At 40.6% G+C, this 53,430-nt stretch overlaps 3 protein-coding genes across 6 annotated transcripts; 2 read left to right on the forward strand and 1 right to left on the reverse strand.

Annotated features, from left to right (window-relative positions):
* The first annotated feature begins 9,595 nt into the window (after positions 1 to 9,595).
* On the forward strand, positions 9,596 to 11,386 carry LOC139351667 (uncharacterized). The gene is made up of 2 exons (XM_070993654.1): positions 9,596 to 9,971; positions 10,796 to 11,386. Exons 1-2 carry the CDS (start codon positions 9,686 to 9,688, stop codon positions 11,209 to 11,211), a joined length of 702 nt encoding a protein of 233 aa, XP_070849755.1. The 5' UTR covers positions 9,596 to 9,685; the 3' UTR covers positions 11,212 to 11,386.
* Positions 11,387 to 13,164: 1,778 nt separating this feature from the next.
* tspan5a (tetraspanin 5a) lies at positions 13,165 to 24,258 on the forward strand. Of its 3 annotated transcripts, XR_011603579.1 has the most exons (11): positions 13,165 to 13,555; positions 16,470 to 16,520; positions 16,851 to 16,997; positions 17,094 to 17,264; positions 18,215 to 18,340; positions 18,508 to 18,555; positions 19,149 to 19,265; positions 19,387 to 19,448; positions 20,392 to 20,499; positions 22,011 to 22,051; positions 22,176 to 24,258. XR_011603579.1 is itself a non-coding variant. In XM_070993378.1 (10 exons), exons 1-9 carry the CDS (start codon positions 13,475 to 13,477, stop codon positions 22,021 to 22,023), a joined length of 816 nt encoding a protein of 271 aa, XP_070849479.1. In that variant the 5' UTR covers positions 13,175 to 13,474; the 3' UTR covers positions 22,024 to 22,051; positions 22,176 to 24,258. The 3 variants fall into 3 exon arrangements, 2 of the variants coding, with proteins under 2 accessions (XP_070849479.1, XP_070849478.1); XM_070993378.1 differs by lacking the exon at positions 20,392 to 20,499 and having other exon boundaries at positions 13,175 to 13,555; XM_070993377.1 differs by lacking the exons at positions 22,011 to 22,051; positions 22,176 to 24,258 and having other exon boundaries at positions 13,183 to 13,555; positions 20,392 to 20,679.
* Positions 24,259 to 24,551: 293 nt separating this feature from the next.
* Positions 24,552 to 52,863, reverse strand: rap1gds1 (RAP1, GTP-GDP dissociation stimulator 1). Of its 2 annotated transcripts, XM_070993344.1 has the most exons (15): positions 52,463 to 52,829; positions 46,938 to 47,045; positions 45,659 to 45,781; positions 43,824 to 43,949; positions 38,364 to 38,510; positions 34,640 to 34,768; positions 34,341 to 34,466; positions 31,960 to 32,103; positions 30,971 to 31,102; positions 30,701 to 30,835; positions 30,039 to 30,164; positions 28,455 to 28,594; positions 28,093 to 28,219; positions 27,751 to 27,879; positions 24,552 to 27,096 (listed from the first exon to the last, which is right to left on the reverse strand). In XM_070993344.1, the coding sequence occupies exons 1-15, from the start codon at positions 52,464 to 52,466 to the stop codon at positions 26,969 to 26,971; spliced, it is 1,824 nt and encodes a 607-aa protein (XP_070849445.1). In that variant the 5' UTR covers positions 52,467 to 52,829; the 3' UTR covers positions 24,552 to 26,968. The 2 variants fall into 2 exon arrangements, with proteins under 2 accessions (XP_070849445.1, XP_070849446.1); XM_070993345.1 differs by lacking the exon at positions 38,364 to 38,510 and having other exon boundaries at positions 52,463 to 52,863.
* Between the last annotated feature and the right edge of the window lie 567 nt (positions 52,864 to 53,430).

Genomic DNA, 53,430 nt, shown 5'->3' on the forward strand with positions numbered 1-53,430 from the left:
GACATCAGACAGACTACAAATAACATGCTGTGTCATTTTCTAAATTTGCTATATTTGAATGACTGTTTGATAAAATTAGTGAGCTGTAGAGGTGTTGGTAATCATATGTTTGAACTTCGGACAGACCCAGGCTAGCTGCTTCCACCTGTTTCCAGTCTTTATGCTAAGCTAGGCTAACCGTGTCCTGACTCTATTCTTGACACAGAAATGAAACTGATAACTTATCTCTCACTATGCAAAACAATAACTACACCACTTTAGCGGTGTTGCACATAATAAAAGTTGTAATCTTACTTTGCTCTGTAACAGGAGTAACCTCTATTGTCAGCTCTCCATCATAACTTCACAGTTTCATGTTAGGAAGCAGCCAATAGCGCATTAAACAATATAATTAGACAGACCTACTAGGTCTGCAAGCTGAAACATGAACGAACATCAATATAAACACACCCTGAAATAAAGGAATGCAGCAACACTGCTGATTTCTGACAACAACTGGAAAGAAGAGTTGCTGTTTATTGTTTTTGTAATTATATGACAGAGGAGAGCAATAATCAATGTTTTAAACCGGCTTCAGGCAGGTTTCAGCTCTCTATTTGTAGACTTTGGGACTTATTCTGTGCTCAAGTTGCCAGGAAATATGTTCATTACAAACAAATGTTGGCCTTTCCCTGAGGCTAAACAGGCTGTCTTGTAATGCCATGATGTTTCTCTGTGACCTTTGACCTGTATATAGTCACCCCCAGCATGGACCTTTCTACTATACAAGACTTTCAATCTCTGCTGGAGTTACCAAACTTATTAAAAGCAGGAGGGGACAAACATTCTCTGAAACATCTTTAAAGCTTCCTTTTGTATAACCTGAGGGGGTCTTAAATTACTCCCCTTCTTTTGCAATCATAGCCTGTTTTCATTCTTTGCACCTACACTGTAAAAAAAATCATGTTATTTTAGAGCAATGGACTGTTATTTTACATGTTTTATTGATTTTTCAGCATTAGTTAAAGTTCCAAAGTTCCAAAATACAAAAAATATTCTTCCTGGTGCCAATGTAAAATAAAGGCAAATCTATATATACAGTATATATATTGTTGATTATATTTGAATACCCAGATATTCAATACCATCTGCAGCATGGCTTTGCTGTTACATCTACCTACGATGATATTTTATGTTATTCTCCATTTATTGTTAACTGCTTTATGTTATTGTCATCTCTAATAAGCTGTGCTAGTAGTTCAATAATGATAGAAAAGTGCAGAGATGACAAAGGGCAACCCTGTCTATGGCTGCATTCTGGGGCAAATCAGTCTAATAGAAACCCAGCGACCTTCACTGGTGTTACCATCATGTCAGTGGGTAACGGTTTATGGATTATACTGATGAATTGAGAGACCTTCTATCTTGTGTTTCTAGAGTAATCTGCTTTTGCGGGTGACAGCACAGGGAGCTTCCTTTGAATTCCAATATTTGATGTAGATTTTTTTAACATTTTGTCACCACCAAACCCTCAGTAACTGCTGAAATATGATAAGGTTTTCAGACACTCATTGACTGTGGTTAGTAATTGGCTTGATTAATGATTTAGTCTACAGTCTAATAATGTGTGTTGTTATTGATTATTGATTACTGACGGTGGCTGATCAGGCTAATTATCAGCTAATTGTGCTTAGTTTCTACGAGCAGTATGCAGTAAATGGTTGCCCTTTGTGTACATGTTTTTTAAACTACATTCCTAAACATGATGAGCTTGATGGTGTTATCATTGACTTCTGATGAAAACCTGAAAGCTCAGCATACTTGTCTGTCCTTCTTTTAGCTTCTCTTTTATAAGTAACATTAACATTTATGCACCCAGAAACAGCTAATATTTCTCTGAATGACATGACCTCCTCTTTCTGTCAGCTGCTGTGTGTCTGCAGTGTATCTAAAGAGAACAGACTAGTAGTCTTGCCTTGAGAAGTTTCTCATCAGTTGTGCAAATTACTGCACTTAGTGGATCCAAACATGGAGACGACTACATTACACCACATTAAACATACAGAAAGGAAGTGGGTAATTTTCAATCTGCTCAATGAACTTGACTTTTAGCATGCAGGTTCACATCTGTATGTTATACTGATTTTGTATGAATTTGTATATTTCTTATTGGAAAGAATTTAGCCTCTGTTGTTTTTTTGATGGCCAAGGAAAGTTCAATACATACTTGTCAGAGGTGGAGGACTCATGATGCAAATTTAAGTACTTGCGACCATTGATTAAAGACTTGACTTTGACTTGGTATCCATGATTTGAGACTTGACGCTGACTGGAGGGCTTGTGACGTTTCGAGATAACAACCACAGCGAATGAAATCCCCAAAGTCTTTGTAGTTTTAAGTTGAGAAACTTCTTAAATTGTTGTACTATATGCCAGTGCAGTTTGTGAGTGCAGGTGAACCCCTCCCCACCTTTACTTCAGAAAGACTCAGCCTCTCTGCTCTCTGGGATGCTCATGTTACTAACCTGTTGCCAGTTAGCCTAATTCATTGTGAGATGTTCCTCCAGCTAAAGCTACTGTAATTTTTTTTTTACAGTGCAGTTTCCAGTTTCTCCTCAGGGATCAATAAAGTTTTGTCTCACCTCACCCTCGACCGAACTGAGAAGGTGCAGTGGAGTTGTTTTGTATTTGAAAACAGGCTTTAGATGTCATCCTGCCACATTCCTTCAGCCCTTCTCTGGGACACCTAGCCTTTCTCCAGAGACCTCACACAGAAAGCACCTTGGACAGAAAAGCGCCTTATAATCAGCCTCTGCATTGGGGAACATGTTAGAGCCTGTCCCCATGAACAATGCTTGTGTTGAGAGAGCTGGAAAGATCATGTTCAAGGGGCTGAGTGCAAAAACAGGATTCCAAATGGTCAAAAATCCCCTTTACCTCCACCTCAGACCCCATCGGGAGTGCTGGTAATGTACTGCTAAGAAAACTCTTTGACTCATTTTGGTGCTTGTCGTGTTTTAACTTCAATTGCAGGATGATGTGTTTAAAATGCTGGTACAGCTGAAAACAAGGCTGTTAATTAATGTGAAAAGGTGACATTTTGGAGGAACACTGTTCGACAACAATAACTAACATCAGTAAAAGAATAATTTGTGTACAGAGAGTTTATCAAAGCTGTTATACTGAAAAAAACTGCTGGACACAATTCTGATGAGTTTGAAGAGATTAGAAGGTGCAACAGACGTGGGAGGATAGTTTGCTGTGGGTGCCCTCTTTCACATTTCACATAGGTGTTGATGCATGGTTACTAAGATATTGATTAGTGCAGCTTAAAAAAAAAACACATCTTCTTTGCACTGCAAGAAGGATGAGAAGCATAGAGCCTTAGCTAAAGTTGTCAGTTTATGTACTGACAGATGTTTCAACATGACAATGCTTTTCCCAGTTGATTGTGGAGGAACCTGACTGGCCTGCAGAGAGTCCTGACCTCAACCCCATCAAAACCTTTAAAACTTTATTATTACTATAGTTTAGTGTGTTTTCATCTATGTCACAATGAAAGTCAATTTTAAAGACAGTCAGTCTGATCAAGAAAAAATAACAAGCAGCATTCTCCCCTCTAGTCTGCAGGACCACATACATGTCCCATAGCATGCAGCTTTGTGAGTCCTGAGAGCAAGCCAAAGTCCAACTGCATGCCAGAAGTGAGAGAAGATCAAATTTTAGCAGATAACACCTTGTTCAGCATTGTGCCACACTCAGAAGCAGCATGTCACTGATATTTACTCAATGTTAAGGCACAAAGGCCTCAGTGATCTGTTCTGTTTAAGATTTGACTGGTGTGAGTCCCAGTGGGGAGGCTGCAGATGCAAGGTGGGAGTGCTGGGAAAGGTCCTAAGGTTAAGCTGCCTGGAGCACTCTGAGGGTCCTGCCACTGTTTGTAGTTGATTCTTTTCCTGTTTTGGCAGAGCTTCATATTACAGTTGCTGTACAATATAATGTCAACATGATGCATCCACAGAAGCTGTCCTATTTCCTGTCATGTTGGGTGCTATAGATTTAGATCCTAGCAAACGGGCAGAGACCACCAACCTCTTTTTGAATTAACCTCACATGTCAGGGGTGAACTGTTTTGTTATTCAGGAGGAAGCTCAGTATCTGCTGAGTGTCAGAGACCACAGGCCTAATGACAGACTGGAGTTACATTCCCATAGACTTGTGGTAATACAATATGCACTCCCTAATCCCAATTTAAACAAAACATCAGTGTTGTGTGGCATGGTACCACTCTCCCCAGCTGTTTCACATCCTCTTAAAGGGGTACTCCACATGGGGGGTGGAGGGGTAAAAAAAAGAAACAAACCAGCATCCGCACATTAACACAAACAGTTTTTAATCCTATATGCTGAAAAGACAATGAGATAAATAAATTTAATAATGAGATAAATATGAAAAAGTGCAGTTACAAATGCAGATTGCACAGGCAGAAGCACCCTCCATGTTTTCAGTAAGTCATATTTGCTTATGGTATGATTTAAAAATAAATAGCTAATGTCCTAGGTGTAAAATAGGAGTCTAACACCCCCCAGTCTCCCCATATTTTGCACCCTGGTCAGACCTGTCATAGCTATCAATCTATCATAGCCTATAAACTGTGTTACAACACAGTAGCAACTTGCTAACACAGTTATCAAGCTAAATAGCTGCAAGATAGATAACCAATGCATAGCTATTTAGTCCGGCTGCAGCCTACATTCCCAGCTAGCTACTGTGTTAATGGTTAGCTTGACAGTTACGTTACTTGGCCAACCAGCCTTTTAAGCAGATTCTAAGTTACCAAGCTTTGCACAAGTGCATGCTGATGAACTTCTCTGTACAACTTTCTGGCCTTAAAACAATATTCAGCATTTGGAACAGTCAAAAGTGGCAAATACTGGAAAGTGGTAAATGCTAAAATACACAGTTACAGTAACACAAGCAGAAAAGCATCAGAAAGTAAACAAACATCAGTAAAGTCAGTTATGCAGGAAAATCTGTCTGTGATTAATTAACCTGGGCAAACATTAGCCAGCAATTAAGACTGCAGCAGCCTAAACCTCTGAATGTATAAACTGAACAGAGCACATGTGTAGTTTATTGCTCATAAATTCATTCATTTCTAAACATTTCTAAACATAGTGTTTGCAAAATGCACATAGTTTGATGTCATCAGGGTTATCTCAGCTTTGAAACTACAGACTTGTATTAAATGTTTAGCTGCAGAATGGGAAATGTAGTCCAGTTGACCTATATTGGGGAGTACAAGTCAGGATATCTCAGCCTCTGCTGCTTAGATTTTGCCTATTTTTGTGAGTAAACTTCTTATGAACTGAAATAGTTTTGCAGTACGACAGAGCACTAGCCCATCATATTTATACCTTATGTATATTAAAATAAATCAAATATTGAAGGAGTTTTCCAAACATTTGAAAAAACACTACACACGTCATGAATTAGAAGATTACATATATATATATATATATATATATATATATATATATATATATATATATATTGATACAGTGAAGCTATTAAGACTTAAGATTCTACATATACCAGCTGGCAAAAACATAGCATGTGCTTTCAGGCTGAACACACAGCACACAGCTGTGAGGGAATGTGATGCGTCACATAACAAGTGGTTTTACTCCACAGCTGGGAATGTCTGTTATATCCACTCACAGCAACGGTTTCTTCTTCTAATCTTAATAATGACAGGGTCCTCAGCAGCCAGCAATTTTCAAGGAAAGACAAGCCATCAGCGAAGAAGAAGGTATTCTGCTGAAAACATGAGTGCAGACATTTGGCTGCTGTCCAGCAGCGTAGTCCAGAGTGTGCCACAGAAAGCCTTAGAAAGCTCCCAAACATTCCCTGACTGCTAGAAACAAAAGCCAAGGATGTGATAAATAGGTAAAAGTTCAGTTTTGTGCACCAGTGGTTGTTATGGTGCTTTTGCATTTGCAGAGAGAAGCATGTATGCACAGTTAAATCTGAACACCATATACTGACAAAATTATTTGAGATATTTAGACTACAGAAGTCTTCTTAGGTATCAGTGGATGGTTATGCTGATAAATGATGAATTTTGAGATACTAACAGTAAGCTTCATCATCCAAATTAGTTTGTGATGAGAGAGAGGGAAGAGAAAGAGATGATGAAGAGGGACAGACCGACAAATTAGGAGGAGAAAAACTATTATAAAAGGGGGGAGGAAAAGAAAGTAAACATCTTATGTTCCCGAGCAAGACAGACCCTCAGTGGAGATCTACACATACATTTAGACATGTCCTTACCTGATCTGCTAACATCTTGCGCTTCTTCTTCCTCCCTACCTGCCTGTTCTCCTCCGCTTTCAAGAGCAACTACCTCATTGACAGAAGCTTCCTCACTCCTCAGCGACAAACTCCACCTACAAGAGAGTGAGGAAGGGAGGAGGAGGAGGGACAGAGGCTGAGGGCAGGAAGAGCCGGCTGAAGACGCCTTCCTCCTCTTGTTGCTGCCGTGGCATCAGTAATCAGAGCGGAAAAACCTAAAGACAAACACCGGGCCCCGAGATCAAAGACTGGTCCAAAGTGCCTGGTGGCTTGAGGAACAGCTTTGTCATTACTGAACAGAAGGGAGCAAAGATAAGAAGCTTAACAGAGCACTAATGTAAGAAAAAGAGAGAAAAGTCTATAAAAGGACCGATTGCCAGTCGAGCTTCAAACAGTGAAAAAAAATATACAGAAAAAGCTTTGGAAATATGGCATTCCTGTTTCTTCCATGTATTAATATGAGGATATTTACATCAGATCTGTGTCAAGCGATGAGGAGATGTTTTAAAATGCATCTTCTTCTCTTGAAGTAGAAACAGCTGATCAGGCCTGTGAGTTAAATGTTTGCTATATCAGAACTTATCCAAAAAAAGTGTTTCCATCTCTCATTATGCGTATAAAGTCTTTTTCAAAAAAGGCTATAGCCACCTCAACCAAATGTCAAATTTATTTTGTGAAATTCAGGACAGCTTTTTAAATTTTACCACAGTATGCATCAACACTTTTCAATGCAATACTTCAAAATGCACATAAATATATGGTGACTAGTGGTCCCTGAATGCAACATAAACATAGCACAGATCTGTGTTGAGTTAGGATGCAGCATCAGTGTATCATGGCAGCTGTCAAGAAAAGAAAAGAAGATGTGAAAGTCGATGTGGAATGTGCTGCTTTTCAAGAGAAATGGTATTTTGTATTTTCAAGGTAAAATACTAGCAAGTCTGCCCAAGTTAGTTTGTGGGTATGAACTGGCAGTGATGCAGTGAAACATGATAAACTGGAGGAGCGGCAAGGACAAATGTGATTGGATCAAGTTAACACTCTTTGGAGTTTGGATGTGCAACAAGTAGCTCTCATAAGACCACATTCTGACAGAAACAGTGTTATGCAGGCAAGTTTTGGGGCAAGCGAGCTAGCAGCTAAGAAGCTTCAGAAGGAGGATTTGTGAAGGAGCGTCTTGTTGCTGTTACAGAGCTGCTGGCACCAGGCAAGGTCAAATTGTCCAAAAGTCTCAAAGAATTAATGGAGTCGAAGGGAAAACCTGTCGTGGAACTGATTGAAAGTGGCTTTGTGATTTGGTGTCTTCTCAGTCTTCCAGGTCATGGTGATCCAAGGAGGGTTGAATCAAAGGCAGCTGGACTTGGTCCAAGGGCCTTCTTCAGTTCTGAGTGGTGCGAGTTGCAGATATTTAGCTTGTTATCTAGGTCATTGATTTAACTTGGGTTGTAGTGCTCCTGACTGCATAACGGCAGTCACTGGAGTCACCTGAAGTGTGAAAGACAGTCATTTAATTTGTTACGTGAGGCCAAATGTGGATGGTTGTTAAATCTCCTGGGAAGGAATGATTTGGCTTTCATGGTGAACAGTACATTTCAGAGTCAAACCCAAACCTGGAAAACCTGCTGCGAGTAGCATCATCATCATCATCATCATCACTAGCATCTGACATCAGACACCTTGGCAAAAGAGAAGCAGAAAGAGGTTAGTGTGATATGTGTTCAATAATTTAGTTTGTTTGGATGTTATAAAAAATACATGACCCTTGCTAGGCAAAAGGCTCTCCACCCCTGGTTTATTGTGTAAAAACTCTAAAAATCAGGGGAACATATCTTCTCATCCCCAGTGGAAATTACCCCCTTGTTGCAGTCTACTGACAAAAACAACATTTAGAACAAGACTAAACGTCTGCCGCTGTGCAAGTGGTTACTCATTACAGCCAATATTATGAAAGTGATGATTTAGCTACTCTTAAGGCAGGAGGATGTTTAAACAAACCAGTTTGAATGAAGCGTGATCTGGATCAGTAGTGTTAATGGCTTTTTTTTTTTTGGTATTCTCACATTTTTGGCAACCTAACTGTCTATATTGTTAGCAGTGCTTAACACCACAAAGCAACTTCAAGAGGTATTAACCAGGAGTTCACCTTCAAATTTTCCTCCGATTTGTTTTAAGTGTTCTGTCTTTAAAATGCAATGTTTTTATTTCAGTGTCAGTCCTAGTTCACTCCAATCATCCATCATTGTCTCCTTTATCAAATTGGGATTACAATTGCAAGAGAATACAAACACTATTGTTTCAGGTCGTAGATACGACTTTTATATCAGGGCAACTTTTATGAATACCTTGTTAAAGTGAGTGAAGCGACTGAATGTGACTCAATTTGTCCAAATATGATTTTAACACATTGACCAATATAGGCTGTAGTTTTACAGGTAGCCAGTGGGCGTCAGTATTAGCTGAGAAAACCATTTAGTTTAGAGTTAGTGAAGTTAAAATCTATCTATCTATCTATCTATCTATCTATCTATCTATCTATCTATCTATCTATCTATCTATCTATCTATCTATCTATCTATCTATCTATCTATCTATCTATCTATCTGGAAGTCACACTAAAAATTTGAAAACCTATGCTGTCACCCAGAAATGATGGAGACATCCTCAAATCCAATTTGCAATGAAAGCTTCATCAAAACCAGTGGTAAAGAAGGTGAGACTGACCTTTTAATTACTGCACCCCATCAGACCACATGTGTGCTCACAGAGTGCCAGAACATTCATCCCTCCAAGTGTAGTCAAAGGGGAACTGTGGTTCAAAGATATTTAATCATCCTGAAGAGGAATTTGTGGTGGAAGGTCAGACCAAAAGGACTTTGTTTGGGGTTTGTTTCGGTTCAAGTCCAGCATGGACTAGTCAATATGGAGGTGGACTAGTAGCTGGAGAGCTGCCAGTTCACCTCCAGGGCACAGCTGAGGTGCTCTTGAGCAAGGCACCCAACCTTTAACCACTGACTGAACGTGGCCCTGACACTCCTCCTTCAAGCTACCGCAGAGTCTTTCCAGTCAGTGCATTAATCAAGTGGCTGCTTGTTGAGAGCAGTGCAGGACTGTGGCTCCTACAGTCCATGGCAGACTGTGTGTCAAAAGGAAGTAAAATTCCTCAGCTTCAGAACAGGACTGCTTCACTAAGTCCTGACAGCCCCTGTGGTTCCTGCTGACCTATTAGTGCACAGACTGTTCCACAAGCCTGTGAGGTGGAAGTTTCAGCAGCACTTTGAGAGGAAAAGACGTGCAGATACAGGATCATATGAGACTTCTTAGAAATAATTTCCATCATTAAATATTCCTCAGAATGGTCCGTGGTGTCCGTGCGGGATTTTTGGATGTAATGCTGGTCCTCCTCCTGCTGTGCTCTGTCACAGGCTTGCTGCTGATGGATCAGCGCAGAGATGCAGAGGATGACCAGGAGCTCAACAAAGCCATTCTAGAAATGCTGCATATCAACAAAGTGTCTGCGAGCCATCAGGCTAAGCCACATCCCTACATGAAGAGGATCTATCAGCGCTTGGACTCACTAGAGGCTCAAGACTTTGGGGGTTCAGATGGAACGCTGGTGCAGAGCTATCGTAGTGTTGTTGGTAAGGATTTGAAAAGAATTACCATTATTTTACCATCTTATTTTAAAGGAATAAGTATGTTAATTTTGTCTTTCAGTTATTGTAAAATAGCTTTATCAAACCCATTGTGTTGCAGTGATGACGTCTTTAAGTCGGCAAAGCTGGTAGTCCTCCATCAGCACACACCTGCTGTGACATAACTGTTTGGATTTTGGACAGTTGTGTAACATGCTTAAAACAAATATGAAGACAAACAGCATCCAAATTTAAAAGCAGATACTGTATAAAAATATATAATAAGTTACATCATAAATGCAAAAATGGTTGCGCTTCAAAGCTGCATTTTGTTTGGCCACTAGGGGGCAGCAGAGGAAGCTGTAAATGCAAATATTCACTCTCCTTTTAGCTCTGTTTTGGTCTCCATCAACTGCAGGGAAAATGATCGGGTTCTTAAGTTGCTAACAATGACCAAAGTTTGCTGAAAGTTGTACAGTGGGTTTATCAGAGCAGAAATTAGGAAACACAGCTGATGAGAGTGGTGAGACAGAAGCAAAACAGTACAGTTGCAGCCAAAACAACCAAAACAATGAGCTGAAAGAGAGAAAAAAGTTCAAGAAGTGCAGAGCTGGTGATAATTCTCTGTGTTCGTCAAACAACCTTATTGTCAACTGATATTGTTAATAATAATAAAAATGTTGATTGGTACAGCTTCAAATTGCAAAGCAATCTTTATTAATCAGATTTGTGAAGGGCTGCTTCAATTTTGAAGTCTAAAGATACATTAAAAAATAAGAATCTAAAACTTTCTTGCATGTATGAAAATCATTCTTTGGATCATCACCCAGGTCCACATCATGCTCCTCCAGGATGGATCTGGTTCAACGTCAGCAGCCTGAACCCGTCCATGATGGGTGCAGAACTGGTCCTGTTCAGGAAAACCCTGCACCCCCGTCCCATCAGCGTGACCGTCACCCTGCACAGCATCACAACATCACAGGGAGCTCTGAAAGAAAGTCCTGCCCTTGAGGAGAGACTGCTGACCCTGGACCAGCGCCCCTCATCTGGATATGATGTGTTTGATGTGTCGGCTGTTCTGGCTCTGAAGCCTCTGGAGGTGGTGGGCTTTCAGCTGCGTTACACAGATGAGAGCGGGAGTCTGGTCCTCCATGAAGCCCTGACACAGAGCCTTTACTGTCTGAACAGAGGCTCTCTGAGTGAACCCTTACTGGTGCTTTACCAAGCTCACCCCCTGCACATCTAACTCTGTCACTGGCACTGGCACTGCTACTACTGTTCAAATGTGTTTTATTAAAACGTAGCTAATCAATTCTGTGGCAATCCACCTCTGATATGATGGATACATTGTCAAATGTTTTAGCACAAATTGGCAAAAGGGTGAGAACATAATGGCAAGGTTGAAGTGTTGGAGCTTTCAGATGGACAGAACTATTAACAAAATTACTAAATTAAATTACCTTCTTGTTTCTTTTTCTTTTATGTATTTACTTCAGAGTTCTAGTAACTTGCTAAGCATGTTTGCATTTCCTCCAGACAATGCAGCCTTTTCACACACACACACACACACACACACACACACACACACACACACACACACACACACACACACACACACACACACACACACACACACACATATATATATTAGTTGTCTAATTTACCTGAAGCAGAACTACTTTTTCCATCCATTATCTATACCGCCTATCCCTTTCGGGGTTGCGGAGGGCTGGAGCCTATCCCAGCTACAATGGGCGGTACACCCTGAACCGGTCGCCAGCCGATTGCAGGGCCACATGTAAGGACAAACAAACATTCACACTCACACCTACGGACAATTTTTAGAGTCATCAATTAACCTAATGAGCATGTTTTTGGTCTATGGGAGGAAGCCGGAGTACCCGGAGAGAACCCACGCATGCACGGGAAGAACATGCAAACTTCACACAGAAAGGCCCCGCCTGACCCGGGGATCGAACCGGCAACCTTCTTGCTGTGAGGCACGCGCACTACCTGCTGCGCCACCGTGCAGCCCAGAACTACTTTTTAGTTATGATATTTTAATTTGACCACGATCCCGAAAGGGATAAGCGGCATAGAAAATGGATGGATGGATGGATATTTTACTTTGAAAGCTTCCACTGGAAGTCATAGTGCTGTTGCTGTTGTGGGTGAAGATAATAGTTGATGAAAGACTACAAATGGAAACCCTGGACACACGATCAAACTCCTGTAATTACATGTCACTATGATCTTATACAGCTAACAGTTCCTGAAATCACTTCTATCAATCAGTAGCAGCGTTTTTATCAGGAGTGACAGCAGTAACATCAGGACAGAAACAGCTGTATGTAACATCTGTAACAGGGAGTTGCTTTCATAACAGTCCTCAGCTCTGGAGGCTACTGCAGCCTGATGAGAGATTACCATCAAGGCATGCTTGTACTTCCTGTGGAGCTGGCAGCGTTGGGACTTTTTCTCCCCCCTTTTGATAATTTAGTTTGACTAATTGTGAAATGTTTCTGGAAGCTATGGAAAAGTTCAACAGAAACATTCAATACAGTTTTAATTCTAATGCTTTCGGACTATGTTTTAATCTTTTCATGCTACTTGTTTTAAAACTAAACATGTTAGATTAAAATAGAAGTAGTTTTCCATAAAAAAAATTATATACTTGGCATCAGACAATGTCAGGAAATGAACACAAACCATGACTGAACACTGAAGTAAATATTTAAATGTTTAAAATACAGAGTTTGGTGATTTGTCAAATATCCTCCAACAGAGGATGGGGGCTGGAGGGTTCTGCTGAAGGAATTTACACTTATAACCTCAGTGTTTCCAGAATCCTGCTTTGTTATGATGATGTTGATTATCTTTTTTGCTGTTGTTGTTGTTGTAACTATTATCATCATAACTGTCATCATCATCAGGACTGCAGCTGCCTTTGAGGTCACTAGGGTCATGTCCTGATTAATATTTCTGGAATTATGGGGTTTCACAACCACTTAAAGAGGGAGAGAGCTGATGAGGCTGACTCACTGTTTGAGACTAAATTTGATTGTTACAATTAAAAATAAAACATTTGTGTGTACGCGCGTTATCATAAGTACATCATTCAAGACACAGGAAGTGTCAAATCCCTCCTCTGATATGATTCGTCGCTGTGTCCGTCGTTCAAGGCTTCTCCCATCCAATCATTGACGACCACCCGCAGTAACGGTACCGCCCCCTCCAGGCGCAGTTTGCCCAGCGATCGGAGGATAATTTTTGATTGTGTTGTCCGCTGCGTCGACGTCCGTGAGTTTTTCCAGTAGCAGCCGTGCGGACGCGTCCTGACCTCCTCCCAGCATGCTTCTGGTGTGGATGTGAAGCGGCGCAGTGACCATCGGAAGCGGCCTCAGTGAAATGCATCCCCGGAGCGCTCAACCTGCTCCATCGCGCACACAAAGCCTGTGAAGCAGGCCGTGTTTTTCCTCACACAGACACCGCGCCGAGGATGCTCAAACATGTCGGGGAATCATTACAAAGGCCACGAAGTCAGCTGCTGCATCAAGTACTTCATTTTCGGATTCAACATCCTGTTTTGGGTAAGAAGGTTGTTTTTTGTTTAATTCTACGCTTCTACGCATCTGCGCCTCTCTCAAGTGCAGTTCGGTTATTATCACGTCCACTGACCAATGGGGAGGAAGGCCTCGATCATCATCGGATTTTATCACATTATCGTTCAAGTTGATTTTAAGTCAAATCAGCGCATCGATGCTTTATCTGTCTGTTTTCATGCAATAATGTCCGGATAAAAGCAGCTGCCGGTCAGTTGACAGCGGAGCTAATCGGCTTTTTGGAGTGAACTAATGATAGCAGAGCGCCTCACTGTAAGACTGCAGGCTTACCATACAGTGACATTCATATCACTGATACACAAAGCACTGAGCACAGCATTTACACCCACATATGATGTGTTTACACATGACACAAAAGCTTGGAATAAAATATGTCAGTCATGTCCACAGTGGTCATTAGAAATGTGTTGACAGCATGTGTGAGCTTATGATACAGGAGCAGTGTGAAGGCACTGAAATATAAATTAAAAAAAGCTTCCACGAGCGCTTCTTCCCAAGCATATTTGATGTAAAATATGAGGCAATAGTGAGAAATGCATCACATGTTCCCTCAGTGTCCAGGTCAGACAGCAGAGCCCAGAGAGAATCAGTGCATTGTGATGGAAAACAAAGAGAAGTAGGAAGTCTTTGCACTTGACAAGCTGGAACCAGTCATTTATTTATTCCCCTTTCTTTTTTCCCTTGTTTTAAAAAGCCATATTTCTTGAAAAATGTTTTTCATTGTCAATCTTAAATTATTTATTGATAATTAGAACTGTTAACAGTTGTTATTATTAATGCACTCTCCAATTAGTAATGGAGTAATCCAATAATTATTTAAGCTTTTTGCTTTTGTTTTATACATATTATACATAAATGATAGGAGAGAGGGTCAGTTCTAGCCTGTGTAATAACTCATAGTTTTTTTAAGTTGAATTTATATATTCATTTAAAATAATTGCATGGTTTATTAAATTAGAAAAGCATGCAAAACATCTGAAAGTTAGTGTCATTGACCAATGATCCAAATCCTCAAAATTATTTAATTTACTGTAATGGAAGAATAAGAAAAGCAGCAGATTTTCACTTTTGCAAACTTGAAACATCAGATTTTTAAATATTTTGGCCCCATTTTTGGCCACAATCACAAAAAGTGCAACATGGTAGCAAGACAAAGTGCAAAGAGCTGGGTGGAGTATAGATGGAGGCTGTGATGATTAATGACTATGCTCTCAGCCAATCACATCACTGGTCTCATGGCTCTGACACAGCTGAGCCAATCACAGTGACAGATGAAAACAGCATCTCAACAGCTGAAGAAAGGACTTCTTCAGGAAATCATACTGTTGTGTGGATGGAGCCGAGCGTCCAGATGTGACACCGAGCCACTAATCTGCAGCTGGAGGCAGATGTTTTTAACACTTACAGCACAGAATGACAGAAACAAAGCAGGTTACATGATGGCATCAAACCGATCAGTCAGAATTTGCTGTATTTCTCTTTGGGAATTCTTCCATCAGACCTTAAAATGTGGCACAGCAGCGTTTACGCTGTAAAACATTTCAAGAGTGAAACCTGATTCTTAAAAAAAGAGGCTGTGATGCACAGGATCAATGAGCTCTGATAATCTGACGTCTCTCAGAGGAAAACCCAGTTATAACCCAGCTGTCTGATGTGTGTAGAGGTGTGTGTGGTTATTCTGTAGCAGCCTTCTATCATTAGTACGAAAGCTGAGAACAACCATAACTGCAGTTTTTTTTTTTTTTTTATGCCGTTATCTCAAAATCATGACTTCATGATTTCACATCTTATTTTATACTATTATATATATATGTGTGTGTGTATATATATGTATGTGTGTGTGTGTGTGTGTGTATATATGTATGTATGTGTGTGTGTGTGTGTGTGTGTGTGTGTGTGTGTGTGTGTGTGTGTGTGTATATATGTATGTATGTGTGTGTGTGTGTGTGTGTGTGTGTGTGTGTGTGTATTTTATTTTATATAGAATGATATGTATATACACTTTATTATACCTTCCAAACAGCCACCGCTGCGGGTAATGAGTCGTTTTCTTGTGATTAATTATCTTGTTATCTCAAGCAATCTGTGTTCTGTTTTCTCGAGGTCATGAGATGAATTAACCTGTTATCGCAAGACAATGATTTTTGTTATCTCAAGATAATAAAATGATTAACATGTGATCTTGAGATCACGGCATAAAAAAGTCATTCCAGCTCAGCCGCCCTCGGCTCCCGTATATTTGAGCGTAGAATGACTGAACTCAGGCTGAAGATTTCTCAAAATGTGTGTCCTGCTGCCTTCACATGGCTGCAGGGATTTAATGAGCTGAAGAAGAAGCTTTTCATGCAGTATGAAGCAGCTGTGAACAGACCGGGTCGCTGGTGTTCCTGCTTTAACCACATTGAACATTGTTTTCTGATGGCAATTTCAATGCATCTACTGGTTGGGGAGCATTTCATTAAATAGTTCATTTATTTTTTAAGCATTCTTGCATTAGGTCTGTACATCTGTGCACGTGTTTAGTGTACTCTGGTTGACAAAATGATCAGACTGGCAGAAGATTGAGGCCTGAAACATTTCATCAGTGAGCTGCAAGCCTCAGGTGTGATGTGATGCTCACTAAAACCCCCCAAAGAATCCCTTGTTCTGTAAGTGTTAACATACTGAAAAATCTGTAAATACAGCTATTATATCTTACCAACATAGAAAGAAAGGTCAGAGCACAACCAGCAGGACTTAACTGATCCCTCAGCACAGGGTCACACCAGCCTCACAGGCCATTATTGTGTTTTTATGTCCTAACAATGTGACAGACTGGCAGCATGTCGTGCTGCATCAACACGTCTTTGCAGTAATTTGATATGACTGTGGTGTTTTGCAGCTGCTGGGCATGGCCTTAGTTGGAATTGGACTGTGGGCATGGAGTGAGAAGGTAAGTAGAGACCCTGAGTTATTATTGGTCGATTTGGAATCATAGCTAACAAACATTGTGTAGCTGCTAGCAGTTTGGTCCACTGCCCCCTAGTGGGCAATGCAGCTGTAATGTCCAGTGATCCAGTGTTTGCTTGATTATGTCCTTGTGATGGCGTGTTTTTTTTTGTATTATTTGTGTTTGCTGCAGCTTTGCTTCCCCTCTGAGATCCACTTCCATCCTCTTTTATGTCACTGTGGCCCTTTTGGCAAACATGTGTTGTGTCCTGAAAGAGACCCAGCTGCCTTGCTCAGACTGAGGGTGTTGTTGTCCTCTGTCTCGTCCCTCCAGGGGGTTTTGTCCAACATCTCGTCCATCACAGACCTCGGGGGTCTGGACCCAGTCTGGCTATTCATGGTGGTCGGGGGAGTCATGTTCATTCTGGGCTTTGCAGGATGCATTGGAGCACTGCGGGAAAACACGTTTCTACTCAAGTTTGTATGTTCCATGAATAAGATGCACACTTTGCACAATGTGTGGAGGACGCACTGGAAATTTCACTGAGTGTTGTGTAATTCTGTCTTCCTGCCGTAGTTCTCTGTGTTTCTGGGAATCATCTTCTTCTTGGAGTTGACGACGGGAGTCTTGGCGTTTGTCTTTAAGGACTGGATTAAAGACCAGCTCAACCTGTTCATCAACAACAACATCCGGGCGTACCGTGACGACATTGATCTTCAGAATCTCATCGATTTCACTCAGGAATATGTAAGTGAAAGAAAAACAGCAGCAGATCTGTAAGAAACAGGTTACTGCACAATTGAACACAAAAAAAACGTGGAAATGATGGTTTGACACGATCATATTTACACAAATTCTGCTTTTGGCAGAGCTTTCAGTCTTATCTCACAGCCTTCTTTGGCACAAAAAAGCCTGAATCAATTTTATCTAAACAAATAACTAGTGCTTAGCCTGTTAGCTTGATGCTAACACATAAGAGGAATTACAATTAATGGAAATCAGCATCATCACCACAGTAATATCGTAACAAACAACACTTTCACATACATTTCTATTCGTTTCGGGCTAACATCTTATTTTATTATTTTCTTGTGGCACTAGCTTGATGGACAGGAGCAGCTAAATATCGTGAAATATTTTATTTTCCACTTTCATATGCAGTATAGCAATGACGCTGCTGAAATAAAACTGCGAGGCACAGACTGATAGGTGATGTTTCTAGAAGTGTGTGATTCTTGGTCTAGTGTTAAAAAAGCAAACAAAAGTCACAATAAATCATAATGTTTAATCACAATACTTGTAGAATTGCAATACACTCAAGTAACATGATAGATTAGAACTGGGAGATAAGCATATCCTCCAGGCCCAGTAGTTGGTTATTTTATGGGGTAACTGTTAAAAACATATGAAATGTTTGAGATTTCGTTTGATTTTCTTTGGGATTTGGTAAAAAATGTACTAATAATGTGTTTTTATGTGTAGTTTGCAGCGTTATCAGTGAATTAATCTGAAGTTTTATGGGGAGATCATTTGTTTGTGAGCAGGTCCAACATCTTGAACTTCTAGCTTTGGCTGTAAACACTGATCACACACAGTTGTGTCAAAAAGTCCACCTAGAGGACGGGATGGTCTTTCGTCATTTCTGGAATTCCAGCATCTGAAGCTGTTAACCATTCTGTCCTCTGTGCTGACTTCAGTGGGAGTGCTGCGGGGCGTTCGGAGCCGACGATTGGAACCTGAACATCTATTTTAACTGTACCGACGGGAATCCCAGTCGAGAGAAGTGCGGCGTTCCCTTCTCCTGCTGCACCAAGGACCCCGCGGTACGATGGCCTGCATGTCCACAGTACAAATACACTCATTCTGACCTCTCTGTCCTTTGCATTTGAACCCATTCACATCCTTTCTTACTAGTCAGATATTCATGTGTGAAGGTAATAAGATGACGTCCTCAGTCACATACTCTAAAGTTGAATGTTTTTGTCTTCAGGAGGATGTCATTAACACTCAGTGTGGATACGACATTCGAGCTAAACCAGTAAGTAATCTGTACCTACTTGACTCACTTGAGAATTTCTTGCATCTTAATTCTCCCCGTTTTTGACTCTATCAGATCCAGTTTACTTTAGAAGATGCAACATTTTGTGCAAATGATTTTACAAACAGGGTTTTTGAAGGCAGGTCAAAGGTGGTTTAAAGCTGCCATAATGTATGCTCATGTAAAATGTTACCATTGGAGGCCAGGATTTTGAAGAAATTAATGACAGATGTATGTTTTAGTACATATTCATCCTCATTTTCAGGCTGGTTAATATTACATTTGTCATCTGTTGGAAGACTGAAATGATTTGATCAGATATTCATTGCAGTACTACTTAAACACTGCTTCTGTTCAATGTCTAGACTAAATTCCCAAAGAATTAACACGCAAATTAACACTAAGAAACAGGGGAAATGTACTTTTCTTGCCATCTTCTCCAAAATCAAAATGAATCCACAGAAATAAAACTCATGTCTTATCATGTAAGTCAAGGTAAGGCTGAAAATGAGGCTTCATTTTTTTAAAATGTGCGGTGTGAGCACACTCAGTGAAAAGGCAAAGATGACCACAGGAGATGATGTTGATCACAGGACTCAGAGCAGAAGGACTACATCAACGTGAAAGGCTGCGTGCCACAGTTTGAGAAGTGGCTGCAGGACAACCTCACCTTGGTGGCCGGGATCTTTATAGGAGTGGCTCTGCTGCAGGTCGGTTCCATCCGCTTGTTTATCCATCATAATGTTCCAGAAACAAGCTGAAACTGAAGCATCAGTCCACGCCCCCCTTTGTGAAAATGTCTAATGTCTCTTTTTTTTTTTTCATTCACAGATTTTTGGGATTTGTTTGGCCCAAAACTTAGTGAGTGACATTGAAGCTGTGCAGGCGAGCTGGTGAGAAAACGATCTTTACATTTGCTACTTCAGTTCAGTGTCTCATTTTCCTCCCTTTGAAGCACACTTCCCTCGATTTGCACCGCTTCCATCTCACAACGTGAGTCATTCCAGCTCTTTGTCATAGTATAAATGCTGGAAGCGTCCCTCAGGCCATGTTGCAGATACATCATGGTGATATTTTATATTTTTTGAAGAAGGAAAGTTTGAATTCAGTATTTTTATTGAGAAATCAAAAAGTACTTTTTTTTGTTTCTGCATAGTGTAAAGTATTATACATTGCTTGTTACCCACCTCCTTGCAGAGGACATCAAAGTCCAGTATTTCTTATCCCTCAGGTGCAAAGGTCATTAGGACAAAATAAAGAAAGAACAAACAATATTTTCCATAATGGTCTGAATTATGTTTTGGCTCTAAAAGGAATGCTTGATGCACAGACATGTAAGGTACAGAGCCCCCTAAGTCATTAAAGATGTTTTAGCTATAATTTTTTCATGCAAGATCCATAAATCTCGTGCACACCAGTTATCATGTTCACAGAATATACATGCATCCATTTCTGCTTGAGGTATATGGATCTTTATTGATCTTTTGCACACAAGTTATTATTCTGTTAGCAACAGAATCGTACACCTTGTTCACTCAAGAGCTGTATATCTTGTTTATGTATGTATCTCATGCACAGAAGATTAAAGAAATATCATCTTTTGAGACTTGAGAGGCTCTGCAAGGTGCAAGATTGTGCAAGTTGAGAGTATAGCGGGTACTAAAAAAGTCACATTGTCCATTTTTTTTTCTGTCTTCACTGAAAGAAAAAAGCTGTTTGAATTGTGTCAGCAGTCTCTGCAGCTGAGGGAGGTAAAGGGAGGAGGGTTACTGAGCTGTACCATCATGATACCAAACTCACCTCACACCTCATTCTTCCTCCTCCATGCTTCGTCAGGGTGCCCCCCCCTCTCTCCATGCGTCGACTCCCACCACACTCCGGCAAGAAAGCATCGGCTTACTACTCATGAGACACACACATATGCTGTATGTGTGTTTGTAGCCGGTGGGTGTGATGGATCCATTTGGTCATTTGGTCTTTTGTCTTGTCATTGCTGTGATTGGGTGGATGATCTCTGTTCCATGTTGTCTTGTGTTCCATTTAAGGTCCAAATTTGTAAACTTGCATATTAATTTTACCCTGACTGTGTTCTAACGGGGGCAAACGTGTGCCACTGGAGTAAGTTTTCTGATTACATCAGATGGCCTCCTCCTGCTGCAATGGTGGCTGTAACCAAAAAAATTGTAACTTTATTTAAAGACTTCTTTAATTCAAAGATCCACTAGAATGTTAAATGAGGTTGAACCTATTGTAGAAGAGCAAGCCAGTTAGCTTCATTAACTGGTTATTTCTCCAGTGACACACCTCAGGCTCCATGCCAGTGATTCAGAAAAAACACAAATGAGACCTTTGATTCCTTTGCTCTCCATGCAGCATTTCGGTGTGTCACAGTGTTAGCTAGCAAGTTAGCAGTATGTTAGCAACTGTGTGTTAATATCATAATGACGTAAAATGGTATGAGCTTACACGGGACACAGACGGTTGCTGCGATGTGCTCATTCATTGATGAAATGTAGCTTGCCAAATGCACCGAGGTGCTGCCGTGTGTGTCGCGCTGTAAGTTCATGTGATGTTTAAAATGTATGTTGAGCAGTAGCAGCAGTGTGTGCTCGTGGTGACACTGCATCACAGTAAACATGGGGCTGGCAGATTCTGACATGACAGTGCAGTTTAAACAGTTCTTCTCCTCGTAGACAAAATATCCTACATGCTGACATGTCTGGAACATCAGTCCAGCAGCAGAAATCAGACCATACTGTAGGTTAATACGTTTAAATTAAGCTGTAAACTGCTCCTGAACATGTTCTGACTACTAGTGGCCTCATATCAAAGTCAGACAAAAACGGCTCAAGCTCAAGAACAGACCAAGCCGGACACTTTGGCTGCTTGTTGCTTTGGTGCAGAGAATCTAACTCAGACATTGGCAGACTCATGAGGACTGCTCGCTCAGAAGAAACTCTCAGTCAGTCTGCTAATATGTTTAATGTGTTGAATTCACGTAGAAATCTGGACCTTTTGGGAAATCTAAACTGTGCTGAAGGACCTGATGAAAGTCAGAGTGACTGTGTGTTGGTGAGCCTCCTACGTGTTCCCGCTCAGCTATAGAGTCGAGCTGGTTTGCATTAACAAGCCGTGGAGCCTTGTGACTTGAACAACAATCCTTTCTTTCTTCCACCGTCTGTTCACTGTGACTTTGTCCAACTGAAGACATTTTTTTCTATCTGTCTTCTCTCTGCCTCGACTTGTAATCCTAAGTCTTCTCTCTCCAGCCTTTAGTTTAGACCACTGATCCTTTGCAGAAAAACTGTTTTCCGAGCATCCCCACTCTAACCCTCGTCCCTTTTCTGCTGTCTAATGTGTCCTGGACTTTTATTTTGAAGTGTTGAACCATGCAGGGTTGTTGGAGCCTTGTTCATAAGCAGATGACTTCTCGCTTTCTGTCTCCCCTTTTCCAGTTTCTTTACCTAACGCTGAAGCAGCGTTTCAACTCTACCAGGTAATCTTTTCATTTCAATGAAATATAATTTTGCTGTATAAATTAAATTCAGTGTTTAACAGGATCACATTAAAAAAAAAAGCAAAGTAATGCTAATTCGATTTTGTCTGATTTTGTTTGCCAGCTCCGGGTCTTTGAAGACGCCTCCTTGAACACACTGTCAGGCAGTATTCAGAGGACTTCACCGATCACCTGCACCATTGTGTTTACTGAACCAGCACCTTTTTTCAAGGCACTAATATGTGAAATGCTCTGTATATAACAGTGTGTGTGACTACTGTAAAAAGCTCATTGTTGGAGGGGGTGGGTAAACGTGCACTACATACAGACCGTCACAACGCGCCGGTTTTGATAGCGATGTGTAGACAGTAGGAGTTTTGATACATCTTTTTGATATTAGATTGGTATTTTTCACTGTGGAAATAGCGCTCCATTGCTACACCCATCATGTAGGACTGTTAAATAGTTGTGTGCAAAAAAACTGAGGATCTGCTTATTTTAAAGTGCTTGCTTCGTGTACCTGTGCACCACTCGTCCTGGTCTGAGACACTGGTGGTTCCAGAAGTTCTGAAACTTGGCTCTGAGCTGAAAGCAGGATTTTTTTCCCCTCCCTACATAAATTGCCATTTAACCAGTAACAAGTATTATTCCTGCTCACTGAACAATCTGCTTTATCTACAAACTTTAACTGAATAGTTGTTGCTCAGCGACTGTCCAGCAGCACTATGGCAAAAGGTTTTCCATATACTGACTCATCCAGCAGCAATGACTACAGATTACTTTGAACTATCTTAACGGGTTAGCACTCAATAAAAGAAGCCGTGGGAACACAATTAACTGTGGTTGGATGTGCAGGGTGGGTATCAAACCTCATTAATCATCAAGTACCATAACCTGGCACTGGTCACATACTTTCATCAGATATTGACTGATTTTCAGTCAATTTGAGGCTTTTCAGATGAAGTTCTTGTTTTGGTTGCTATAATTATTCCTCCTCTCAGTTCTGGCTGTGAAACGATCCCATTGGATCATGAAATCCACAGCCCTCGTTCTGTATGAAAATGCTTTTGAAGCCGCTAACAGGCTGCAACAGTTGGCTGAATCAAGCAGGTGTCCTGGCACTCAGGTGTGGGTTTACTGCTGCCGCTTTGTCCTGACTTTGGCTAACAGGCACTGTCACGTTGGCTACAGCTTTACTTTCCAATGCTGTTTGGACAGAACAAAGGATTGCAGAGTTTCACCTGTACAACAAAGTGATTTCTTCTCAACCAGCTGGGATGGGAGGAACAAAACTGATACAAAAGTGATACCCAGTCCAATCACACTTTGTTCTATACAAAGAAGTCACTGTAACTCTTGCGATGGTCCTATATGAAGTCAGGATAAGTATGAAGGGGGAAACGCGTTCAAGTCCTGATCCGCACCTGACTACAAAATGTCTGTTGTTTCATTTCCATCACCAAGGAGAATATTTTTTTCTGTCCCAAAAGTTTAGAGTTTAGAACACGAGCTGACAAACAAGCCGTTCGTCCTTTATGTGGATCTGAGACTTGTGAGCATTTTCAATATTTTTTGTGCGTGCACTGGAATGAAAACAAATCTGGCACATGCATCCCATGATTGTCTTTCACCACATGTATTTTAATACAGCTCTGATCCTTCTCAACAGTGCTGAATGAACTGAATCCTTAAATCCAGCCCAGAGATTAAATCCAGAGCTCCACAACAGAAGATGCTAAGTTGTTGATTTTCATGAGTGTTTCTTTGATGGTTTAAAGTGATTATTTGCTGAAAGCATGCGTCACTTGTTTTGTTTGTAGCAAAGTATTTGATCAGTAAAGTATATTCCTTGGTTTGTTATCGTGGGACACACTCTTAACTACTTAAAAAGGGATAAACTCTGTTTTTATACTAAATATTTATTGTACGTTTAATTTGGTTTTTCTAACCTCCCTGCTGTGTTGGACAGCAAAACATTCAGATAGTTGCTCAGCGGATAGCTTCCAGAGCTGTTCTCTGGTCCTGCTGTACAGACCCGTCACTCATCACTACCTGTACCACTTCAAAGGATTGTCTAGATGCTCACAGTATATCCCACAAGCATTGTAATGTAACTACCTCCTAATTTCCTCATCTCATGTCCTGCTGAAATTGGACTGATTTTAATATCAAGTAAAATTAATTAATAAAGGTGACAAAAAAAATATTGAAGTGCTGTTTTTCTGTACATATTTTTGGCACCAGGAGCTCATTGACTTGTTTATGGGTTGCACTTCCCACACGTCGTCTGTCAGTGTTCCTGGACGTCTTCGGAGTCTGTCGCTGCCGATACAAACGAGTCTTAATTTTTCTGTTTATTCCAGACAGCCGGACTCCAGAAAGCACTTGGCAACATGTTTCATGAAGCACACATAAACATGAACGCTTGATGATGAAGCTGGTTGTTTCTTGGAAAGCCAAAAACTCCATTGTTACTGCAGGAGACAAAAGACATCAGCCGTCACCAGCTATCATCTTTTAATTATCTGCTGAGTTACAATCCTCCAAATGTACAACTCATGACATTTACAACGAACATTTAAGTTTATAGTATTTTACGCAGTTACTATGGATACATCTCCACTGGCATGTGTCCTTAGAAGAGCACAAGTCTGATAAATAACCATTCATACCTTTAAAAAAAGCGTGGGGCCCAGACCAGGAAACACTGTGGCATGTTTACAGTGTCAGTACAGTGTCAGACATGCTGAGATGTGCATGTTAGCAGGAATCCCTTCGACTAGAAGAACCCTCCCCCACACACAGACACACCTGTCCTCTGCAGGTCGCGGTGCCGCTGGCTTTAACAGCACATGCAGTGACTGTTCTGTCTGCATCCCAGACTTCGCTCCACGCTGCCTCCCCCGAGCAGCACATTCACAGCACACACATACAAACTGTACACACACGTAGGAATGGTGGCTGCTTTATTTCGGACTGAAAAATGACACTCCCTGGTTTCCTTACAGAGCACAGCAGTGCCCCGTTTTTGTGATTTTTTTTCCAGGCACTGCTGTGCGTTACAGCAGGATCACAGAGTGAATCACTCTCACTTTTCTGAATTCTTAGTCTCACGCCTAATTTGACATCTTGTTCTTGGCTGCTCTTCATGGTTTACCATCTCCTGTCCATCCAAAAGTATTTAAAAAAATGTACTTTTGTTGATATTTTCTTGAGTTTTTATCTGTAGAAATTTGGGGTATGCAGATCAGTGTCAGGCAATGATTGGGCAAACTGCGATGCACTGATTGGATTGATGTTCACGAGGCCATCTTGGTGACCTATAAGGGGGTAACATCTGCCAGGCGGGAGTAACAGCACATGAGGAAACATTCATTTGACATGATTTGTATTGAATTTAATGGAGACCTTTCTGGGTCAGACTAAATCACATTTTGCTGTGGCCTTACACCCACATGACACTGTTTTTTCTTCCATCTTACAAGTCACCAAGAAGACTGCCTACAATATGGCAAGTTTGTATTTACAACAATCTTCTCATGATCATTTCAAGGAGCTGCTCAGCGACAGAAATATCCAACTTTGGGAGACGGTAACGTAAGCCTGTGATACGAGTGTGACGTCATGGATCAGAGCAGACAAAGCTCCTGCAGAGGTTGTACATCTCTGCTGATGGCTGAACTTATACTCCTTTTGAACAGACACACAATCAATTCCCTGTTTTGGTCTTGAACTGCACTCACATTGTAGACTTGACTACAGCTCTGCTCTCCACTGCATTTGCTTCCACGGTTCTCTCTCAGCGATGGGGTGAAGACTTGCGGCGCCTCTAACTTGACTGTACAGCTTTTGGAGCAGGGGAATGTGTTTGGACAACTGTGGAATTAAAAATCTGATAAAATCTATAGATCCGAGTCTAAAGAACAAGTGCAAAAAAAGGAGTGTACAAGACTAGAAGTGTCAGTGGAGGAGGACAGGCTGTACTTCGGAGTATGCGAGCGGTAGAGGGGTAAAATGAACACTGTCACACCTTCAACAGGACTAAAACATGCACAGTTTCTAGTCAATTTATACTCGAGCTACATGGGACACGACTGGGCACATCATGGATGGCGGATTTTCTTAAAAATGAAAGAAAAATCACAACAGGAAGGTATTTTTTTTGTTCTTTTGTGCACATTTTTCACTGGTGGGTTACCGGTGGATGGTATCACAGCTATGGTCGTAAAAGAGTGTCATCTCTTATCTATTGCGTTAGGCTGTCTATGGCGCCTCAGCTCCTGTGGAGCTACTTGTAGCAGAAGATACATGCACAAGTAGAGGTTGTGACCAGGGTTAGACTGATGTACGAGTTCATTTAAAAAAACAAAACAAAACAAAAAAGAAACAAACAGAATAGAGAGAAGATAGACCAGTAAGTCAATGGTGTGTCCACTTCTTGACAAATCACTCCATCATAAAGCCTGAAATGAAACCTGCCTCGCCCTGCCTTAAGGACCTGCTAACCCACCTAAATAAATCTCATTGTTATGGCTTTCAGAGGAGAGTTTTGGTGTCCCACGGTCATCTAAAAACAGTTCCAGAGGCTTTTCCATCCGAACAAGTATTCAAGTCTGGGCAAATTCTTCTAACTCAAAGTAAAGATTCAATTAGAAAGTGCTCAGATTTTGTGATTTGTATGTAAGCACGAGGTCATGGCGTTCCAAATTAACATCAGTCTAACCCTAGTGGAGGTGGGCGGGGCAAGAGGGTTGGGGGCAGAGACATAATGTATGTCTGGCTGGCAGTTAACGCGACATGGTACCTTGGCACATGACGATGGGGCACGGGAGAGCAGTCATGAGGTGTCACTGGGTGAAAAGGTGGGTCAGGCAGGCATTTGGGTGGATGAGTGTGGGTGGGGTTGGACACAGTCATTTAGCTCTGGGCAGTTAATCGCTGCTCTGTAAGCGATGCCTGGTGTGATACCGTTTTGTTTTCATGAGCCCTTAGCTTGGACACCACGTCGATGAACGCCAGGCTCTGGACTTCTTTGTGGAGAGGCTCTAAAAAAGAGAGGAGAGGGGGAGACTCATCATGAGTTCTCAAATAGAGGCTGGTACTGGTATCGGCATCAGCAAAGTCTACACTGTGAAGCCGGCACACATATCTTCAATGATGATGTCCAAGGTGCAGAAATGAATACTTGCACTTTGGTTTTCAACATGATTGAGTTTTCATTGGCAACTACCTCATTAGTTCATAATCACAGATATATGCAGTAAATGCTGCATTCAGGCTTGTGAGAAGCGTCTCTGCAGCTGCCATCCTGCAGAGGTGTTATCCATGTTGACAGATTTTGTGCTGCTTTTGGATGTTCTAACAAAAGAAGTGGCAAAACCAAGCAACAAGGAATAACAATTCACAGGTGGCGAGTCGTTTTACAATGTTACTGTGTGGAATCTGATACATCAAAATGTGTTTTCCTTATTTTAAGCTAACATAAGATTAAGCAACTCGAAGAAGCTGAAAATTATATTGTCATCATTGATCTTTTTATGGTTTTCAATCTTATTTGATTTCTATCAGAGAGTTAAATTTGTATTGTTCAACTGTCTTGTTTAAGTAATATTACAGTACAACCACAGAGTGATGTCAAACACTCACCTGCAGCTCTCAGTTTTGTTTTTTAAACATGTTAAAGCATCTGTAAGTCTCACCTGAGCCCATGACTGCACAGATGAGGATCATAGAGTTGTACTTGATCTCTGGTGCGCTCCTCTCGTCTGACAGAAGCTTGTGGAGCACCGACACCAGGCTGGCTCCAACAAAGTCCTTCTCAGCTGCAACTGAAAGCCAGAAAAAGACTCTCAGCGTGTTACCATGATGAATGTGTCGACGTATTTGGTGACAGGTGACAGTGAGGGCGTCATCACCGCTTCAGGTCTCCATTTCGTTTTGTAATACAAACTATCACAGATGCTGTGGATTCAAATTTTGGTGCCAAAGTGTAAAACTGTAATTACAAACAAACAATGACTGAATGGTCATTTTGCTCTTACCCAAATCCAGCCCTGCTATGAGACCCAAAGCCACCAGCGCTTCATTCTGCATGATCATATGCTCACTGGTTGCCATAGTAACTAAGTGTTTGACGCCTCCTCCCTGGATGACCGTTCTGACAACTTCCTGAAATCCAATTAAATAAAAATAAAAATAAAAATCACTCAAACAAACCAATCCTGGGCTGTACTTTCAGATAAATACAGAAGTGACTAAAATATGGAAACTAGTAAATGTGTATCTGTTTCATGCGTGTCTTTTCCTGTGTTCATCATGACACAAACGTTAATGATTAACTGTTCATGAAGCTGTACAGCTTTAAATGATTACTTTAACTGACATATGCAGCGTGGAGCCTCACCTTGGACTTGCTGTGTCGAATGAGGGCCGACAGAAGCCTGTTGGACTCCCCCATCACTCCTGCATGATCTTTGGCTTCGCACCACTCCACAAGCCTCTCCACCAGCTTCCCATTGGTTCCCAGCTGGTCTGCAGCTTCAGCTGAACCAGCACACACACATAGAGCACTCACTTTCTACTCACAGAGAGGTTAAGAATACGGGAGGTTTACAGGAAAATATGTAAATGAGAGGACAGTGGCGGAGACGGGGAAAGCACACAGAGAGTCCCAGGAAAAGCAGGAGGGTGGACATGTCTGGATGCAAACGCTGATTATCTTTCTTATGATATATGCAACCATCTGTCCAGTGTCAGGACTTGAGAAGCAGTGACCACATTGGCGTGTCTATGACTCACAAGCCTCTTGTAGTCTGGGCTGCTGGGAAGCTTGTGGCTATCAAACAGAGATGAGGGGAGCTGATAGCGAATTCTCCAGTGTAACCTTAATGTGTGAACTCAGCAGCAGCAACACACAACACTCTCTCCAGCAGTTGCCATGACAACAATGTCAAAGACAGGGAAATAAGGCACATTAAAAGCATATTCATCTGGGGACAGGGTCGCTGTGAATGAGCTCCGGCTACACTGTATATTCAACTGCAGTCACTGACAATTTATTGATGAACAGAATACAAAAAAGAAAATGTTGTGCTCTGTGTGTGAATGTGGGGTCCTCAACAACATTTGTCCAAGAGACAGATTTTTCTAAGAACACACTGTGTGATTTATATTGATTTAGGCCTATTTAGCCTGTTATTGGTTCATATTTTCACTTTCTTACAAAATTAATCTTATTTATATGAGGCTACATCAGTGTGAACAGACTCCTGTAAAACATAATCTGTAATGGTAACTAGATACTGAACTACAAAATGCTCTCAGACCTCCAGCAAGGAGGCAGTCAGTGTTCAATACAAAAGCCACAGTTCAGCTCCCAGTGAATGAGTCCTCATCCCAACAAAAGCCCCTTGTCAGGATCTCAGGAAGTAAACAATAATACTCAGTTTGGGGCTCAGTACGACAGTTAGCCAACAAAAATAAATCCAAGTGACGCCTCTTGCGTCCAGTGGACAAGCTCAGTGATTCTCCAACAACTCCAGAGTGACCTCCAATCCCTCTAGGGACTGATCAGCCTGGGAGCAGAGCAGTTTGATGGTGTCTCCACAGAGTAGAGAGGGTGGAGTTGGAGAATAATCTGATTCTGTAGAAGCCAGGTAAAATATCAATTATGGACTTTTTGGTTTGTTGCCAAGGGTTGGCAAAATAATCTATGATCAGTCTCAGGATGGACTGGACCTCTTTCACCGGTGAGTAACATTAGATATGCACATATTTTAATTCATTAACATGTGCAGATGTGGCCCCTGGCCACTAGATGACAATCACCGAGTCACAGGCTGGGTCAGGATCGACTTCCCTGGTCCTGACTCTGCTTTAGAATTTCAATCTGCTTCACAGTCTGTGATGTGATGTCAGGGTTCATATGTTTACCATTATGCTGTTCATGGATTTGGTGCAAAGACAAAAGGACTAATAGAATCTCTACCTTGTGTATCGATGAGCATACGCAGTGTTCCCAGGAGTTTAAACTGGACTGGAGGCATCTCTGATTGCAAAAACTTCAACACCACATCTGCTACTCCAGCTGACAGCATCTTGGATTTGTTTACCACTGGAGAGAGGAAACGAGGGAGATTAAAACAAAATGAGAGAAAAGAGATTTCCATTGATTACCAGACCATTATTCACATATTCACTGCAAATGTACTTTAGGCTTTGTCTTTTAAGCAAACACATCTCTTTTACCAATTTGTGGTCTTCTCTGCTATTTGACAAAGCACATTAAGAGCTGTGATATCTGGTTCCAAATGTATCATATTTAACTCAACCTGATACATCAGAACCACATCTGATCAAGAAAGTCTTAGTCTATGGCCTGTTTGTGGTTTACCTAAGTATATAAAACATGCTCTGCCAATTGGTACAATGCCCATTAATGGTCAAGTATGTTAGCGTGTTTAAAAAAATCTGAAGCCAACCCTCATGTGAGAGAAAAGCTTTGGAGTCTATTTGAGACACTGGAAAATCTACTAAAAAGCTCCTCATCTACTGTCAATATAGAGTATAGAGTATAAAGTGACAACAATTGCAGTATTCCACTTGTTTAGGGTAAATCTAACCACTAGTCCGACTGATGCAGTGGCTCACCAGGTATGGCTAAGTTCCGCAGGGCACTCAGTGCTGCGTGTTGAACAGTAACGTTGCCTTCATCAACATGCCGGTCCAACAGCTCCAGAAGCTTCTGCACAATGCCAGTGTCTACCATGTGGATGCAATTCCCATCTACACACAGAAATATATACAAGGGGAGCAGATACCCTGATGTTGTCAGCTAACAAGATAAAATTGATGATAAACATTTTGGTCAGTAATTTTCATCTCAAACCTCATATCAACACAGCATGGAGTAAAGCTTACCATTGCGCGCAAAATTAGCGATGGCCAGTGCTCCAGCGAGCTGCAGCTGATGGTTATGTGATGGAATCCAGGACAGGACCCTCTGGAAGACACTGCCCTTTCCTCCCTCAAACAGCTTCTGCATGGACTCGTCTACAGAACAGAAGACAGACAGGGAACTGTACAATGACATTCGATATGCCATTTGAAGTCAATGAAGTTGGTCTATGTTTGTCACACGAGTCATGAAAGACAGCGAAATATGATTGATTGGAGTCCAGCATTTAGTCTTGTCTTAGTCTTGTTCTTGACGACACAGCTTGGCTTATCGGCAGCCTGCAGCTGCAGTTTACATCTTGAAATCATAACCACTGCCAGAATAGAACAAGACAGAGAACCAGAACTGGAAAATCGTCCTGCCTCCCTGAAGTCACCTATGCGGCTACATTTTAATATCATTCATTAAAAAACACAAGAAAAACAAGGTTATTTCACCTGATACCATTCTAGCCTTTTTGTAGCAGAGAAGAAGAATTTAAAAATGTAATTGTCCACCAGTAGATTTTGCCACACTGTTTCCACTATGGGAGCTATCCCTTAAGCCATATTTACACACCGTCACCATCATTCACAGTGTCTGCACTGCTACCCTGCCACACAGTGAGCAAGTGGGCGAGTTGATGACATCACAGAGCGTAGCTGCTTTGCTTGCTTTGTGCTGCTTTAACATCCAAGAATGAGGAGCAAGAACGTCTAGTAAAACTGGCTGCAGAGAGTCCAGTATATTTATAACACATCATGTTCAGGTTTATTCTGCTGCAATAAAATATTTACATAAAGGCTGAATTATTAATACTTAACATTAATGCTGGACAGAAGACTGAATATAGGTGCCTGTGCACGCAGAACATATCAACCCTATTAGGTTTGTGGAGTAATTGGTAATATTACAGCCAGTTAACAAGAGCCAACATTGGTCCCTTCTACTGGACAAGCCTTGAAGAGTTTACCTCCCAGCAGCAGGAGAACCATGAGGTCAGAGGCAGTCTTGAGCTGAGCGATGTCCTCCTCCCTCTCTCCGTCTACAGTCTGAGCCACCACCTCCAGGAGACACTCCACCAAGCCCGCCTCGACCAGCTGCAGCTTTATCACATCTGGCAGGAGGACGAGACGTTCAGAGAGGACCAAAGCGAGCAATTAAGTCTGAAAACACACTGCTGCTGCAATGCAGTGGTACATATGATATGCTTAGCACACATGGGACTCGTCACAGCCCGGCATACCAACCGGACTGCACAGCACATGAAACACGATAATGGAATCTCTCACTCAAACTTCCCAACTATAATGAAGGGCTCATTTGTTGAGATGGTGGAGTGCTACGAGAACCTGGTAACAGTGATGGACAAGAAAGAGCTGCAAAGAGTTCATTCTATTCACAGGCTAAATACTTTTAATCTGCTCAATCTGTTGGTTTTCTTGGTATGGAAACCTCGCAATGCTAAACAAAAATGATTTGTCCCACATCGTTCAAGCAGGTGCCATGGGGTAAAATGCAATTCATTTGCACTAAAACTCGACTTACACTGTTTAGCAGCACTTTATCATGGCTACCATTCCAATGGTTTGATGCTTTTAACAAACAGATACATCTTTTCGTATGTTTATGTCCCATGTGCTCTTGTATGTTGCATGTAAATCAAATTTTTACTTCAGGGACAATAAAGAACATTGGTTAGCTACTTAGTGAAGCTTAAATAACTCAGCTTAACTCACTAACTCATTAACCAGGACTCATTAACCAGGTTTCCATCCAATGCAGTGAGAGTTTTCTACACGTTTCCATCCACTACCTTTACGCCAATTAGAATTTGAGTGCTTTGATTAAAGAGTTAGTGGCGCTAACTGTCCAGATGGGTGCCATTAAACCAGTGCAGGAGAAGAGGGAACAATAAAACAATGTCTGTACTCAAGTGCAACTGAGAGGTGTTGGTATATTGCTTGACTATTTCCATATATACTACTTTATCCTTCCATCCTACTACATCTCATGTCTTTATGTAAAAAGCAAATACTAGGAGGCCTGACAATGACCCTTGTGGGATACCCTTAGCAACCAATTTATTGCCAAATGTCCATTTTGAGCATTGCATTGCTAAGGAATGTTGATAACTTAACTAAGAATGTTGATAACTTAACTAAGCTTAACTAAAATGACTATTACAGAGCAACTTAATCTGTTTATTTTGTTTCACCATCATCATATTTTAGTCATTCATCTTTGATAGCCACAAATAAATACATTACCTCATTGCTATGTATCCTGCAAACAGCTGTGTTAATAAAGAAAAAATATTAAAAATAAGTAGCGTTTTTCTTTCACTAGTATTTGCTAGTTAGATCCAGACGTTTGTGACACAAGGCAGTGGTACTCATGGGAAATGCAGTCTACATTCTGGGAAACATGACCACTTTTATCCACAGGGGCAGCCAAAATCAACACAACATAAACATTCCTTGTAGCTGCTTTAAAGTACAAGAGCTGAAACAATTAGTCAATTTCAACAACTAGTGAAAATGAATCAGCAACAATTTTGCTAAATTATTTTTAGGCCTTTTTTAAAGACAAAAACTAGAACAAATTGATTAGTTGACAGCAAAGTTACAGTTCTACGAGTGTTTATTAAAAAAAAAACAAACCTCCCATTATCCACCTTACTTATGTGTCTGCACTCTTTCTAACATTTTACAATATTCCTTTAAAGCCTCTTTGATGTAAGGACAATATAGTGACTTACTCAAAAATTAAGCTCTAAAAAGTAAAAACAATCCTAAGCTTTTTGTCACCATTACACTTCTGTATTATTCACGTCTTACCACCATATCTTTGTCTTTTTCACAGAATGAATGTTCAATTGTTGTCTCTCTAGAAGTGTCATGTACAACATGCCGTGTGACAAATGAAACAGATGGAGAGGTAGAGAGAGCAAGGTTCCTCCAGAGTAGAGTAAAAGTAGGACGTTGTCCTGGGGACTGACAATGTAAAAGCACCAAGAGTGCCTTGAATGGTGATAACAACCGGCAGCAAGACGCTCTGCCTGCTGGTGAAGCACACAAACACACATTCTGACATGTTTGAAAAAGAGCAGCTGGGAAAATGCAGGAGGAGTCTGCCATGACTGTGCAGTTAGCAGCTAGCCTGGAAAGCATGACTCACACAGAGGATAATTTACTACAGAGGAGGTGGAGAAGATTTTCATCTGAAGGCAGGAGAGGACACTGCAGTCTCTCACTATTATAGGTTTGTCTTCTCAGACACTGGATGTGGCCTTTTGTTGAACTTACTAAAGATTAAAAAAGAAAGAAAAAGATTAGAGAAAAATCACATTACCATTTTCTGCAAGTGGAGCCAGAACCTCAAAAATCATTTCCTTCTTCTCGTGCTCTGTCTGCTTCTGGAAAAGACGCACCAGCTCCTCAGCGATATTGGTGGAGGCAAACTGCTCTTTGCTGGACTCTGAAAAATAAATAAATAAATAAATAAATACGATAGATAGATAGATAGATAGATAGATAGATAGATAGATAGATAGATAGATAGATAGATAGATAAAGTGGCAAAAGTAATGTGTCCACCATGTGTGAATGGTTGGCAGTTTTGTTAGCTTGACTAAACAGGTATATACTCACCAAGCTCAGCCAAATTCCCAAAGGCAATTAGACACATTTCTGTCAGGGCTGTGTTGTGGGAATGGACGCCAAGCAGCTTCACCAAGGTGGGAATCACACCCATATTGATCAACTGGGCTTGTAGGGAATCTGTAAAAAACAAAGACACAGAAAGACGGGCTGTCGATGGGCTGCTCTAAACATAATGTAGAGCTGAGGAGATCAAGAGAATAACATGTGCACCATTTGTTTGAAAGCTAGACTTAAAACAGTGAAACTTTAGAAATAAACCTGTTATTAAAAGATGATTTTCAAAAATATGCAGGCTTAAAACACTGTGCCCTGCTTTCCTGGGAAGTAGATGATGAGACAAAAGAAACCTTTGTTCAACGCACTGCACTGAAGGGATTTGTACAGTAACTACAGCCCGGTCACACCAGAGAGTGATACAGCAAAATGAATCTGCCAAGCAATTTTCTCTCCTCTCTGCCGTTTACTCCGCCCAGGCTCTGTGCACCATTATATTCAATATAGTTACTGAGGGGGTCAAGACAGCAGGCAAGACACAAATTTGCTAGTCAATGACACCAAACTTCAACTTGATGCAAAAAATAAATAAATAAACATTAGATTTTGTTGTGTAACTGATGTCACTGAAGTTGAATTCCTGACTTTTCTCTACTTCAGCTATTATTACACTACATTTGACGTTTATCATTATCATGTAATTGCTATTTATGACCACTATGGCCGCTGTCTCCAAAAGTTACATACACTCACTTTGAGTAGTGCACGCTGTAATTGTCACAAAAAATCCCTTCACAATAAAATCTGATAAAAAAAAGTAATTGAAATAGCCTTGAAATAGCAAATTATTACTTCATGCAGGTTTCACAAACAAACCTGCCTGAAATAGTAATCCACCCACAACCTGGTGTAAAGGCCCTCTCTCTGACAGTAGGGTGAGTGAGAGGCAGCCAAATAGTTTCCAAATTTCATATTCCCAAAACCTTAAACAAAGTGCAGATGCATTTGCCATTTGATGGCAAGTAGTGGTAGGACTATTAAAAGCACCCATTCAAAAACCAGAGTGAATGAATCAATGGTGAAGACAGACAAGAGTGCATAGACTGAGCAGAACAGAAGGAAAAAGGTCTGGTTAAAAGTCTGAAGAACCATACTCAAAAACTCCTTTTTGAATTTTTGCTCACTGACTATCAGAACTTACATTACAATGCATGTAAGACCCATAAATAGCCAACAAAAAAGATAACGTGTGTTTTGTTCGAACATTTCTAATCATGAAATGAATCCAGGCTCTACCCTATCCCATGGCTGTACTTTTGGCTTGTACCTACACTCTATACAGCAAGGCATTGCCACTAACCTGTCAATTACATATTAATGTTTACACTTTCAAATATCAACACTTTCTGAAACAGTAAGTAAGTCAAGTAGAGAAGAAAACATGTTACTATGATGCCAGTCAATACCTGCAAATACATCAGTATGGCAACATAATAATAATAATAATAATAATAATAATAATATTTTTTTTTTTAACAAGGTTAGAAGCACTTTAGAAAGCAATGTTAGCTGTCGAGTAACAACACATTGTATTGCAATGTGAAAGTGAAATAGAAACTGTGTTTCCATTCCATAATTAGACCACCAGCACACACTTACTTATTTTTACACTGTAAAACTGCCTGACAAGAACATATCTTGACCACAATCTTGATCAATTCAAGGGATTCTAAACAAAAAATGTTTGCAAAAATAAAAATATTGACCTATATATTTTTTGGAATATCTATATCTGAAGAATATTCATCAGAAAGTATATGTGTACTGTAAATATTAGCATACCACAGTTTTGCAGGAGTATTGTAAATATACTTCCTTTTAACTGATGCAGTTGAGTCAGCGTTAGTAAGTGGGGAGTTGTCTCAGCATTAGCTAGATATGAAGAGTCAGTGAGATGCTGAAAGCTGCAGAAAGCCACAAAAACTCATACATTCTGTTAGCGCAACCCATAAAGCTCCCAACGCCCAGCCAAACAGATGAAACCATCATCCAATGCCAAAAGACACCTTGGCAGGAAGTCTGAGTCTGTCAGATCACATACTTGCTGCTCTCAACAAGCCCTATTATCACAAGACACAAAGTACAGCAGAGTTCAGAAAGAAGATTAAGAGACACAGTGGAGGGCATATTCACATTTCTCACCTTTGTGTACGGGTAAAAACAGTTGATCATGTAAATTCATAGCAAATATCACAGTAAGCTGATGGAAAGTAATGCAGACACATTATGATGATGAGACATATGGAAGAAAAAGCGTACTGTAGGTAAACTGGGATGAACAGCAAGATAAACTAAAACCTTTTTAAGTATGGGAACAAAATCTGAGTAAAATTACTTCCATCTATTTAGCTTTCTCAAAAAAAAAAAAAAGTTATGAAACATAAATACTGTCTTGCACCCTAAAGGAATTATTCAAAAGCTTGGGAAATACGTGTAATCACTTTCCATTAAAGGAGATGAGACTGATGCACAGAGCTGGAGTCAGGAAGCGGTTAGTCTGTCTTAGCATGAGGAGTGAAAGCAGAAGGAAAGAGCTAGCCTGGCTCTGTCCAAAGATCAAATAAAAACACTTTTAAAGCTCACTGATGACCACATTGTACCTTCTTGTTATTTAATTTGTACAATGGCTGAAATGTAACAAGACTAAGAGTCTAGAGCTACTAGCAGCTCTTTGAGGCTGTACTTAGGCTTTGAGCTAAATGCTTTGTGTGAATGCCAACATTGGCTGTCATTGACAATGCTAACATAATGTTGCGTGTTCATTAGACAATCTCTACCACCTTAGTTTAGTTTGTTAGCATGATAACATTTGCAAATTAGCACTAAACACAAAATATAGCTAAGGCTGATGGGAATGTTATTGGTTCTGCAGGTATTTGGCCATGAACCAAAGCACTGAACAAACAGAAGCGTTGATCTGATGATACGCTGGACATAAAGTCAGAGGATCACCAAAGTTATTACAATTCATTCGGAAGAGAACATGAATCAGATTTCACACCAGTCCATCCGATAGTGACACAAACCTCATGGTGGAGTTCTTGGACAAGTCAATCATGAATGTCTGTGAAAAGAATCTTGTGCCAGTCATCCTGTAGATTTTGGGATATTTCACTGGATAACTGCTGGTGGTGCCACGCAGAAAGTTAGGGGATCACCAAAGTCATTAGCATCAACCTGGCGACTATGAATATCTTCATGGCAATCGATTCATGTTGATATAGTTTAGTCTGTACCAAAGTGGTGAACAAACAGACAGACATCACAATCTCTATAACCATGTCTCTAGCATGGCTACAAAGCAAGGAGAGGGACTAGCTAATGAATATGCTCTACCTGCAGAGTCTATTAACAATACAAACTTACAAGAGCAAGGTAGAGGGAGAAAGGGTGCTGCTGCTATGAAAGCTGACTCACAGTAAAAGGTAATAACTGCAGATTACCTCAGACATGAAGTGGTAAAGGCAACAGAGAGCATAGTAGAAGAGTCAGGAGAAAGGCCAGTCCCAGAAAGAGAAACACAGAATCATCTGTTCAGTTCAACCCTACCGCCTTATGACAGAAAAATGATGCGACATCATCTGTATATAAGAAAGAGAACATCCGCTGATTAGTTGAGATTAGTGAACAGTTGTTCTTGGGGTAAGATGGTCATTACCATTATCATTGCTATAGTTCATCAGCATGCCACAAAAGACAGTCAAGAGCTTCTCATTTTCCGGCTCAGTATTTTGGGAGAGGGATTTAATGTGTTCAGCTACTATCTGAGCCCCTCCTGCCAGGTCAACTGCACTCCTGCCCTCATCTGCAAAACAAAGAGGCCAGGACACAAATCAACCACAAAGCAAAGAAAGAAAAGTAAAAAAAAAAAAAGTAAAAAAGAAAAGAAAGAAAAATAACCACAACCTGAAAAATATACATGAAAGCAATGTTAATAAGCAGTACAAAACATAAAAATCAATGCAAACTAAGGTTATAAAACAGTCAGAATACTCAGTGGAATAAATGTTAAACAAATAATTATGACTACAACTATATGACATATATGAAGTAAGTCTTGGTCCTGTGTGAGGTGAATAGGGACTCACATAAGGCTCATATGACATTATATAAAGGCTTTAAATCATTCAAATCCATACAAAAACCCTCTCATAGTTGACATTAGTGGCTATAATTAATGTTTCTTGTACAATTTATGTATGGCAATAGAATAAAACTGAAGCTCTCCCTGCACAGCTAAGAAATAGATTGATTTTGTTGCAGCCAGGAACTGAATATCAACACAATCAAGAGCAGCAAAATCAAAGTACTGCAATCTTTAAAAAATAAAATAAAATAAATAAATAAATAAATAAATAAAATAAAGCTTGCCTAAGCAGACCATTGACAATGGATATGTTTGGCATAATCAAGCCTTAGTGAGCTGTGTCCATTTCTAATCATAATCATACCCCTTTGAAAGCCAGTAGTTTACCTCTGAGAGACAATGAATGCACATTAGAGATGATTGTCTCTCTGGGAGGGCTTTATCTGGTGGGGTAGCTGCCAGAGGAAGTGTTACATGAGTCAGCCTTCTCAGTATCAGTGTGTCTGCTACTTTCATCCAGTCCTGGCAGCATGCCGCGCCTGAACCCTCACCAACATGGCAATATCATGTGCATAATACAGCATTTCCTGTTTCGCTTCTGTTCACATGAAGCTACTGTTGATGGTGAATCAGAAATGTGTTTCCTCTAAAGGCAATAATAGTGCTTCATTGTGACATAAGAATAAAGAGATATCGAGGTGACAGTCCAAACAGGACCTGTTATTGATGTTATTGATTTGCAAGGCGTATAGTATAATGCCTCAATTCCACTGCATGCTACTGCTCAGCTTGACTCTGTGGATAGTATCTGATAGATGATATATTTTTTTGGTATCACCTCAGTCAAGGCTCCAAGCAAGCTGAATCAATACTAGAAAGGTGTAAAAAGCTTCTGTCTTGCTGCTTTCTAGAGATTTCTCTAGATTCTCTGAGTCTTTTGATGGTTTTATGGATGGTAGGTGATGAATTCCCTAAATTCCTTGCAACTGTGCACAGTTCTTAAACTGTTGGACTATTTGCTCACGCAGTTTTTCACAAGGTACTTGTGAACAACTGAGGCTTTCAGGGATGCCCCTTTCATACCCAATCATAATACTATCATGTTACCAATTCCATACCATTCTATAACTTTCGCAGATGAATGCAAATGAATAACAGCTGTTTTGCTACCATATTTTGTATTGCTCAAATATCATTTGTATTGGTCACAAAAACACATTTAGGCATTTATATCAAAAACCACCTTCCTAGAGTACAACTCATGCCTAGCAGACTAGAGCTGGAGTTGTTTTGTGCTTGGAAAGGTTTAATACCAACATTGGTATTTGCTCCTTTTTGTGGTTTTGTGGTGCCAGGAATTGGAATTGGCTACATCTGCAGGTCAAAATAATACCACCATACTTTTAAAAAGGCTTAATTATAGCTTGTGAGAAACTGAAAGGTGTGAGCTCATGATCTTGCTCACAAGTTACATGTAGTTTTCATTATTCATTTCTTGTTCTTTGATTTGGAGTAAATTTACTGATGGTTGTTCCTTCTTTTAAAAATACTTTAAAAGAGCACTCTTATTGCTTTATTTAGTCACGTGCATGAGTTGATAACACTATTCTGAGAAAGTCTATGTCAGGATGCTGGTGAAGGAGGCATTTCTCAATCAAGAGAGTAATGCAGGTTTCTTTGTGGTCATGGAGGTCTGGACCACCTCTTCACTCTTGTAAGGAAACCAGAGAAGACAAGGGAGTTTGTTCATCCAGTCTACATGTACCATATGGACTATGGAGGGTTGTGACTGTGTTCCTCAGAGTAGCTTATGTGGGCTTCTGTTGGAATGTGGGCCATCAGGGCTGTTGATACTATCACGTCCTGTATAACCTGAGCAAGAATTGGGTTCGCTTTCTCTCACGCAAGTCTGGTGGGCATTGGACTGGAAAGTGTCCAGTTTCTTGATATCTCCTTTTTGTCAGTTTTGCTTGCATTATCAACCTGTGAACTCCAGCGTGTACTGGGAGAGTCTGAGTGTGAAACAGCTGGGATGAGGGTCAACATCCCCAAGTCTGAAGACATTGTAATCTGCCAGAAAACAATGGATAGCTGACTTCAGGCAATGAACAAGTTGACAGTCCAAGTGATGCAGTTCAAGTATCTTGGGATCCTGTTCACAAATGTGGGTCAGTAATGAAGGTATGGCACTGGTACTGGAACACCATGGTGAAAGGTTAACCGAGAGTGACGGTGAGGCTCGATTCGCTTCACCTATGGCCATGGTGTTGTGTCTGACAATTTTTGTAACAGACAACTGGACAATCATTGAACTACATTCATCCTTTCTAGTGTATACTGTTGACTCCAACACCTTCAAGAAGACAATGTCCAAAAGTGTGAGCTGTTATCTCCATTTGCACAATTCAGACTATAAAGACACGTAAAAGAATCTGTTGAGGGAGATCAAGGAGGTAGAGGGATGCAGTCAGGAGGAGGCTATGATGGCAGGCTTTTCGCCTGGTTTTGGAATTTAGGACAGGCAGGCAGGCTTTTCACATTTCTGAATGGCACACAACCTAGTTTATTTGAGGCATATTGAACCCTTTAGGGACAAGGAGGGGTGCTCACACATTTCAACGGAGCTTGTAGCAGAAGCACTGCTCTCTCATATTGAGATGGGTCACTTGAGGTGGTTCGGGCATCTGATTACACCCTTAACCTTAACCTTATTACTTCTACCCTCATTAATAAAGATATGAGTGTGAGCATACTGGATATTGTCTGCAGACAGTAGCAGTACAGTTGAACGAGTCTCAAAAGATCCTTATATTCTTATATCCACTTTTCTGAAGCAACTGAGCCAACGTCTCCTATATTACAGTGTGTTTCTTTAAGGTAGCTAGCAGCTGCTTCTCCACATTCTCCCGGTGCGTTGATCATAAAACCATGACAGCTTACTGTGACCCCCCTCCACTCAAACAAATGTCACATCCCACCAGATTCCACAGATGCCCAGCCCTTCAACAAGAGGAGAAACTATGTACCATAACTGACAGCTGTGATTAAAGCCTCTAAAGCTGGCTGCAAAAATGAGGCTTAAACTCTGCTATTCTTCCCTCAGGTCAATACTCAAATACTCCACTTACTCATGCAGCAGATATCTCAAAGGTGCCATGTGTAACATTTTCAAACACAATCAATTTACTGTGAGATCGACTGTGATATCTTTTAGTTTGCATATCACTCACAAATGGAGTTGCAATGTGTAACTTCATTTTGTTATCACACATTTTCAAAATCAAGACTACATTTTGTGTACCCCCTTCCTATATTTCAACTTTAAACACAGAATAAGCAAATGTATTTGTAAGCTAAATGTGCATAAAAAATATAGAAATATAGGTTTTCCATCATATTAATGGACCATCTCATTCATATCAAATCAGCTTTGAAGCCTTGAAGCTGCATGAGCATTGAAGGTTCAGATACATATTCGCACTGTTACACATATTTGATCTGTTAAGTGCCTGTTTACACTATTAGTTACAGGATGCAAGTCTTAAAGTAAACACACAAATGCTACAGGCTTGTTGCTGTGTGAAGCCCCTTTAACAAAGCATAGATATGTCATTTGATTATGAATTTGTTGCTGTACAGATATTCCATCAGTTTCCACATTTTAGTTCAGCTAAGCTGATGCCTATATGTGTGTTGTAGTAACATGTATTACATGATGTATTGTCATTGCTGTGTCTAAGTGGTGTTGATTTGCACTGTATTGTATGGTCAATATATTTATATTTTCATACGGATTCTGGCAATGCATAGGGTTGGGTACTGAACTTTGGTACTTGTGAGGCACCGACCAAATTGCTACAATACTACCAAGTTTCAAAAAAATGCCTTGTCATTCACTATCAAATTTGATACTTAAATGAAATCTTGTCGCAGTCAGTGAGCCAATAAGCATACAGCATAATTGTACCAAGATCTGACAATGCTGGTGATTGGCTGTCTAATGTTACACATTGTGGGGGCATGCAGAAAAACAATAGATTACACCCACCGATGGGGCTGACTTGGTTTTTTATTTGTTTTTTAACCGCCAGTTGTTTAGGTGCAGATAACTAAGCAAACTTTGTGCTGCTTGTTAGCTCGCCAGTGCAGCTATCCTATATCTGCTCGTCGGTGAGTGTGTTCACCACATTGTCCATTGGCCCATGCTTTCCTCATCCCCACAAGGATGGAAAACCTGGCACTGAGGCACAGAGCATTTCTGATGGCAGACATGGTGTTGCTTACAGCCCGACAGGTAAAAGGTGAGCAATGTCCTGAAGTTGACACGGTGGATGATTGTCAGACCAGGGCTAGCTGCTCTTTAGCTCTGAGAAAGTCAGAGGTCTCACTCTGTGTGTCATGGTGAATTTCTGCACTCTACTTTTTGCTATTAGTGTTTCTTTTGATGGTTATTTATATTTTTTATATTGTCCAATACTGGAAAGATATTCCATCAGTTTCTCCATTTTAGTTCAGTTATCCAGGTTGAGTACAGTGTATGGAGAAAAAATTGTTTGTCCAGCTGCAACCAGGTCGTTGAGAAGCTTCTTCCTTTAAAATAAGTAATTGTACCTTAATGTGTAATATCATTTTCTTTTTGTTACATTGGACTTACATTACAAAGTGTCATTTGTGAATTGATATTGAAGGCAAGATACTTCTAATTTAATACTACTAATTTTTCAACACCGAGCTCCAATAATATGGGAGCTAATGTGGTGGCAAATAAACAAACAATTAGCCTCCATGTCAGAGGAAATCTAACCCAAATGTTGCCAACACTCTCCATGTGAATGCCATATTTCCCTGCATGCAATGCTATAACCCTGTTAAAGGTTTGTGGTGCCGAGACACATGGCTTAACAAAGCTTTGCCTATTGTAGCCCAGAAGAAGCCTCATTTTTATTACTTATTTTCTATTAGCTCTGTGACGGTGATGACAAGGCTCATGAGGGATTCAGTGTTCCCAAAGCAAAGCAAACTCCTACTTACGGCTGTCATAACAGATGTTGCCAAGAGCTCGGCCAGTCTGCAGTAAAACCTCCTGGTCTGTGGAGTTTAACAGCTGAATTAGAGGAGGGATGAGGCCGGCTTCAACACAGGGACTCCGCATGAACTCTGAGAGAAGGAAAAATGTTGGATAAGAGGTCAGCATAAAACTCAAGTTTAACCCGCTTCTGGAAATTACGAGCATCAACCAGATATATCTGCCACTTTTCCCATCCAAGTTTATAAATATCATCTGCAGTAAATAAAGGAGCCTACATGATGAAGGCACACAGTGCCCTGAACAAATAAAGACAGTAAAAATCAACAGGTAAAAACATGATGATAAAATGACATGACATTAATCCAAAACCAGTATAATCTACTGGTACATTGCTCTTGATCATCCTTGAAAGCATGAAGATGAAAATGCATATGGAGAAAATGTGACATTGCTGTAACAGCTTTAACCCAAAATCTAGGGCTGTGCAATGTGACCCAAATTTCAGTTCTTGGTATAGGTTCTTTTATAGCCAGATAACTATCATGACACAGCACATTTTCTGTAAATTCAATGAATGGTGTGTATAAAATGACAACATGGCACAATCCAAATGGCTAAAATCATTTGAGTTCCCTTACTGAATGTTTTCATGTTGCAGTCTGTTTTTGTTGTTGTTGACCTCTTAGTGTTTACATCTGATGTGCTAATCAGACCTGTTGTCTGTTTGCTGGTCTGCACTGTCAAATCCACCTTTACCTCCTGCTCAAGCAACGTGAAATCCTTAAAGTTTATCTGTGATTGACACTTAAATGTTAACCTGTTGCACACTTTTCATAACAAACACTTAATATCTGGGCTTGGGGAGATTATTAAATCATTCCATGTTCAAAGGAAAGGGAAGTCTTGAGTCACTGGTGAGTCAAGTTGCTTTTGTCAAGTCTAAAGTCACCAGAATTGTCTCCAGAGTCCATAACTCTGATACTGACTAACTGGCCACTGGCATGTTAAATTTGCATGATCAAATGTGATGCAGAAAATAACAATATGTGGGTTTAGTCACTGCAGCTCAGCCACATCCACACAACCAAATGAATGCATCATGTTGGAACATCTGAATTTAAGTGAGAATGAGATGCTATTCTCAGTTGCAGTGGTAGCAATGCTTATTAGTCAAATATGTTCTCCATTAAATCTTGCCTGGTGCAGCGTTAAAGAATGGTGTCAGTTCAAACTGTCAGACAGAAAGGGAGTTGTCTTTAGCCCAGCAGTCGCTTGGCTGCTTGCAGAAATTTCCGGAGGCAGTGACAGATAAATGCCAGCGGGTCATTGCCAAGCTCGGCAAACTGCTGGGGAGTGATCATTAGCTGCAGTCTTGCAAGCTGCTAAAAACCCATTCATTATCCTAACCTGTTCTTCAGCCCCAAGTTCTATTCAAGTCGTTTTTTTTCTACTTTAAAAGCTTTCTCCTGTGCTCACACAGTGGCATTATGGATAATGGAAGCTCTCTGACACTGCAGTTATGTAAGGTTTGAGTCCTTACACAATAACCTTACAGTCAGTGACAGCTTAGCTCTGGAATACCAAGGAGGGCTATTAAAACTAACCCTGCTCTGAAACGGCCTGTCAATCAACCATATTGCCGTCTGATTCTTCAAGTATTTCAATTCATAGAAAAGTTCTGAAATATCCATGACAGACATGGTTGCTCCCACCAAATAAAATATTCAAAGAAAACATGGAAAAACAAAAGGATGAGTGCAAGCGAAAGTGGAAAAATGTAATACTGACGAATGGAGGAAAAGAAAATCAGGATGTTCATGGGTGGTCCGAACCTCACCATTTTTGGCCACCTCAGCTATGATGTTGGCTACTTTAGGAGTGCAGGAAGACTGGGGGTTAAGCAAGGTGGGAAGTAAGGGAAGGACGCCCATCTCCTGGATCTTCACACTGGCCTCAGTGTCTGCAGGAGAAGAAGAATTTGAAATCACATTAATGTATGATTTCAGAAATATAAGATGTCTACATATTCTCAGTGTGAGTGCTATAGCCATATCACTATCTGACTGAAGTTCTTAAGAACTGTGACCAATATATGTACAGAGTCAGTTCATATTACAGTGTAGAAATAAACAATATAATGGAGATACTACCTCTAAAAAACATTCACCAAAATCAATAAAGCAGAAATAACAGAAATAAACTAAATTAGCCAATATGTCATCAATATCATGTTGCAATTCATCATACACGTTTACCTTGACTGACTCAAATTCCGTCCAATATGTGTTTATGAGGACAGCATTCAAATAGTGAAGAGTTAAATCTAAACACTGCACTAACAGTTGCAGGCTGATTGTATGGCACACTGTGCAAAATGGGTGTCATAAAACTTTTGTCACAATCCATGTCAGACAATATCAATCTTTGATATGTCCGATGTGAAACGAATGCCTGAGTCACAGAGGTTAGACATAAATGTAAAATAATATATACAAGATATGTATATAGGAGCAGGCATCTTTTCAATATGTAAAAGCTTTGGTCATAGTGTTGCCACTGCTTTTAGCCATGCTAGCTGCAGGCGGAAATATCTCAACAGCTACTGGAAGGACCGTCACAAAATTAGAATGTTAGCATGCTGACATTGGCATTTAGGTCAAAGCACTGCTGCGCCGCTAGCATAGCTGCAGACACTGGCTTGTTTTTAGATTATTTTACATGGTGCTGACCACAGATATAAACACAGCAGTGTGGATTCTTCATACACTCTGTATATCCATAGTCACTTGCAGGGTTAGCTTCCTGTGCTGTTTAACCAAAAGATTTCACAATATTTCTTTCCCAATTGTCAGCTTTGGTCTGACGCAGCGTATTCAGGCATTTATTAGTCTGCCCACCAAAGACTTTCAACATGATATGAAACTATAAATGACTATAAGACTGAACCAGTATAATCACACAGTGACTCCAGTTAAGAACAGATCCGCAGCAGTCAGCTAATGGAGACTCATAACAGTCAGATTACTCAGCTGTCTGACAAAGACTTTCACACTGGCCATAAAAGGTAGAAGGTAATGGACTCACAACATGCCAGGTGTGAATCACATTCTACTCACTGTTGTTGGTGAGTGCTTTCAGCAGGCAGTCCAAGCAACTCTCCACGCTGTCAGTGGCGCTGTCTGTAGATGCTAGCTTCAGCTTCTCCAGGGCTTCACTTAGGTTGTCTGAAAACACAAACATGTAATGAACAGATTTTGAAAGGTTTGAATTCAAGGAGATGATAGTGATGAGCTGAAGATGACACAGGGAAAGACAGCCATAAAAAGCTGTCCAATGGTTGCTGGGACCGGTCCCAACCCCCTGCCACTGCCAACAGAGTAAGTGGATAAGAGATTAGGTGGATGGATGGAATATCTTGTGACATCTGACAAAAAAATTCTATGGGATGTTAGCCTTTCGAGACTGTATTGGACAGAGATGTACTGATCAATCACCTAATGACCGGAATCGGTCAGTTTTCAGCATGATTGGTCATGACCAGGCAATCAGTGTCAGATAATATTTCATTTAAATATTTGTGCATGCTGTTATTTATCGTTCAAAATCTGAATCAGAAGCTCAGACATTTAAGCAAAATCAGAAATCAGAACCAGCAAAGAAATGTGAAATCGGTGCTCTCCAGTATTTGATATTGATGTATTGTGATTTGTCACCAGCCAAATTAATAAACATTACTTTTTTAAACTGCTGTATTGTATCCATGGTGTATCGATACAGTCACTTTTCAATGGTTTCCTCTCAGCTCACTGACCTCTTCACCTTTACTCTGTAAAGTACCACTTTCCTGACAGTGAGGATATAAATCCATATTGTTTTCACATAGGGAACACACTTTAACACCAGCTTAATAATTAATTAATCGCATGCTGCATCTGCATAAAAATCCATCCAAGTCCAATTAACATGTTAAATGATGTAGTAATTACTGCAGGTACTGAAAGTAATTGATTGTGAAGCCGCTGCAGGCACACAGCAGCACTGAACATTAACTGTTTTTGCACATAGCACTGGTGCTACAGAGGCGGAAAGTTTTGAAGCACAGGCCACAAAATTACAGCACAAGTCCATCTGTTACATCTCTAAAAACAACCACAAGTAGTGCATCATTACTTAAATAGGCCTGTGACCGGCAGAGGACATTAATGCTGCATACAGGGCACCATCCAAACCTTAACAAGAAATGTTTTCAGACCAGGGCGTAACACCTAAAAACAACAACAATAAAAACCTCCAACTAATAGAATTCAAATGAGCAGTGCAACTCTCAGTAAATCTCTGTCACCATGTATAAAATATCATTTATATTCAGTTCATACTGATGACAAGAAGAAGTCTGTAAGTGTTTTTGTTCTTCTTCTTCATTCTTTAACAGATTCAAGTTTTTGGCCATGACAGTGATGTCTGCAGGCAGACATCACTAAAGAAATGGACTCATTATGAAGGGCGTGTTTCCTCGAATCTTTTCCAGAGCCTCTCTGCACCTGCGACTTATCATTCATTCGTTGCTGCCTTACAGGCTCGTTTGTGGTTTTGGTTGATAACTTGAAAATGCCGGTTCATTTTCTCACGTCATCTAGCTCAACTCTTTCACAGATAGAGCATATACAGTAGATGGTGCATCCAGCTTGTGCAACAGGGCTGTCAACGAATTTTCTGAATCCTAATTTATATCCAAATTCTACCCCCCCCAATAAATTCAATTGTGAAAATTAATATTTGAATGCTTCTATTGTCCAGTAATAACTGTGCATATTATCTCGCTAAGAAGTGTTATGCAATGGCATATCACATGTCATGAGTGTGGCATTAAGCAATACAGGCGAACGAACACGAGGAGTTTGTGTTTTGAGAGATTAAGCTCATCAAACAGGCTATGAAAACGTTGCTAAGCAGTCTTTCATTTCCTGGAGGCACTGTGGATGCAGCACAAGCTGGCCACATTTAACAAATGCATCACAATTTAAGAAAACCCTCAGAATAGTGAACGATGAATGAAAAGATGTTTTGCTGCCTTTTCATCTTTACACGTTAAGGTTAGCTAGCTTGAGATTGGAGAAATGAAATGAAATTCAAATGACAGGTACCAGAAATTTTTAAGTTGAAATGTTTTCTTATATATTACTCAATGCATGAGTTGTTGTCAATCATTCAATTCAACTGAAATGTCAATATGGCAACTATGACAATTCCAGATGTTTTTATTGGCTCTCTTGCATAGCATACACTTTGGTGATGATTGCATCTTCATGCACTTGAATGATTATGTGAACTGCTAATGTTCTATTGCCTCACTTCAAGTTGCGAGATTCTCCCTGCTGAAAGAACCTGTGAAGGCAGCATCAAGACAAAAACAGCTAAATGTATGCCACTCTTGTTTCAGTGGCAGATGCCAATTCTTAGTGGTATGTTATTGCTGATTCATACACTGCTGCAGTTCGAACAACACACAACATGTCACACATGTTCCAAATACAACTCCCCATTGGCACGTGCCACTGCTTTGATAATAGCATGCCTAACAAACAGCATGTTGTTCCACTGACATACTGCATTGGCTATGCTCACAAGCCATACCTTCATGTATAACCACTCAGCAGTTATCTTCAAATTTAACATTATGGTATCATGTGTGCAGCAGCATCGCCTACTGTAGTTAGGAGGTTTAATGGCTGGTATTAGAAAATTCTGGAGACTGTTCATGAGGCACTGGTAGAAAGCGTGCAAGCCCGCAATTTAACATCCTGGTATGGACATCTAAGTTGTAAATATAAAAACGCCCTTGACAGAGCGGTCAACAAAGCCAGTAAAATCACTGGGAATCAGCTGGGAAATTTGTATTTTGACACATGCTGCCCACCCACTGATCAGTCTGAATTGGTGACTTCTGGGAGACATTTCTTGAAGCCACTGGCAAAAAAAAAAAAACATTTACAAAAAGTCCTTCATTCCCAAATGCAATTGAAATTTGAAGCACAAAACTGTATTTTAATATTTTATATCATTTTTTAGATTTTTGCTTGTGTCCATTCATATCAACTGATACAGTAATGGAGAGCACCCCATTGATTACATGTCTTATACAGCATGTCTTAGACCCCATTTACACTTCAGACATCTTGAGTAGCTCGGTTATTTATCTGATCTCAAAAAAGCTAAGTGTGAATGCGTGCGATGGATTCAAGACAGATTGAAATCTGATTCTCAGGAGGCGGATGGAGACAAATTCTTGTCAGGTATAGAAGAGGTGTAAATGTATCTGTCTCGCCATAATGCGTACACAATCTTAAATCCTCCCAGCTATAACTCTGTCAGTAAGAGATCTGTGGATTCAGCCTCTACATGTCTGATCCCTGTGGTAAAGCAGCTGGTTACAGTGAAATTAGCTAGCAATTTCAACACATGCGATCATGCTGTTGTAGTATTTATCTGATCTCTGATCAGTTGAACCACTGAATGACCTGTGTTGGTGGGAGAACATTGATGTGTATGGGTGGCAGTGATGTGATGAAGAGTTCACTTGGTACACCAAGCGAAATCTTATATACCAGTGCAATATAAGTTTTCCATGTGACTTCTGTCAGCATACCAATAATCAGAGAGACATCCCAACAAAAATCAGCAAATGACACTAAAACGGGAGTGGCACACCATCAGCCACTTTCTGATCTCGAATCTATAACTGGGGTCATCCAGTCTTCTTTTTTTGTCCAGAATTTCACTTAATTTCCTCATCTGCTGCATGACTGACATCTTCTCTGCATTGCAAACTGGCTACCTACACCTATAATGTGTAAATCATATGACAGCTCTACTAAGCTAACATCTTGTGAATAGCCAATAACGAGGAACCTGCGAGCCAAGTGTACACGAAACACATCATCTCCTTGAGTTTACGGCCAGCTCTTCTACTATGTAGCTCTGCTCTTCTTCTCTGTCCACATTTATGAGGACTATGAGGCACGTTCACCGCAGAAACTGGATCAATAATTCAGAACTACTGCATATCCATCACATGCTCTGACAAAATAATTTGATTATCATTCCTGTTATTCTTATTAATCAGAGAAAGAAACAAATTACAGATTGCGTATTTCCTCATAACATCACATGGTAGTGACTAGGTGCGAAAATGAATGTTCTCAGAAATGATAAATAAGATGCATTTTGTGGTATTGGACAGCTGCTTCAAATCCACAGTAAAGAGCAGTGCCTCACTGGAGCTATACTATACATGATTATTTAAAGTCTGACACAATATGCTGATATCAATCATGTACAACAACCTGGATAAATAATAGCTGACGAATGCCTATGAAGCATGCTATATGAGCTGTAGTGATGCTTATTCACTCGGTTTATTCAGCTCTGTTTTTGGCAGCATTTTCACTCACAGTCTCCATTCTCAGCAAAACCTGATCAGGACTCGCCTCTCAGGTTTGGGCCAGAAAGCACTCTAATTACTCTAAAGGCTGAAACACAACTTTCTTGCATATCTTATTGATTGCCGATAGAGAAGGCGATTTATTTGAATCATTTAAAATGCAGAGAATGGTTGCAATAAGAGCGGTCATTTTCTCAACTGCTTACGAACCAGGTAATGATAGATTGCATAAGGATTGCAGACACTGTTGCAGTGACCTGGTTGTTGCTGTCAGTTGCTTGTGCATCCATCCCCCATGATAGCTGAAGGCAAATACTAACATTAGAGATCCAGTCTGGGATGAGACCTTGTGAAATACCCCAAAAACTGTCAAAAAAAATAAAAATACTGCTCTCGATGGCATTCAGGGACATCACTGTCTTTTGGGCATTGCTTTTCAAATGTGAGAGACAGAGAGATAATATTTAGTGAATCTGCAGCATGTTGTAATGTTAACTTGTGTTAAATTCTATTCAGAGATTATTACCGTAGTCACAGGTGTGTGCTCAAGCAATCAGTAAGCAGTGCGTGTCCACCTTTAATAACCAGTAGATTCAGTAACATTACACAGAGCAGTGCAGTATAAACAGCAATACAAGGTGGGCTGTTGGATCCTATTGCATAACAGCTGTGGAGATGGAGGAGTGCCATCTACACCATCAACAGCACTGCCATTTCAAGGGATGTACATTCATTTAACAACTGGGACTTTCGAGCCATTTCAAGTCAAAGCTGAATCACATCGGACGAGAGCGAAGGCGATGCGAAAACATCGTATTTTCAGAGCAAGCTTTGCTAAAAGGAAAAAAAAAAATCACGACCACGAGAGCGGATAGTGGATGGAGAGTCAGGGAAGCTACCCCACCCGAGAACTGAGGCTGACACGCGAACGCACGCGCACGTACGCACGGTTTAGCTACAGTCAGCTTTTCATAGGACTAACGTTAACGGTAGAATAATAAAACTGAAAACTATAAAGATAAACTAAGTGGTACAAGGGCATTAATGCAGGATACATGACGTCAGCCATCAGTCATACATGGCTGCTTGCAAGCGTTTTCATTAAAAAGAACAACATTTTTTGGTTTAAATAAATGGTAAAAACAGTTCTTGTTAGCTAACTCGGCTCAGAGTGAGCTGGTTAGTTAGCTGCCTACTCACCCATCTCAGCAGGATGTTGCTACGGAAAATAAACCGGGGTGTTACGCTCTCCAGGTCAGCTGTAAACCGAGTCGTAGTAGCCGGAGGCCCCTCTTTCCCCACACTGCTTCGTCCCTTAAACCGCCTTAAACTGGTGAAGTTAGCGAGTTGAGGTTAGCTAGCTAGCTAGCCAGTTAGGTAGCGACAGCAGCCACCGGGCCGGTCGGATAGTCCCGCTCTGATGGATGCTGCTGTAGAGCGGCCTGTTCGCCGGTTGACTACCAGGTTAACACATCTGACTTCCTCTCATATCCTCTCCAACAGTCAAATCCTGCTGGCTGGCGCTCCCCTGGACGACTGGCTCGGTCTAACATGACACAGTCAAGTCAGCCAGTCGGCATTAAGAGTGGAACTTCCGGCGCAACCTTCAAAATAAAATCATTTGAGGAATACGGGTTTCTGGGACACATCGCCGCAGGGTGGCAGCCTGAGAAATATCTGAAAGCGCATGTCTAATGCTGACCAGATATCTAGATATTTACCCCGACCACGAAAATCTTTTTAGCTCGATCGTCAGGGAAAAGTACTCAAACCCTTTAGCCAAGTAAAACTAGCAACATTACTATTTAAAACATATTATGTTTGCTCAATTTCTATTGATAACATTCAGCCACTAAACATTTTCATCCATCCATCCATTATCTATACCGCCTATCCCTTTCGGGGTTGCGGGAGGCTGGAGCCTATCCCAGCTACAATGATGCGGGGTACCCTGAACTGGTCGCCAGCCGATTGCAGGGCCACATGCAAGGACAAACAAACATTCACACTCACACTCACACCTACGGACAATTTAGAGTCATCAATTAATTTCATCAATTTTTTGACAGACAGCAGCAGATAAAATAGGAAGTTAATAAGGGGATAAACGCAAGAGGTTGAGATCCTCTGTTTCAAAAAGTAACTTAATATTAGGCAGAATAGCACTC

This window comes from Chaetodon trifascialis, chromosome 23, assembly GCF_039877785.1.
Source record: "Chaetodon trifascialis isolate fChaTrf1 chromosome 23, fChaTrf1.hap1, whole genome shotgun sequence".
NCBI lineage: Eukaryota > Metazoa > Chordata > Actinopteri > Chaetodontiformes > Chaetodontidae > Chaetodon > Chaetodon trifascialis.

What these genes read in the sequence shown, in the direction of transcription:
- LOC139351667 (XM_070993654.1), top strand. Translation starts at nt 9,686, where the DNA reads ATGGTCCGTGGTGTCCGTGCGGGATTTTTGGATGTAATGCTGGTCCTC. An exon ending in GAGCTATCGTAGTGTTGTTG is followed by an intron (nt 9,972 to 10,795) that starts GTAAGGATTTGA and finishes ATCATCACCCAG; the next exon opens with GTCCACATCATGCTCCTCCA.
- tspan5a (XM_070993377.1), top strand. Translation starts at nt 13,475, where the DNA reads ATGTCGGGGAATCATTACAAAGGCCACGAAGTCAGCTGCTGCATCAAG. An exon ending in TCGATTTCACTCAGGAATAT is followed by an intron (nt 17,265 to 18,214) that starts GTAAGTGAAAGA and finishes TGCTGACTTCAG; the next exon opens with TGGGAGTGCTGCGGGGCGTT. An exon ending in ACGACATTCGAGCTAAACCA is followed by an intron (nt 18,556 to 19,148) that starts GTAAGTAATCTG and finishes TGTTGATCACAG; the next exon opens with GACTCAGAGCAGAAGGACTA.
- rap1gds1 (XM_070993344.1), bottom strand. An exon ending in CGCTAATTTTGCGCGCAATG is followed by an intron (nt 30,836 to 30,970) that starts GTAAGCTTTACT and finishes TTCTGTGTGTAG; the next exon opens with ATGGGAATTGCATCCACATG. An exon ending in CTGTGCAGTCATGGGCTCAG is followed by an intron (nt 27,097 to 27,750) that starts GTGAGACTTACA and finishes TCTCTTTTTTAG; the next exon opens with AGCCTCTCCACAAAGAAGTC.